Below are 61,947 nucleotides of genomic sequence, written 5' to 3'. Positions count from 1 at the left end.
TAAGTTTACTTTATAAAATTTTTGATCCAGTTCAACTTTAACAAACACCCGTTTGTGTCCGCATTTAATTTTAAATAGAGACATCATTCTTTCATTAGTTATAGCCTAAATGTCTTCAACGGAGTTCATTTGTAAAAAAAAAAAAATAATAATAATAAATAAATAAATAAATAAATAAAAAAAACAACAAAAAAACAAAAAAACAATTAAAATCCATATGGATCATCGTCGGATACCCACGGTTGATCTCGTCTTCTACTTATCACTGGCTGGTGATGATCCATAAATACTTCGACATTATATTTTATATATTATATGCATTAACAGTTGAAGTATATGTTTTGGACCCCCCCCCCCATTTTAAAAGGGGTATCAATATTATATTCAAGAATATTCAAGACAAACTTTTGCAAAGTATCTTACAATTTTTATCATATTTTACGAGGATTCGATAGAATGGCTTCATTTATAAATGTTCTTTATGTTCATAATGTTCGTTGACGTCACAATTTAGTACTATCAAAATCTGTTGAAAACACACATGACCAAACTCATCTTCGCTAGCCAAGGGTTTAAGATCCGTCCCGCTCCTCTATAGTAGCGGAGCGGATCGTAAAAAGATGGACCAAACTGAACATTTTCCAAATCAGCACAAATGAAAGATCGATAACTCTTATAAGAAAATGCTTAGATGACCACAAATGAACCAAAATGGACACTCCAATGACCATACAGTGCCCTAAATCAAGTGGAATTTGTACTAAATCTATCAAGTTGAGAAATTCCTAAGCCAAAAATTTATCTCGCTACTGCATGCATACGTACTAATGGACCTTTGCGAGAACAATCAGTCCTCGCTATTAATATTCAAAGTCCATTATCGATGCAGCATATGATATTTGGTAATCAATTAGATATTCTTCATTTACCAAAGCTATATAATTTCTTGATTTTCATAAAAATGGTGATAAAAAAAAAATACAATAAGAATTCTGAAATCTGTGAAGTTGAAAATACACGTGTATATCTTTGCTTAATGTTACAAAGACTGTTCCTTCTTTTCCGAGTCCATGTACATATATATACCCTGTACAGATAAGATAAGATAAGTTTTATTCCAATTTTGGGCCCAGAGGGCATAAAAGCAAGACAGATAATAAAGAAGGAAATTTAAAAAAAAAAAAAAAGCAATAGAATATGTGCATGCGAAATATCCTTTACTGCGATATTAAATTCCCTGAACCCATGCAGGAGTTGTTCATTATCAACTTACAAACCTGTTACATATATATCAATAGGATGAATATCTTATTAATTTGAGTCCATTTATATTTCATTTTTTTGGTATATTTATTTTACATTCGTGTCCATTTTAGTCTCATATGGGTTCATTTGGGTAAATCAACCTACCATTTTACACATTCTTTAGTGCGCTTTACAGAACGTAGTTTAATATGGAAGATGTAAAAAGAAGAAGTAACGACGACTTTGTATTCGGTTGACTCGTAAGCTGAGTTGTTTATTCTTCTAAAGGGGTAGGCCCGTAGGATGGTCTAACTTCGACCGATTATGTTTATTATGTTTACTATGTGAATTTGAAATGAATATAAATCCAAGACAGAGTTAACGTTAAACTGGGTTTTTTGAATATCCTAACTGATCTTGTCATGATTTTTCAAACTCAATCATCAACAGCTGATCAAGGTTAAGAGAAAAAATAAGGAAATGCAGCGGTTTTAGTAACATTGTCAAAAGAGGGTAACTTCGACCGTGTATGGGGTAAATTCGACCACTTCAGTTTTGTTAAGATTGATAAACTGGAACAGACAGCTTTTTCTCGTCCTTGTTAAGGAAGTACTCGACTACATCCTGATACATTAATCATAATGGCTGATTTCCTGTTAAAACATGAATGAAAATATAAATATCACCAATATTAGTCCATTCATTTCAAATATCATTGCCTTTCTGAGTAGCTCAGTAGGTTAGCATGTCGATTGCTGAACTGTAGATCATGGGTTCAAGTGCAGCAGGGATTTTAATCCCCCCCCCTCCCCCCCCGAATACTTTCAATTAAACCTGCATTTTTTTACTAAATGAAGTAAATTTGAAAGTTTTCAATTTTAATAAATATTGTTGTACATATCCTCCACTTTTCATTCATATAAAATTTCTCCAGTGTATGTAGTATTCCTCTTTAAAGACTTTGATGCATTTATTTGCATTTGAATACCTCCGTATATAATCCGAGATTCCTCTGACTCTTACCCCCGCTTTTATATTTGACATGTGCGGGGGAGAGTCAGAGCGGACTCCATATTGAAAAGTGGGAATTCAGCGACACCAGCTGGTGTCGCTGCTTTACCTACCTCTTACAACTTTATTTCGCGGATCTATCTTCCAAGACGTGAGAATTCAGTTAACGGAAGATAATACATCATGATTAATACAATGCTATCGCCGTTTAAACGGCCCTAACACCGACAAATGGAGCATCACTTGAATTAGGTCGCCGCCTCGCCATTTGATTTCTTTGCGCATGACGTCAGCACATGTAAACACAAAATTCCATCGTTTAAACGGCGATAGCATCGTATTAATCATGATGTATTTGTAGAATAATCTTCCGATAACTGAATCCTCGCGTCTTGGAAGATGGGTCCGCGAAATAAAGTTGTAAGAGGTAGGTAAAGCAGCGACACCAGCTGGTGTCGCTGAATTCCCACTTTTCAATATGGAGTCCGCTCTGACTCTCCCCCGCAGAAGTCACAAAATAAAAGCGGGGTTAAGAGTCAGAGGAATCTCGGATTACTCCGTATATTGTTCACAAGTGTTTGATGTTTTAGATATATAAGATTAAAAAGACTACAATCCATCTGAAGAGATGGATCTAAAGTTTTTAGAAAGACAACCTGAATTAATGATATACAGAAAAGCAATGATTCATTTTATTTTATATGATTAAAGTGCTTAGTACCTGTGGTACCTATCAGATGAATGAATATTAAATTTACTAAATAAACAAATGTTAAGTAAGGCAGACAGAATTATATTTAAATATGACAATTAAGATGAAAAAGAAATCATGGGATATTTTGTGAGTTCAAATTTGCTTCAAATGTTCAAAGGTATTGTAGCGGGGAGTACATGTATATAGGGAACTTTTACCGCCTCGTTAGCTTTCCTAGTGAGTTAATCAATGGTGAGCATGTTCAGCCCTTGGATGGGTGACTGCTACAGTATTGCTCTCCTTTCTATTATTACTAAATATTGATAATACATATATAGATTCTAATTTGATATCTTGAAGTTCTCAGTCTCTCAAAGTAATCTTCCAGTCCCAATGTTTTTCTTGTTATATAAATATTAGGCAAAGTTAACTCATTCTCTTGAACCTCTCACAGGGCTCAAAATTAACATATGCCCGTCAGTCTGTGACTGGTTAAAAGTATGTCGGACTGACTGACATTTGTTTTAGTCAGTCCGATGGGACTGGTTAATTTTCTAAAGCTTCATTTTGGAAAATATACTTTTGAAATTTTATACACACATTTGGCATGCTTCGATCTGTAGATATCAGACGAATCTGATTCGTAAATATAAATCCCACATTTAAGTGTTACAATATTGTCTGAGGCATATTGAGTTTAATTTCATTTTAATAACATTAACGAAATATGTTTAATTATTTCTGGAAAACTCTGTTGGACTGGTAAAATTTTCTGCGGACTGGTTGAAATTATACCCCATCAGTCTGACTGGACTGGTGACATAAAAAGTTAGCTTCAAGCCCTGCTCTCATTATCGTGAAGTAAAATTGAAGTCCTGTTTATATGTAACCCTTTGATAAATTTCATTATTCCTTAATCAAATTGTAATTGTTTTATATATCCCACCTCCTCAACAACACATTTATACTTTCAATTTCATTATTTATATATTTTTAAATTAACACAAGAACTAGGGCAAATATAGACTGTAATTGACCCTTATTCCTTATAATGAACAATTCTGCAGGTATATGCAACACTATAATGTAAAATTTCATGTCTATCATCCTAGTTAATGTCATAGATACAATGTATTGCATATATCCAGAAAATTGATGATCTGATGTATTTATTTTTCCACAGAAATTGAGAGTACGTGTCATGTAGTGGTATTCCCAGGCATGCTTTCTGCAGAAATCAGAAATCGTCGTGCTGGACCATCAAAGGCCTCCATGACTCGTGTGCATTCTATTGTTAGTGATGCCACTTACAAACTCCGGCGGCTTCCTGTGAGGGCCAAGTGTTTTCTCATTTCTGCTGCTGTGTTGTCGTTCTACCTGTATGGATGCCTGTTTTTATCTTTGTCCAAGAATCATTTGACAGAGGAGTCCTATTTGCAAACTGAAAAGTGCCCAGCATGCTTTGGTCACAGTATATGCATGGATTTGAAAGATGGTCTAATCAAAATGAAGGGGTGGTCCAGATTAAGATTTTTAGATTTTGTGAATTTAAAGAATGTCCACATAGGTCATCATGAAGGACTAGAGAAGACTGTTGTCTTGAAAAAGCTAGCCCATAATAGAGAATGGGAAAATATCGACGACAAAATATGTACAGATGCAAACAGACCTCTTGGATGTGACGTAGCAAGAGTGCTTGACAAAATGAAAGTAACTAATGCAATCCAGAGAGAAGGATTGCAACCAAGCCACCTTAAAGACCTGAGCTACATGTTTGCTTGTCCAACATATAATTTGATTGACAGAATATATAGATACTATAAAGAAAAAGTTTACCCTGAACGGCGTGAGATGATGTTTAGGGACAAGCTACAGATATATGCAACTGCTTGGGTTAATCCAGAACCACTCATACTTCAGGTAATATTTCACAGTTTATTGGTTGGGAATGATAGAAGTTTACCCTCTACACACATAATTATAAAAGTAAACATAAAAAAGTTCAGGTAATATTTCACAGTTTATTGGTTGGGAATGATAGAAGTTTACCCTCTACACACATAATTATAAAAGTAAACATAAAAAAAGTTATTGAAAGTTCAAGACTGTGAATACTGTACGATGTACAGCAAGTATATTTATATCTTACTCCAATTGTCTCCGTCTTTGGCTGGCCCATAAACAACAAAGTGGTTTGAAGCAGATGAATAATGAACTCAACAATACCACTTTATAATTTACAGACATTCCCAAAGAGTGAAGGATGGCCATTCCCTGAATACTTCGGAGCTTGTGGGAGGTTCATTGTTGTCAGCAATGAAGGAGAACCTCTGAACAATTTCTACAATGCGCCATTTCACAAAAGGGTATCTAATATATATATACAGATCAACAGACTAAGAATTTACCCCATTTAATGAAAATTGTTTTACCATATCCCATATTTAGTTATTTTTCAAATTTGTTTAAAATTGTGTAAATGTTTGATCAGAAAACTGGATGAAATGAACATGAACCCAGGGATATCGACATTAACGGTTTTCCGATTGCCAGAGGCAAGTGAAAACCCAGTTCGGATAAGTGAAACTCAATACACACTTGCCCGTTGGGGCAAGTGATTATTTCAATAGGAAATGTGATTATTTTGATTGTGTTAAGAGTGATAAATATTAAGATTTGTAGTTTTTGTTTTCTATGCAGATCCATTGATTTTTTAAAGGACCCTTTCTAATAGATCGTAATGTATCTTATCCTATCAGTAACTATCCGATGTACAACTTAGCTAAGTCATGTTTGTGAGAAAATGGCAGCTTCACAATCGTCCCTCAAAGTAACATTGAGAAAGAAGATGATTTTAAAAAGAAAGGCATTATTGAGAATAAACATAAATTTCAATTAAAAAGAACATGCGAGTTTTAGGCAGCGCGACAATCCTAATTTACGGGATTAACTTATACTGATAGCAGTATGGTATGTACCTTGTGTCAGAAATCCAGCGCTATCGCCAGTACTTTGTATTTTCTTACCCATAATACAATTTATGGGAGTGATAGTACCTATGCATATTTGTATTGACTTATTGACTAAAAACTAATTTGTTACACATTTGAAACGTTTTATTTTTTTAATTTTAATCATTGACATGTATCAACACATCGCCACAAGTGTACGTCTTTTATCTGCTTTTTTGCGGTGAACAGATTCATTTCTGTAATTTTCTTATCTATAACTTTGACATAACTTGGTTTTTATTTTGCCATCAATTGCACTCAACTACAATAATGCCCCCGGGTTAAGCAACCCTTAAACTTGTATGAAATCATTAATACTTGGCTGTGTAATTCACAGAACTTTGTAAGTTACAATGTAACCTACCGTACATGTATACACTCGCCTATAGGTCGGTTCGCCTATAAATCGGTTGTATATTTTATAGGCTATTTTGGAGGGATTTGCCAATGACCCACTTATAAGTCGGTATAACTTTTTTCAAGAATTGGTTGACAATTTCTAACGTTTTCACCTCTGTTTCAAATGTTTTGTGAAATTTATGCACTGATATTTATTCATTTTCTCAACAAATCAATTTCAATAATATACACTTAGATGAATAAAATCATTAAAATATGTAGATACTTGTATTTTATGCATATAATCTTAAAAACATGAATATGTCCAGACAACGTTAATCATGATAATCGTCGGAGTACAAAGTTGTTTTAAAAATACTCTAAATTACGCTGCCCAGAAAAATGCTAATCTTCTTAGGACTCACCTATAAGTCAGATAGAGTTTTGGACCAATTTTTAACTTCTAAAAATCCGAATTATTGGCAATTATATACGGTTATTCTTACATTTGGTAGCGTAAAGAAGGAAATCTGAGCTATTCACCGATTGTAGTTGACCCCGTAAAAGGAGATAATTAAAATTACTGGTTGAAAGGTTCATTAGAGTAAAAATATTTCAGACAACAGTTTTTCATTTGGACAAGTGAAAGTTTGAGTTTACTCGAAGGGCAAGTAATATAAAAAGTTTTGTCTATCCCAGGAACCATAGTGAATTTTAGAAGTGAACAATATTTTGATTTCATCTTAACACAGATCATTATGTAGAGATTGTTATGTAGAGATTGTTATGCTAAATTAAGATGATTGTGACAACTCTGTGACTGTTTTCCCCCAAAGGCTGATTTGGCATACCAGATAATGAAGATTGCAGAAAGACTGACAAATCATGGCAACCCTTACGGTCTGTACTGGACAGATCTAAGTTACGAAAATCTAGTGGTAGATGAAGCAGGAAGAGTATCTGTGATTGATGTGGAAAATGTGGTGGTGGTTGATAGGCTGGCCATTCAGAAAGGTGAGTGTAAAATGTGGTGGTGGTGGATAGGCTGGCCATTCAGAAAGGTGAGTGTAAAATGTGGTGGTGGTGGATAGGCTGGCCATTCAGAAAGGTGAGTGTAAAATGTGGTGGTGGTTGATAGACTGGCCATTCAGAAAGGTGAGTGTAAAATGTGGTGGTGGTTGATAGGCTGACCATTCAGAAAGGTGAGTGTAAAATGTGATGGTGGTTGATAGACTGGCCATTCAGAAAGGTGAGTGTAAAATATGGTGGTGGTTGATAGGCTGACCATTCAGAAAGGTGAGTGTAAAATGTGGTGGTGGTTGATAGGCTGGCCATTCAGAAAGGTGAGTGTAAAATGTGGTGGTGGTGGTGGTTGATAGACTGACCATTCAGAAAGGTGAGTGTAAAATGTGGTGGTGGTTGATAGGCTGGCCATTCAGAAAGGTGAGTGTAAAATGTGGTGGTGGTTGATAGACTGACCATTCAGAAAGGTGAGTGTAAAATGTGGTGGTGGTGGTTGATAGGCTGACCATTCAGAAAGGTGAGTGTAAAATGTGATGGTGGTTGATAGACTGGCCATTCAGAAAGGTGAGTGTAAAATGTGGTGGTGGTTGATAGACTGGCCATTCAGAAAGGTGAGTGTAAAATGTGGTGGTGGTGGATAGACTGGCCATTCAGAAAGGTGAGTGTAAAATGTGGTGGTGGTTGATAGGCTGGCCATTCAGAAAGGTGAGTGTAAAATGTGGTGGTGGTTGATAGGCTGGCCATTCAGAAAGGTGAGTGTAAAATGTGGTGGTGCTTGATAGGCTGACCATTCAGAAAGGTGAGTGTAAAATGTGATGGTGGTTGATAGACTGACCATTCAGAAAGGTGAGTGTAAAATGTGATGGTGGTTGATAGACTGACCATTCAGAAAGGTGAGTAGAAATGTAGCTTTGTCATCAAGAGAAAAAGAACCCTATTAATATTGGGGTCAAAAGGTCAAAGACACTATGGGACTGGATAGAAACAGCATGTAGACACTCATAGATATGATATATTGTGAAGCTCTTTTTTCAGTTATTTCTTTATTTGTAAGTGTTAAATGTTTCAGTTATATCTTTATTTGTAAGTGTTACTTGTTTCAGATATATCTTTATCTGTAAGTGTTAAATGTTTCAGTTATTTCTTTATTTGTAAGTGTTAAATGTTTCAGTTATTTCTTTATTTGTAAGTGTTACTTGTTTTAGTTATATCTTTATCTATAAGTGTTAAATGTTTCAGATATATCTTTATCTATGAGTGTTAAATGTTTCAGTTATATCTTTATTTGTAAGTGTTACTTGTTTCAGATATATCTTTATCTGTAAGTGTTAAATGTTTCAGTTATATCTTTATTTGTAAGTGTTAAATGTTTCAGTTATTTCTTTATTTGTAAGTGTTAAATGTTTCAGTTTTATCTTTATTTGTAAGTGTTAAATGTTTCAGTTATTTCTTTATTTGTAAGTGTTACTTGTTTCAGATATTTCTCTATTGACTATAAAATGATGATCAATAACATTAATTATGAAAAGCAATTATATTTTGCATCAAAACAGGTGTATGACCCATAGAATAAGAAGTAACTTCTAAGTTCAGCCAGTTAACTATGCCCCCCTTCAAAGAAGAGTGGCATATTGCTTTGCACCTGTCGGTCGGTATGTTGGTCAGTCGGTAGACCACCTACATGTTGTCCGCTCAATATCTTAAGAACTCTTCTCTTGATCGTAATGATATTTTATATGTGGGTTGGTTATGAGTAGAAGAGAACCCCATTATTTTTCAGGTCACATGGTCAAAGGTCAATCTACTCTGGACATAAGAATATACTGCCCGCACAATATCTTGAGAACCCTTTGCTTGAGACATCGAACTTGTTACCCTAGTACATCCTAAGAGTAGATGACCCCTATTGATTTTGAGGTCACATGGTCAAAGGTCAAACTGGATATAGGAATATACTGACCACTCAATGTCTAGAGAACCCTTTGCTTGACCGACATCAAATTTGGTACATCTTCAGGAGAAGATGACCCCTATTGATTTTGAGGTCACATGGTCAAGGGTCACACTGGACAAAGGAATATACTGTCCGCTCAATATCTTGAGAACCTTTTACTTGAGAGACATCAAACTTGGTACACTAGTACATCTTTAGGAAAAGGTGACCCCTCTTGATTTTGAGGTCACATGGTCAAAAGTTAAGGGTCAAACTGGACATAGTAATATATTGTCTCCTATATTTTAAGAATTATTTGCTTGATTGACACCAAACTTGGTACACTGGTACAGCATAAGGAGTAGATGACCCCCATTGATTTTAGGTTACATAATCAATCCACTCTTGACACAGGAAGATATTGTCTGCTCAATATTTTGAATTGGTGATACTACTATCAATTAAATGATGCACGTGTATAACCCTTTTCAATTTTGCACCGGGGGGGGGGGGGGGGGGGGGGGGGGGGGGGGGGGGCATATATGTTTTATAAACATCTCTTGTTTTTTTATGATGTTTGATGAACTTTCACCAATTATTTCTACTATCAAATTCTGATAGTGAGTGTGACACAATGCTTTGTCAAGAAGAAATCTGGAAACTTTGGGGCTGTCAATATTAAGAAAATCATGGAGATAAATGAGGTCCATTGTTGAAGAAAGTGTTAAAATACATAATACATGTATCTATCACTACATAAAGAAAGGTGTCTAAATATATGTAATATGTACAATTATCAAAAATTTCAGTAAAACCTGGGGGATATGATGATTTGTTGGAGTCCAAGTTTGATGACTGTGGAGGTAAAAACTGCCTAGTCTTTTCAACCGAAGATCTCTGCTCCCATAAAGAGTCTGACCACAACTACTTTGCAGCTTGCCGCAATCTTCTCTCCAAATACGCTAATGAAGGGGACCTTGGCATGCCAGATGGTCTCCTCCATGATATGCCCAATTATGCCAGGGATGACTTTGATCTAGAGTACCTATTAAATGAATGTGTTCACCCTACAGTGGCTGAAGGAAGAATGAAAGCCAAGGAAAAGATAATAAATGCATTGGACATGTTACGAAATGTTCAAGATTCTAAAGATATTGCAAAAGGTGATCGGATCTGAAAACGGTATTATGCTATTGTGTAACACATATCAAGATATTATCATAAAATTGATGTTTTGATCTCATGGTTAATGAATAAGATATGAAATAGCATCCCTTTGAGAGAACATTTGTGCGTCTTGTATCACCAGATTTTAGTGAGGTACTTTGATTGTTTTCATTAGATCACTTGCTCTTATGAACAAAGCTTTTACTATACTGATCTAATTGTATTTATCAATGTAAATTACTGATAGAGGTTGCTTAGTTAACAATCTAATTAAAATAAGGTCCTTTGATTTGCTCACCTTTGTGTATTGTAGGTGAGTGGATCAAAGGATCTAATTTTAATTAGATTGATTAGTTAAAGATAGTGTTTATGTATTGTGATCATGTTTAAAAATTTCTTGGTTAAATGAGTGTCTATTTATATATATATTGTACACAAGTTAATTTTTGCCCCATGTAATGACACTGATGTATTATTTTATCTTGCTATAAATTCATGCTTGCAAATACTGTTTATTGGTACTACTGTGATGAGAAAAGTTCCATTTGACTATTTTAGTTTTTAGTGCATACATTGTAGATTTAAAAAGCATGAAATTGTTGTCATGGTGTCTGAGAAATGTAACACGGGGTGAAAATTTCCTTGTATGCAGTACTTAGTCACACAACAGGAAGTATGTGCCATAAGTATATTCATGTGTATTATGTGTATCATCCATTTTAATGTATCCCAAATGCATCTTTGCAAGCCAAGGGAATTTGGTCCACTCCAAGTGGAACAAAAACTCCTCAATTTGGATAGATGTCCCTCCTGCAGCTGAAGCTGAATCAGTTACCACCCGAAATACATCTTATGTCCTTTCCACAGACCTCGATCAGGGCACCTAGACTGAAAATAGTGTATTTACCCACAATCCTCCTGCTGGCTGGAGAACCTGTAGTATTAAGTGGATATATTTAGTGCTAAGTAGGATCACATTATTTAGTAGGAGCATGGCTAGTATCAATTTCTTGTCTATTTATTTTAAAGAACATGTACATATAATGACAGTAATATACATAATTTTGATGAAAATGTTCAGGAAATGTAATGTTGTATGCTACATCATGCACTTCCTGGACAAGATTTTGAACAGCTGTTCATGCCTTATACATTGATAACATTTTCTGTTATACGTAAAACACTCTTTGATGATAGAAAGACCATACTCACCCTAACATCCCCGACTCAGCTTTATCGAGCATGTTCTTCTATCTGATTAGTAGATAGTCTCTTCATTACAAATACCTCCACCTATTGTGTTTTTTATCTAAATTCAGACATCTCATTATTCCATTCGATGACATGAATTGTAGAGTTATTGCTCTTATGCTGTGTTTTGGTAAACATTCCATTTTTAGATGTACAGGTACATGTGTATATAAACATGTTCCTTTTGATAAATGAGTGATAGTTTAAGGAGGAATGCTTCACAAGAGAAATTTGAAGGTAGATGAAAATTGGAGGATATTTACAACAATATTTTGAAATCGTAAAGTTTCAAATTTACTTAATTTAGTCAAAAAATGCAATTTTATTAGAAAGTAATCTGGAAAAAAATTAAAACACCTGCTGGACTCAAACACGCAATTTACAGTTCAGCAGTAAACATGCTTGCCTATTGATCGAGCTACTTGGCTAGGCAGTTAGATCTAAAAGGAATCGACAAATATAATTGCTGATATCTATATTTTCATTCATGTTTTAATAGAAAGTCGGCCATTATGATGATGTAGTATACCTCCTTAAGTCAATCTAATTAAAAGTTTATTGTAATGATAGAGAAGATTTAAGTATACTTGTGAAAATTATATGTCTCCTGCTTTTTGCTGGGTATTGAAATGGACCTCTCTGTTCCATCTGATACCATTTGAGTTTAGCAATGAAACTTTCCCATTAAGAAAATCTATTACTAAATGACTCCTATATAAAGGGTATCAGGTCCTATCACAGGCACCTGAAGTATGGATATTGCTACCCCCCCCCCCCCCTTTGATAATTTTCTTTTGGTGGCAATAATTTCTCTGAAATGTGTGAATTCCCGGTCTATCTCATCCCTCTTTCGATTCATGCAATTGTTTTCACGCTTTTTGTAAGCTTTTGAGATTGGCCTTCTGCTGGTATAATAAAATACATGTATTATACCGGTAGAAGGTAGACCGTGAATTCACACATTTCAGAGAAGTTATTGCCACCAAAAGAAAATTATCAAAAGGGGGAGGGTAGTAATATCCATACTTCAGGTGCCTGTGGTCCTATAGCATATTAAAAATTGGTTTCCAAGCAATATGCCAATACTGAAATAAGGTTCAGCCATGAGGTCTTTGACTGAAGGATGAACCATATTGGTTTTTAAAAACCAAATCACCTAGGGGAAGAAACAGTTGCTGGATGAAAAACAATATTTACTAATCTTTGCTTGGAAATGTTTCTGATAACATAAAGTTGAGATAAGCAGAGTAGAACCCTTGGCTAGTGAAAGATTTTTTTTTTTTTGCATTTTTTATGTATACATAAGCAATAGAATTATTTGCAGAGTGTTTTCAGTGCATCCTTTTTTTTTTTTTTATAAAGCACAATTTTAATACCTATAGCCTTTGCGCATAAATTCATTGAATTTGTTGGTTTTCATGGTAATTACTTATAGATACATGAAATTATTAAATGTACATAAAAATTGTGATGTTTAATCTGGATTTTAAATTCCTAAATAAAGACCTTTACTATTGGACTTCTGTTGAAAATTGATTTCCAGTGCCAGGTATATACACTGTAATATGAAGAAATGAATACCTGAATCCAGAAATACACATATGGTGTCAGTACATGTATTCAGTAATAGTACATTGTAAATACACTGTGGATTTCAAAGTAAGTGCAAATTATTGTTTATTTTACCAAGAAGTACTGAATGTTCAAAATGTTTTATTGGATCAACTCTGTGACCTATTGCTATCTGTGCCCATGCCTCTATCCATCTTCAACTATGTTCATTTACAACTTTTCATTGAAAATTGTTTGACCATTTGTTCCCAAAATTGGTTAATTGTGGCATCTTGAAGGAAAAGTGAACAGATAGCCACTGCCTCCTTTTAGACCCTAATGATGTTGAAAGGCCAGAGTCACCTATGGGAAAACCTATTTACTTTTAAACATATAGCTGACAAATTGTGTTTATAGTTAAATGAATCACAAGCATAGAAATCTCTACCCAACTTTTGTAATTCATTGCTATAGGGGTTCAGGTCCCACGGCTGGGTTAAAGAGGTCATGGATAAAATGCATTTTATCTTCAATGTGTGCATAGTTATAATGGGTCTACCAAACTTGTAAAATTCAATGCCCCAGGGTCAGATGTTCAGGCTCCAGGGAAAAACACTTGTAGTTCATAGAGAGAAACTTCAAAGTATACATCATAGAAAATCTTCTGTACTCCTGAATAAGTAGCAGATAAGATGTTAAAGATAAGCCAATGAAATAATGCTGCTGCAGATGGCTTTAAAGGTCATGTGTTAAGAATGCTATTTTAAAAATTGCAGAACACTTGAAAATTGCTCTGAACTTGACATCACAGGAAAGAGGAGGTCTGGCAGACACCACAGGCAAAAATAGCCTGGCAAACCTCACTGGACATCACAGGATGAGGAAGTCTGGCAGATATCACTAGATACCACAGGGAAGAGGAAGCCTGGCAAATCTCGGGATGGAGGAAGTCTGACATATTTCACTGGACACCACAGCAAAGAGGAAGCCTGGCAAATCTCGCAGGATAGAGGAAGTCTGGCATATCTCACTGGATACCACAGCAAAGAGGAAGCCTGACATATCTCGCTGGATACCACGGGATAGAGAAAGTCTGGCAAATTTCACTGGACACCAGAAGGAGAAATGTTTTGGCAGAGCTGCAGGAGAGTGACTATATAATGTAGGAGACAAACTGAGTGCTGAATTCTCTTTAATAAGCATGGAAAACTACCAAAACTGTGAAACTTGTCACCTCTGGGTCAGGTGGCTGAGGGCCAGGGCTATATATGCCTAAAACTGCATTATGTCTTAAAATATCTTCTTTACTTGTAAACATCCAAACAACTGGGTGCATTGTTAGGATGATATGTTTGTTGTTGTTGTCGGTTCCTTTTTATTTCCGTGCAGAATTACGGGTATTGTCCACACTAGTGGGCCCCCTTCCAGGTATCTGGCTAGCTGCACGCATCGCAGATCTCCCCTCAGATCTCCATTTTTTCTAGTCATGAGGGTCAGCAGTAGAGAGCTTCCATTCCCTTCCATCTTTCTCCGTCAGCTCTCTCCATGACAGATTGGCCACACAACTCTACGCCTACCAGGAACTTGTATATTGAGAGTGCACTTGACTGCACTGCTGGGTCTGACAATGTGGCCATACCAGCGGAGTCTCCTTTCCCTTAAGATGAGGTCGAGGTCATCGATGCCAAGCCGCCCCAGCAATTCGATTGAACCTACAGTGGCCATATCTTCAGGCTTGATATTGCAGATCTGTCTTATCATGGCCCTGAAGATTTGGCTTGGTCAGTGCCCAGGTCTCACTGGCATGGAGCATAGCGTTCCGTACACAAGTATTATACACTCGACCACGGGTCTTGTACAACAGGTGAAGTGATGTCAGGACCGGTAGCAGCTCCTTGAACTTCTTCCATGCGGTCTTCACATGTGTAGTGGTCGCAAGGTCACAGCCATCAGCTGCGGAAAGCATGTCTCCGAGGTAGCAGAAGGAACCTCCAACTTGTCCAGACCAACTTGGACATCACTCTGCGGCCTGCCGTCAAGAGGGCGAGCTGTTCCCCTGTATCTTGAGCATATCCAGGGGCCAACTCTCTAATTTGTATTCCTTATAGTATAGGTGTTATGAGATTGATCACCGTTCGTTATCTTCACCTTTCATTTAGAAATCACCATGTCAGCCTTCTAACCTTCAATCCCACATTGTATAATAAAAACACATTAGATGCCCATACTTGTGACAAAGGTTGTTTGTGGTCAGGCAATGTGTCTTAGCCCTATGCCAAGGTCATTGGAAATGTTTGAACACATCACAGCTTTGTATTTAAGAGATATCAGCAGTTTGTTTGCATAAGGTTGCTTATATGGACAATGTGCATTATACCCATACTCAAGTTCATCTAGTCTATATCCAGCTTACTGATGTTAGAAACATTTGTCCTGGGCCACAACTTTGCAATGGAGATATATTTAGACTATCATACTTGACACAAAAGTTGCTTATGTCAAGGCAGTATATTTTGACCCTGAACCAGTGTCATGTAATGAAAGTCAAGGTCACTAGTATTGATAACATTGTGTTGGAGAGACATTATACTTAGTGTCAAGGTTGCTTATGACCAAGATCATTTGGTCAAGCTCATTGGTAAAACCTATAACCATACATCTACTAGATAGGCTTTAGAGGAGTCTAAGAACAAAGGACTGAGTGTGACAACTGTAGCTCCCCATGGACTGTACCTGCTACACCCATTTAGCTATTACGTATCCCCAGTGACACCTGTGTCCATGCCTGTACCCGTTACAAATGATACTACCCCTCTGACACACCCTACAACTGTTAGCACCCACATGACATATCTATAATGCTTGAACCCCAGTGACATTCTAAAATGTCTGCTCCCCAGTGACAGAATTACTAACTAGGCTACAATATTTCAACCCCAGTGACATATACCAACTAGGCTACAATATTTCAACCTTAATGACATGTCCTATAATGCTTCTACCTGCCATTAAATGGCTGAAACATTGCCAAAATGGCATAAAACCATAATTAATCATCAATCAATCTACCCAAATGACATATTCTTCAATGCTTGTTCCCCAATAAATATATCTTACAATATTTGTACCTCAGTGGCATATCTTGCAATACCTTTACTCCAATAATTAACATATATCTTACAATACTTGTACCACAGTGACATATCCTAAAAATGCTAGTATATCTTTGTAAAAACATTTTATTTAGAGCCCTTGTTACAAAGATCAAATAATAATAATAATAATTGGTTTTTAATATAGCGCTTTTTCCAGCATATGCTGCTCAAAGCGCTTTCCAATGCATTATTACCCCGGCAGACCTTATATCAATCTATAACTTTCTCAGCCTCCTATAAATATAAGATACCAAGTTAAAATTTGTGAATAATTTAATCATTTGTGCATATTTCAAAAGGCATAAAAAATCATAAAGATCCATAGGGGGGAAATGTTTGTTTTCTAATCCTCACTACATCAGGAGCTGCTGATGGTATCCTCAGTCAGATAAGCTTGAACCGCCCTCCACAAGGCCGTGATATTCCCGGCACCAAACCCTTGTGCACCCACTCTTTGTATAAATTCCAGAAAAAATGTCCTTTTACTGAATATTGGTTTGGTGAATTTCTGTAGTAGGTATCTGAAATAAGTACATATACTAATACTTAGTATAACGGTATCTGAAATAAGTACATGTACTAATTAAATACTTAGTATAACGGTATCTGAAATAAGTACATGTACAAAATACTTAGTATAACGGTATCTGGAATAAGTACATGTACTTAGTATAACGGTATCTGAAATAAGTACATTGTACATGTACTGAATACTTCGTATAACGGTATCTGAAATAAGTACATGTACTAATACTTAGTATAACGGTATCTGAAATAAGTACATATACTAAATACTTAGTATAACGGTATCTGAAATAAGTACATGTACTAATACTTAGTATAACGGTATCTGAAATAAGTACATGTACTAAATACTTAGTATAACAGTATCTGAAATAAGTACATGTACTAAATACTTAGTATAACAGTATCTGAAATAAGTACATGTACTAAATACTTAGTATAACAGTATCTGGAAATAGAAATACTGCAATCAAGTGTGAAAATTCTAAGCTGTAAAAATTCATTGATACAAGTATATAGATGTGGTTGATACAACTCATCAATACAAAATATTGATGTTTTGTATTGCTTCCAAGAAATTTATAAATGGTGTGTATATATATATCACTAAAATCCAACAACACTCAACATCCAAAGTGTCATTTTCAGTGCTTTATATTTTACACACATATATATATATATATATTAAAAGAAATAGAATAAACGGTACACAAAGTTAAAATTTTAACACAAGCGCTTTCATTTTATAATCCTCAGGCGTTGCATTTTTTCAAATGTAATGCTTGAGGATTATAAAATGAAAGCGCTTGCGTTAAAATTTTAACTTTGTATACTGTTTATTCTATTTCTTTTAATATCTTATACCAGAAACTGTGATTTTTTTAAAAACAATTTGGAGATATATATATATATTTATATATATATATATATATATATATATATATATATGTATATGCTTATTTGTGTTTTCCAGGTTGTTACAATATATTACAAGAGGCCCACAGGCCTTATCAGTCACCTGAATACTAGTGAAAAAGTATCACTATTCCCAAGGACTATGAAATGTAGAAAAAATTCCTGTTCTGAATATCTAAGCTAAATTCTAATGTTCAGCAACAGTATAAAACAAGATATTTTCTTAAAACTTCAATGCCCTCAAAAATGCATACACTGATGAAAGGCTTTACACAATATAATAGGTGTATTAATTAACATTAAAAAATATAATTAATCTGGACCCATCCTATAGAGTCAAAACCCTGGGTTGTGAAATTTGCCATTTTAATACATCCTTTTCTGCTATTCCTAAGTATGCATTTAGATTTACATGAATACAGTATGAGCAAACTTACACATAAATACTATATACTAAGTTTGGCCCCACCCTGGGGTCAGAACCCTACCCCAGGGATCAAAAAATTTACAATTTTGGAAAAAGATTACCTGCTCTTTTTAAATATCCATTTAGTTTCAATTTATTCCTCGTTCACACAAAGAATTTGATTCGCATTAAACGTAAGTTAATGCGAATTAAATCTGAACCGCGTTCACACGGGAGATTTTAATGCGCATTAGTTTACTTCGAATTAAAATTTACATCGTGATTTAATGCAAATTAAATTTATTTTGCATTAGCTCCGTGTGAACGCAAAGCGAAGCTAATTCGCATTAAATGTACACGCATGCGTAATGGTAAATTTGGGTCACATGCATCATACCCATGGTCAGCTATATATATTAGACTAGTGTTAGTTTTGTGCGAAAAACTAATCAAAATGATAATAATCTATTCACTAAAATAAACATGTACAAACAGCATGTCATTGGATAATGTCAGATGTAAATATGTGCTCTGCATAGGCATACTGAGTACATGTAATACATATTGAAGGAATTGCTTTTAGATAAGACAAAAATGTTTTAAAATAGTTATAGGCCTAATATGATTTTCTTTTTTACATTTTTAAAACAAATATGCCACTCATTGTTAAATTCTTTTTATATTATATGACGTCATAGTAACACGTATTAGTGATTAAAAATTACGTCACAACAATAGGCAGCGAATTCTGTATCTACCCAATATTCATTAAAATATCTATAAAAATAATTTTTAATAATATAGTCTATCCATTAATTCATTTCACACACCCTTTAATTTAGAGATGCATACAAATTTAATGCGAATTAGTTTACTTTGCGAAGTAAAATTTAATGCGCATCCGTGTGAACGAGGCATAGGTATCAATAACACTAAAGATGTTATTTAAGTGTTTTACACATAAACACTATATACCAAGTTTGGCCCCACCCTGGGGTCAGAACCCCTACCAAGGGAATCATGAAATTTACAATTTTGGTAGAGGCCTTCCTGCTTTACATCACAATGCATTTAGTTTTTCTTAAACATGCGGTTGTAGAGAAGAAGATTTTGGAAAATTGGTCAATTTTGGGCAGTTTTTTCTAAGGCCCCAGGGGTGCAGGAATCCTGAAATTTACAATTTATGTCCCCCTTTTTCCAAAGATGCTTCATATCAAATCTGAAAAGAACTGGAAGGATAATTATCAAGAAGTTAAAAATTTCTATTGTTCACACATTTAATAACTCACCATTTTGGCCTCACCCTAATACCACAACCCCAACCCCTGGGATCATCAAATTTACAATTTTAGTAAAGGACTACCTACTAGATATTCATTTAATTTCAATTTAGTATCAATACCGCTAAAGGAGATGTTATTTAAGTGTTTTACACATCAACACTATATTCCAAGTTGGGCCCCACCCTGGGGGTCAGAACCCCTACCCCGGGGATCATGAAATTTACAATTTTGGTAGAGGCCTTCCTTCTCTACATCACTATGCATTTAGTTTTACTTGTACGAGTGCGGTTCTTGAAAAGAAGAATTTTGAAAATTGGCCAATTTGGACAGTTTTACCCTACCCCTAAGGTCCCAGGGGTGCAGGAGTCCTGAAATTTACAATTTATGTACCCCTTGTCCCAAATACCAAATCTGAAAATTGAATTGGACTGGTAGTTATCAAAAGGACGACAACCAATTGCAATTTGTCTGGCCGAGAGATCAGGGTGTTGTGCATACTTTTCATATAAACAGGAAGTGTCTCAGGGTTCAGTGGCCATAGTGTTTGTATATTGGTGGTAATCCCTAACAGCTGACACACAGTCTATACCCCCCTTCTTTCTCTCTATCTTACTCCCATTCATTGGCTCAATGAATAGTTTCTTTTTATAAATATAAAGCAATCATAAATTATTAATAGAAATTATTTCTATAAGTTTTAGAAATTATTGTGCAAATTATTGTTTTGATTTCTGAATGTGTAATTTATAAGGAGAATAAAAAATACAATTGCAAGTTGTTCCTAGTGAGGGGGCCTTTTTCAAAAATTTGAATTACCAGAAAATAGCTGTTGTGGACAGGTCAATGCTATCAAAACTCTGGTCTACTGGGCTTCCTGGAGATCTAAAGAATGCCAGTAAATATTGGCTGTTATTGTTATCAAAACACCTCTCTGGGGTAGCTACAGACCACAGTCTCTACAGATGTCACTCAACCTGAGATCTATCATTAAATGTTAGATTGACAGGCGGCTTACCATTGATCGTAATACAGGTAAAATTTGGGGGTGTTAACTTAAAATTGGGTCTTTAAAACTCATATTTCTTACTCATGCCAATATTGCAGACGCAAGAATGCCTCTACTCAAATTGCAAAATTCCTTTTTCCATGGATTGGTTTAGAGAGCTACTCATCATAGGAAACCCATGGCTGGTCTCACTTCTTAGTACTAAAAGCAAGACTGACCAAGGATGTCCAATAGGATGCAGTATTATAGTACATACAATAGAATATGTACTATTAATATGGCAATGTTAGATACATAGCCTTATTACAATGTGGAAGTGTTAGATACATGACCTTCCTACTAGCTCTGGCTAGTGGGTTAAACCTTTAGCTCGATCAGTAGAGCACTGGACTGTCGTGTTAGTGGGGGGAACCCTTTAGCTCGATCAGTAGAGTACTGGACAGTCGTGTTAGTGGGGGGAACCCTTTAGCTCGATCAGTAGAGCACTGGACTGTCGTGTTAGTGGGGGGAACCCTTTAGCTCGATCAGTAGAGCACTGGGGCCCGTTTTACAAAACAACTTATGACAAAGTCGCAAGTCTTAAATTGTATTACATATAGTTATTACTTTGAATGAAGTAAAACTTTTCTGAGGCTTCATTTTCAACATTTTTAAAAAAAATTTGCATTTGGAGCGAATGATCTTACAATAAACTGGAAAATTCCAGTATGCAAAGTTGGCCGTAAGTCGTAAGTTCTTTTGTATAACGCGCCCCAGGTGAGCTAAAAATATAGTTCATTAATGAAAAATCATGGAAAATAATATCATAATATGGTAATACAAAACTGATTACAATTCCAATCATTGGAGATCTTATCAGAGTTATGCAAATACATGATAATGTTTACCGAGCACTTGGAATTCAATATCATGAATATAATCAAGTTGTTTTGAACCTGAATATAATGTGCTGATACATGTATTGCGTGCTCCTGACAGATCTACTAAACATCCCTGTATTAGTAAATTACCTATTGGCTTCACACTGGTTTTCGGCATCTTGATCAGCATCTGCCTCAGTGTCCAGTAACACACCATTATGTTTCAGATCCTCCACATGAAATCCCACCTTCCCCATCTCAGACACCTTTAAATCCTGCAAGTTAGCAGAAGGTAAAAATACCTTTATATCAATCTGTTCCTTAAACTCAATAATGCATGGCTTTGTAGAAAAAAATCTGTCAGTAAATAAACAAATGTATATTTTAATAAACTATCTAGATTTAGGCCAAAATGAAATATATGTGTGTTTCTGGTTTCCTGACCCTACCTACCTTAATTTTGGCTGCAAACCTAAAAATATTCTATTGATGATATATACATGTATATAAAAGAAAATAACCCTGAATTTGGAATTTTTTTTATCTTTTTGCATTCGAGTTTCTCTGATTTATATTTCAACTACTATTGATCTTCAAAATGTGTGAAAAATATTTGTAATGTATATAGACCTGTGTTGAAAGGGTATCAAAAACCAAGATTTCAAACAAATGTTTTACCTACCCTACCCTACCTAATTTTTGGGGGAGCAAAATAGGAAATGTACATATATTTTATTTTGGCCTCATGCCACTGACCAAGGTCAATTCACGTACACCAAGAACACCATTAATAATATTTTACATTCACCAATTTTGCTGTCCATCAAAATCTTCGCTATTTCATTGTTTTCGTTTCTTGATGATTAAGGTACAGCGATGTGCAAGTGACTTAATTTTATACTTGATAAACGTTCTATCACAAAATATGAATATGTTACATAAAAAATGAATATGTCTTGGTTGTGTGTATCCATTGAGGGTTGTGGAAAAACAATGGACAGGAATCGTGGGGTTAATTTCTGGTTTGCTGAGGAAGCAAATTATCCCCACGCTTCCGCATACATGTACCTGTAAACAACCAACTGGCAGACATTTCCTGCATACATGAAGATGATTTATAATATTTTGAAACAAGATGTGTTTGTGAAACACAAATGGCCAATTCCAAAGATGGCAATATGAAAGCTCTAATATTTACCATTTAGAAGTTATGACCAATGTCAAATTTTTTAAAAGTAGGTCAAATGTCAAGGTCAAAAGGATAGGTACCCACGGAAAGGTCTTGTCACAAGGAATATTCATGTGAAATATCAAAGCTCTAGCACTTTAATACTGTTCAAAAGTTACTAGCAAGGTTAAAGTTTCGAAAAGTAGGTCAAACTCCAAGCTAGGTCACAGAATAAAAAATGTTGGTACCCACGGAAAGGTCTTGTCACAAGAAATGCTCATGTGAAATATCAGTTATTAGCAAGGTTAAAGTTTTCAAAAAGTAGGTCAAACTTCAAGGTCAAAGGATCAAAACTTTTGGTACCCATGGAAAGGTCTTGTCACAAGGAATACTCATGTGAAATATAAAAGCTCTAGCATTTACTGTTCAAAAGTTATTAGCAAGGTTAAAGTTTCAGACAGAATGGCAGAATTACAGAATGACAGACAGGACAAAAACAATATGTCTTCGATCTTGGGATATAAAAATATGGTGCTATAATCCCAAAGTTGTCAGCGATGTACAAATTGAATTATACCTGTACCACAATGGGATTACCAGCACCATGTATTTCAAAATATGATCAATCAATGCTTGTATATTTACATTTTCTCAATTGAAACCAACAATTTCTACTTTCATCAGTTTACAGTAGAAAAATCATATAGCGGTTGAAGCGTACATGCATGCCATTTTGAAATCTTGACAAGTCAAAGAAGGTTACCGGTACTTAATTTGTGAAGTCAAATATGCAACTATTGATCTTGGAATTCAACAAAGAAACTTGTGGACAGGTTAAGATTATTGGAATGTGTTTTCACCATAATACACATTGATGATTTTAAGTAACAGATCAATAAAATCATTGCACGAAAGAGTTCCTGAATCTTAATCCACACGCTATGATTAAAGCTATATATGTCGTATTCATTGGATAACATAGGAATAAAAGTATATGGTTTGTTTTGTTTTTTATCCATCTATATAACTTATATACTTAATGCAAGTACATATTGTAATACAATTAAAATAAAAAAATTATCAAGCTTATATCCCATTTATCTATTCATTCTCAGTGTTGGATAATAATTAAATACCCCATTTCAAAGTATTTATGATCATGTGACGTCGCAAGATGAACTCAAAAAGTAAACAATTAGGGCGGCATGAAAGTGTGGACGACTTGCAGGCTATTGGCGGAACATGTTCCGCCATTAAAGACAGTCACACAATCAACAGGTTAGGAAAAGCTACTTTCATGAGAGTTCAATTTCATAATTAACATGAAATCATTATCCCCTACCTCACAAATCATTGTGAAAGGGGATATAGAAGCAGGCCTGTTTGTGTGTGTGTGTAATACTGAGCTTGTAGACACTCTACAGACCACGGTTTGTGTGTGTGTGTAATACTGAGCTTGTAGACACTCTACAGACCACGGTTTGTGTGTGTGTGTGTAACACTGAGCTTGTAGACACTCTACAGACCACGGTTTGTGTGTGTATGTAACACTGAGGTTGTAGGCACTCTACAGACCACGGTTTGTGTGTGTGTGTGTAATACTGAGCTTGTAGACACTCTACAGACCACGGTTTGTGTGTATGTAACATTGAGCTTGTAGACACTCTACAGACCATGGTTTGTGTGTGTGTAACACTGAGCTTGTAGACTGTGCACTCTACAGACCACGGTTTGTGTGTGTATGTAACACTGAGCTTGTAGGCACTCTACAGACCACGGTTTGTGTGTGTAATACTGAGCTTGTAGACACTCTACAGACCACGGTTTGTGTGTGTATGTAACACTGAGCTTGTAGACATTCTACAGACCACGGTTTGTGTGTGTGTAATACTGAGCTTGTAGACACTCTACAGACCACGGTTTGTGTGTGTATGTAACACTGAGCTTGTAGACACTCTACAGACCACGGTTTGTGTGTGTGTGTAATACTGAGCTTGTAGACACTCTACAGACCACGGTTTGTGTGTGTGTAACACTGAGCTTGTAGACACTCTACAGGCCACGGTTTGTGTGTGTGTATGTAACACTGAGAGACACTCTACAGACCACGGTTTGTGTGTGTAACACTGAGCTTGTAGACACTCTACAGGCCACGGTTTGTGTGTGTGTGTAACACTGAGCTTGTAGACACTCTACAGGCCACATTGTTGATGACTGATTTGATACTTCACAGACTGACCTCTCACTTTGTTAGCAAGAGAGAAAGAACCCTATTGAGTTTGATGTCAAAAGGTCAAGGTCACTACATTATTTCATAGAACAAGAGGCCCATGGGCCACATCACTCACCTGAGTCACCTTGGCCCATAATCTAAAGATTTTCCCTACATATTCGCATGTAAAACTTTGATCCCTATCGTGGCCCCAACCTACTCCCGGGGGCCATGAGCTTTACAAACTTGAATCTGCACTATGACAGGAAGCTTTCATGTAAATGTAAACTTCTTTGGCCAAATGGTTCTTGAGATTTTTAAAGATTTTCCCTATATATTTGCATGTAAAACTTTGACCCCCTATTGTGGCCCCATCCTACCCCCAGGGGCCATGATTTTAACAAACTTAAATCTCACTATGTCAGAAAGCTTTCATGTCAATTAGTACTTTCCTAGCCCATTGGTTCTTGAGAAGAAGACTTTTAAAGGTTTTCCCTATATATTTGTATGTAAAATTTAGATCCAGTGTAATGGCCCTGGGCATCCTACCCCCGGGGGTCATGATTTGAACAAACTTGAATCTGAACTATGTCAGAAAGCTTTCATGTAAATTTGTCCTTTCCTAGCCCAGTGGTTCTTAGGATGATTGATTGATTGTATATTGTTTAACGTCTCTCTCTAGAATTTTTCACTCATATGGAGACGTCACCATTGCCGGTGAAGGGTTTCAAATTTAGGCCTTATTTGCTCGGCGCTTATGGTAATTGAGAAGTGAGGGTTCTTTAGCATGCCACACCTACTGTGGCACAGGACATCCGTTTTTAAGGTCATCTCCAAGTACCCATGACATTCACACCTGATGACGAGCGTTTGGCAATGGAACTATCACTACCTGTTTAATGACTGAGGTCTGTTGTGGCCGGGATTGGAACCCTGCCCTTCCACATGTGGGGCGAATCCTCTAACCTCTAGACCACCGCAACGGTTGTGGTTCTTGAGAAGATTTTAAATATTTTCCCTATATAATTGAACGTAAAACTTTGATCCCCTATTGTGGCCCCATCCTACTCCTGGGGGTCATGATTTTTACAAACTTGAATCTGCACTATGTCTGGAGGCTTTCATGTAAATGTCAGCTCTTCTGGCCCATTGGTTCTTGAGAAGAAGATTTTTAAATGACCCCACCCTATTTTTGAATTTTTGTGATTATCTCCCCTTTGCAAAAGGGGCATGGTCCTTCCTTAGAATAAATTTGAATCCCCTTCACCCAAGGATGACTTGTACCAAGTTTGGTTGAAATTGGCTTAGTGGTTCTGGAGAAAAAAATTGAAAGTATGAAAAGTTTACAGACAGACGACGAACAACAGGTGATCAGAAATGGCTAAGCTCACTAGAGCTTTTAGCTCAGGTGAGCTAAAATGCTTGTAGACAATCTACGGGTCATGCTCTGCTACAATGATTATTAAGAGAGGAAGAACCTTATTGATTCTGAGGTCTAAAGATCAAGGTCACTTCTGGACTTGATAGAAAAAGCTTCTAGACACTAATTGCTAGGGGATATGTCCTGCCTTGGGAAGCTCTTGTCTTTAAATACAACTACATATTATAAATGAATTCGTCTTCCTCTGTGATGTTTCTAATAATAATTTTCCCGCATGCTTGCGCACATCCACCATAAATGTCAATCCTTCATAAATGTGCATAAGAAAATCACAGTATTGCCCTTGCATTGACTAATTAAATATAGATAAGTACTTCATTAATACCAGTTAATGAATTGTTGAAATTTTCAGATATCATTTTACCTATAGTTTATCATACTGACAACATTTTACTCTGGTTTCCAACAACGAAAAAATACTGTTTTACCGTTTAATTAATACGGCATGTATACCTGTAAGTGATTAGGTCACATGTTGTAAATACACATAGTACTTCATTTACAACACAGATGGCAAGAGAAAAATCTGTTGATTGCATTTTTTTCTATTTAGTAGAAGAAATTTGAAAATACAATGTACTACTAGTTGACTACTATCTTTCAGCTTCTACCTATGTGAATGATCTGCAGTGTCGACCACCTCATTATATCGACAGCCTATTTTGGTGTACCGGTAATTTCAAGGGTGCCATTATAAAGAATTGAAAAAAAGTGGATGACCAATTAATGAATTATTGTCCTTTTATTGTCATCCACATACCGTATATACTCGCCTGTAAGTCGATTCATCCACATACCATATATACTCGCCTATAAGTCAATTCATCCACACACTGTATATACTTGCCTGTAAGTTGCTTCATCCACATACCATATATACTCACCTATAGGTCAATTCGCCTATAAGTCGGTTGTATAGTTTTTAGGTTGGAGGGAATTGCCATTAGTAGAATCGGTTGACAATTTCAAAGCAATGCTCTAATGTTTTTACCTGTGTTTCAAATAATATTTTGAGAAATGCGCCGATATTTAATATTTTTTCCCAAACAAATCAATTTCATATCAATACTCTTATGCATTTATCCATGTTCCAATAATGTTTGGGATATGACATCGATATTTCACTTTTAATTCTCTGACAGCAAATTAAACTCTTACTATTTTGTTTATTTCGTCCACGTTTTTGTTGTTTAAAGATGTTAGGCTATACATTACGCCATCCATAAAAATACTAATCTCAGGACATGCCTATTAGTCGGACATAGAGTTTTGGACCAAAATTTAACTCCCAAACATCCGACTTATAGGCGAGTAGATACGGTATGACAAGATATGTAAATGCAAGAAATTGATTTACTTTAGTTCTTAAAACTTCATTAGATAGTGGGATGTTCTGCACTTGTACATTTGTAAAACACACATTTAAGTATATGTACAACCGTTTCATTTGTGTCATGGTAGGTTCTACGATGACTGAATACATGTAATCTGCAACTTTTTTCAGGAACACAGAAATACGACTTCACACACAAATCACATCATGACATGGTACAATTTACAGCAGCTACAGTCATTTCATTTCTCTTTTGTTTACTCATGGCAATTCTTCTGGACGATTTCAGAAACAATTCTAAAATGATTTCATTCAATCTACCTATAATGTATATTTGTCATGAATGATCTGACAGACCAAGGTATAATAATGGCTTCTGATCCCTGGTTATTGACATTGTTATCGGGGGATTATACCGGTAATTTGACCTTTTGTACCTGAAAACGGATAACAATAGGCGTGTTTCGCATCATATCAGGTTTTTCAGCGTGTACGGAAATCCGTTCTATTCATTTATCAGTATGAGGGGTGGTGATAAAATGGGTGGCAATATACTGAGGTGACACTGTACATATTTTGTGCATTTCGTTTCCACAGAGAAGATCGAACATGAAACTGTGGCTCGTGACAATGTGTTTTTAAAATTCTGTATATTACCCTACTTGCAAAATACATCATGAGTCTGAATTTCTTACATCGGTGTAGTATGCTGGTGGTGGCTCCACAAACTGGACCCCATTTTGCTTGAAAGTGGAGACAGCTGTCATGATATCAGAGGTGTACAATCCAACGTGCTGGACTCCAGGGCCACCGTGATCCTCCAAGAAGATGTCCACCTGGTTCGCTCCTGAAGGTGGATCCAATTTATAATGCGTAATTGTTTAAATGAAATAATTAAACGAAATTTGTAAAGTTCATGTAACAATAAAACTTTATTACATGCAGTCATGCATGAACAATGCATGCATGCTCTTAAAAAATACAGCATATCTATTTTAATGGCTGGGAATTTCGATAGACATGAAAGTGGAGAGTACAAACATGGTGGATATAAGAAATAAAATCGGTTCATTTTTGAAAATACATGAGAGTATGAACTGCAACAACTCAGGCCGGCCTAGTCTTTACACACTGGCAATTATATCACTATAGGGTTTGAATTTACTATTAAAGATTATCATAAACAGATGCGTGTGCAGGGGACAAAATCATGTTAACCTAACGGTACTCTACATTAAATTGTTATAATGGCTGACTTCCCTTCAAAACATGGATGAAAATATATATATCTGCAAAATTTGTCTATTTATTTCAAATATATCATTGCCTAGCTGAGTAGCTCAGTAGGTTAGCGCGTCGAATGTTGAACTCTAGATCGCGGGTTCGATTCCAGCAGGAGTTTTAATTTATTTTCCAAATTACTTTCTAATAAAACTGCATTTTTTGACTAAATAAAGTAAATTTGAAAGTTTTCAATTCCAAAATATTGTTGTACATATATCCTCCATTTTTCATCCATTTCAAATTTATCTGGTGTAGTATTCCTCCTTAACAATATATTCAATTGTTCAAATAACTACATAAATTTCAAAACATGGTTCATTTTATTACATGTATACAGATTTCTTTTACATGATATAATTACTAACAATTTTGGGTTGTACAAAGAATTCCCACAGTCTTCTTATATTATATGCATTAATTAATCTTTAACTGGACAAATACAATTTAGTCCTTAATTATCAAATAATTTTTGCATGTCCAGCTGAACTCTTTGAAACACCATGGCTTAGATCATTACTCCCAATGGACAAATGGAATCTCAACTGAACAATTGAAGAGAATTTAATTGGCAGTAATCAAACTCCTTGAAACACCATGGTTTAGACCATTATATTCCCATGAGACAATTCCCCTATCTATTGTGGGATGTGCATGTTATTATAAGTCTTTGCAAAGTAGTACAATCATGACAATACTGCATAGCATTCATGTTAGGGCCAATTAAAATTAATTGATAGATTAATTATCATCCCCACCTCAGGGACCCGCCCCTCAAAAAAGACCCACCCCGAATTTTTTATTTTCGCAAAAATAACGATTTCAAACAAACTTGTTTCCCAGTGACATGAGTGAATGATTAAAGTCACAGAATGTTGGTTTTATATATTGAAATTCTATCAAGGATTCTTTGAATGTTAACTTGATTAACACTTTGTGTGATGCCTTTTGCCATTAATTATTTTTTCTCTGGAAATAAAAATTAAAGAATAAAATCCTTCACCCCGCCCTAAATTTTTTGTGACCCTGGATGATAATCTACTAATTAAGTGACAGTTGAATTGGCCTAATAACAAAATAATTATTCATATTAATAGTTATGTAGCTATACATTTTATGAAAACGTGTGTATTTCTTGATGTGATAATTACTGCATTGTTCTCTTTCATAAGTAGGGATTACCTCCATTATAACACAATAATTTTTTAAATACTTAATTACCACTTTAAAAGTTTTAATGATCGGATTTTAAACTGCAATTTACATTCCCCTATAGATGCGATGCACAAATTGACAAATTTTGGTGATTCTAGGACTCAAATTTACATAAGTCCATACAATTGTAGTTAGGGTTATGTCATAATTATGGCCTTGTCACATTGACCTTGATTTTGGGTGTGTCCTAATTTCTACCTATTAAGCATTACCCAAGTTTGATGATTCTAGACCAAATAATTGTCCATTGACGAGTTGGACAGGATTTTGACATATTTGGCCTTATCATCTTAATCAAAGCTAGGTCATAGTGACCTAACTTGGAAGTGTGACCCACCTGACCCACTCTCTTCCAGCACAATCTCTATATTTAGTTATATATATAGCTTAATTCATTAAGCTATAAGCTTTAATTGACACAAAGCGCGGGACAGACAGACGGATATAATCACCATACCATAAATATGTCCCGCCTTAGACAGATGTAAAAAACACTATCACAGCATCAATTAATACCATTGTCGCATCTGTCTGCTGAACTGACCCGGCCGCCAATGAGTCGCCGCTAGTAAGATAGACTAAGATATGGCAAAAAATAAGGATTTGACCCGTTTTTAGGTGATACTTTTTACCCAAGGTTACATGCTCTCCATTTCTTTAGTAGAAAAGTTACAGAAAGGGTACAATACAAATCGTATGGAAAATGAAAGTAAGCAATAGTCAGTATAGCCTGAATTAGATTTAGAGGCCAGGTTACACAGGGTACACTTGGGTACAGATGGTCACAACTCTATATCATATTAAATGGATACAAGCTAAATTGTCTTATAAGTATAAAGAATAAGGGAAAGGAGACGCCATAAACATGTGGCCCACGCCTGTCGTTCACAGATAATATGTTTATACAGCAATATTATAGTAAATGGTCATATTGTCAATTATTCTAATTTCCTGGGGATATCTAAACGATTGAAGGCATATTTCATTAATACTTGTCTCTTTATTCAAAGTAACAAAACACCTCACAGTTTTTCGCAATGCTGCAAAGTGAACCTCCCAGTTACATTCACAGCTAGCGAATGAAAGAAGTAACAGCTTTCCAAATGGCCTGCATGACTAAACAAATTTCTGTCACTGTAAGTAATAAGTTCATGTACTTAAAATGAGTAAAAATGTACTCTGCATAGGTCATTGACTAGTTTGTTAAAGTTACTCCATGAGAAAAAGTCCGTCAGACATTTTTTGTCATTTGAATTAACTAGGAGATATAAACACTGAGTTAATTTTTTGGAGAAGAAGCATTAATTAATCTTATACTGAGTTCTTTTTTCCCCCAGAGAATAATCTCCCTTTATCCAATTCATAAATGACTATCAATTATAAAAATAATGTTTTCTCCAAGTTCTTTTGTTAAGGGTGAGGGGGAATCCTAAAAGAAATATTTTCAGTATGAAACAGTTCATTTACTAAAAGTTTTTTAAAGAGTTAATTATTCTTTACAATGCCTGTAGGTAAACCCTTTATTCTTTCTTGGCCATGCATCGCTATATGATATGAACCTAATTAAGAAAATACTAGGCTTATTATTGTATTATAAAGAAGGCCTATTAATGAAATATCTGAAACTGTTCCATAGCCAGTTTCTAATGTGGGAAGCAGAAGCATTTCTGCTTGACTCCTCCAGGACTTTATGCCAAAAACATCTTTAAAAAGAAATCATCCATTTAATGCCATGAATGAACTTGTCCTGATAGGGGACAAGCAGTTCAAATATTAACATTTTTTAATTGTGTAACATTATATAAGAAATTAAATTTTTGATCATATATAAGAAAAGTAATTGCTATAAATAAGAAACATGGACTGTTTTCCTATTTTGAAGTGTTTTTTTACGCATGATGCATCACAAAACTTCCTTGGGAAATGGTATGTATAAGTTGAAGTATTTTACAGTCTTCGGACAATGCACGTCCTCTCCTTTGTGATTGGTAGAAAATACGTAATGTGAACATTCTAATTTATTTCATTGGTTGAAATTCTGGTTAAAGCAACTAAGGGAGATAATTTGCTGATGATCTAATTCATGATTTACATGTAACAATTTTACAAGATTTCCAATCTTAAAAAAAAGAGAAAATGAAAAGAAGAAAATTGCAATATAATGAAAATGACATTAATCTTATTCATAGCAACTATCAAAAACAATTTTCAACAAATAACAGAAAAGGTCTTTTTTGCATTCAAACCTTCAAATTATTCTCTATAAAATTTGGGCAATTCTCAGTTATTTAGTATATTTTGTTTCTTGCTGTGTGAAAAATAAACATCATTTTTTACTGTTTTCTTGAGGTTGAGAAGAAATAATGCTTTCTATTTTTAGTATAAATATCCTGTCTAATCATACACTAGTTTCTAGCAGATGTTTTTAAAAACTTTATTGTTATACATATATGAGATTTACCATTTTAGAAAAGTTTGATTATCTGGTTTTTTGAAAAACAAGAGACCCACAGGCCTTATCGGTCACCTAAGTACTAGCTAAAAGTATCACTAGTCCCAAGGGCCATGAAATCTAGAAGAAAAAAAAATCCTGTTCTGAATATCGAAGCTAAATTCTGATATCCAACAACAGTATAAAACAAGATCATAAGATGTGTTCTTAAAACTTCAATGCCCTCAAAAGTGCATATGAACTGATGAAAGGCTTTAAATTATATAATATACATTTTACATATATATGTATTAACATTAAACAATATCATGACTAATTTAGACCCATTCTAGAGTCAAAACCCTTGCGTTGTGAAATTCACCAATTTTTTTATTTACATCCTTTTCTGCTATTCCTACATATGCATTTAGTTTTTATACTGTATCAGCAAACTTAACGAAGTCCTTTAAATTATAAAGATATAAATAATCACTATAATTTTGGCTCCACCCTGAAATCAAACGCTTACTCCCTAGGATCATGAAATTTACAATATTGGTTAAGGGTGTCCTCTCGCTTCTCCCCGCTGCGACCCAAGTTCGATCCCCATGATCGGCAGTGGTTGTATGTGAGAGGGTATGGCAGTCGCCTGCTTGGACACATGGGTTTCCTCCGGGTACTCCGGTTTCCTCCCACATAAATTACCCCCCAGCGCAAACATCCGTGCATCAAAGGACCCCATTGGAAATAAGCTATCGAGCTTTCATGGGTTATTTCAGCTTTGATTGTTTAATAATTTTTACTCGTTATAAACACTAATAAAAATGCAATAGATTTCTTTTCATACAAGGTGTCAATTAAGAACCAAAACTTGTGTTGTTAGCTTATGATATTGTTTTAATATATTGTTCACAGTTTCGAAGACAGCAAATATGCCTGACGCCGTGACTGTTCGAACAAAAGGCCCATGGGCCACATCGCTCACATAAGTCACCTTTGCCCTGCTATTGTTCATCTATTGTGATATTTTAAAAGATATTGTGGACCCAATGTACCCCCCTCCCCCATCTTCGCAAGCCAAGTGTCTGATTTGCTTACTAGATGAGAGTAAGTGAATTGGAAACTTGGCTCGCGAAGATGCATCTTCACTAGCCAAGGGTTTTCAGTCAGGGGAGTGAAGTCACCCTTTGATTCAACGACTTCATCACATGACTGTTACAGTCTAACAGACTTTGTATATGGTGAAGTGAATTACATTGATTTTTTTAATATTTAATGCAACATATAAGTTTTTGATTCACCTTGACTCTCTAGAGATTCTACAAGGACAAATCTAATGGAATCTTGACTACTGCCTGAGGTAAGTCCAGTCTCCGAGCATTTCCAGTATTCCATGGCTTTCATCCTCATACCTATTCCTGTATCGCTGATCAAAAATCCTTCATCTTCATCCTCATTGCTGAAGTAAAAATAAAAACAAAAAGATCTCACTAATGTGGGAGCTAAAGGAGAGAAAGCAAATCCAAAGATTAGCAACACAAGTTGAATGTTCTGACACATATTGGCAGTGAATTGATGCACACTGGTAATGTACTCCTACAAGTAAGAGCTTCGGTTAATGTCCCTATGAAATATATATATATATATATATATATATATAGCAATCAATTATCATAATAAGTTTTTATATATACTGTAATACATAATAACATCAATGTTTTCACAAATCTGAAAACACTCTGATAGTAAGTATTTTGAATATTCATACCTGTTGATGAAAAACCTTTTCATGCTGAAACATTTCTTGTACCATTCAACTATATGAGGTGTTGATCCCTGATTACACACAAAAGCAATATGATCAATGTGGGACACCAGGCCATAGCATTTGTTTGATTCATCCAAATTGTTCTTAATTGAGGTAAAACCCGGCAGAAAATCACCAGAGTAGTCATCATAACTTAACAATGTGTGAAAGACGTTTCCAATACAAGACCTGACTACAGCCACGTCGACTTTGCCATGCTCATCCTGTACACACTGGGGTGATGTAATCACCTCTCCTCCCCCTTTCACTACATTGTTGACGACTTGTTGTAAATCTGTCACTTTAAAAGCAACATTAAATACTGAATTCTCGTCAAAAAGTTTATTTCCATCAAGAATCCACCAACAATGAAACAATGGGTCGCTGTCTGTTATGTTTACTTCATAGCGAGATGTACTAGTATTTTCAAGGTGACATTTTAAATTTGGCTCCGTTACCACAATTGTAGCTTTTCCTGACTTAAGTACCCACTGTGTACAATAAGAACGACATCGTTGAGCGAAACATTGAAATCCATATTTCTTCTTGAATGAATCGACGACCGAAGTTCCATCTGCAACTCCTAATTCAATGTGATGAAGAGATCCGACTTCCATATCGAATCATGCAATTTGTGAATGCCTGTGGAAGTATTCACCGCACAAACTTGTTTTCTATTTCGCTAAAAGCTTTCATTACTTTGTTATTAATAAAAGTGAACATCCTTACATTTTTTTTTTTTTACAACGCACTTTGTTAAAGTAGCGTTACACAATCACCCGGCATCGCATTCTGGTACACATGTTGACTTTGACAACTCCGTTAAATTTTGGAATGCCGAACCCGAGTATTATTTATCGAACAAGAGAATATCATTACAATTTACTATTTGAATCTACAAAATTCGTCTATAAATTGGTGTACAGCGGCAAAAATGTTGAATTCTAGTTATAAAGACAAATTTTCACTCCTCCCCCTCCCCTAAGGTAAAAGATAGGTACAAAAAAGCAATTGTAGTAGCAATACTGAATGGCCAGACAACCATATGTAGGCTACATGTAATTTGTAAGCTTTCAAGAACTGATAAATTGAACCCATGTAGTGAAGGATGCCCCCCCCCCCCCCCCCCCCCCCCCCGAATTTAGACAATATTGTGAAGTTAACTTTCTCCGAATGCCTATGAAGATGTAGAACTTTCCAAGACTCTGATATACTAAACCTTTATCCCCTTGATTATCCTTTTACATACAGTGAAGTCAAACTTGGTATTAAAAATCTAAAATGTGGCAAATCACCAGGACAAGATTTAATACTTAATGAATTTATTAAAAGTAGCTCAAACATACTTTTATCTGTAGTAACAAAACTTTTTAATAAAATTCTTCTCTCTGAGGAAATACCCGCGAAAACTGGAACATAGTACAAATATCTCCCATTTATAGATCTGAGGACCCATGTAATCCAACCAACTATAGAGGATTAAGTGTTACTAGCTGTATGGGTAAACTTTTTAATGGGCTAATCTACACACAGCACAGACTAATTTCATATTTAAAAACAAATAACCTACTTAGCAACAACCAATTTGGATTCAGGAGGAATCATTGCACATCAGATAACATATTTATTTTAAAAACTCTTATTAACAAATATTTAAAACATAAGAAACAAAACATGCATGCATGTTTTGTTGATTTCGCCAAAGAACTTCTATGTTATCCAAACTATACCAAAAAAGGCATAGGTGGAAATTTTTTACAATCCCATTAAAGCACATGTATTTAAACATTAAATATTGCTGTAAAGATGAACCTAGATATAGTGAAAAATTTGTGGCCACGCGTGGGGTTAAGCAAGGAGATCACCTTTCTCCTACTCTCTTTAATGCAAGGTGAAGATAACGAACAGTGATCAATCTCATAACTCCTACAAGCAATACAAAATAGATAGTTGGGCAAACACGGACCCCTGGACACACCAGAGGTGGGATCAGGTGCCTAGGAGGAGTAAGCATCCCCTGTTGACCGGTCACACCCGCCGTGAGCCCTATATCCTGATCAGGTAAACGGAGTTATCCGCAGTCAAAATCAGTGTGCCGAGAACGGCTTAACAATCGGTATGAAACACGTCAGACAGCATTTGACCCAATGTGAGGTTGTATTGACGAACTAGATCGTTATAACGACCATAGAATTTGCGAAATGCTGACTTCAATCGAGACTGTTGAAATCCCTGTACCATCAACTTGTTTGTCAGTAGCTTACCTCGATTTAAAAACTGACTATACCCAGAACAAGTTCTTGCATATCGAATCAATTGAGATATATAAACACCATATGCAGGTGATAATGGAATATTGCTACACAAATATGGGAAGTTGACGATGGAGAAACTGGAATCATCCCGTTTGTCATACAGTTGAGTTGTCAGTTTGCCGTTAATGTCTACTTTCAATAAAATATCTAAGTATGAAGCAGAAGTGGACGACTCTGTGGTGTCCTTTATTTCGAGCTCACAGGGATATATCAAATCGACATATGAATGAAAGCTATCATTGTTAATAGACAAAACGTCATCGATATATCTAAAAGTCGAATTGAAGGTCACAGCGAGAGATTTTTTCTTCTCACGTAGAAGTTTTTGAATAAATTCTGCTTCATATGAATATAAAAACAGGTCAGCTAACAAAGGAGCACAATTCGTGCCCATGGGAATTCCAGCAGACTGTTGGAAGACCTGATCACCAAAGACCACGAAGATATTGTCAATGAGGAACTCTAGCATATTTTTTATTTCAACTTCAGAGTACTTGTGCGTGGAATCAGAGTGGTGTTTAACAAAGTAAGTTTTTGAATGACTGATCACTAGATATGAATACATGTATTTCCGTTTTCCGTTTTTGTTGAAGAAGCAACTGTCTATGATGTCAAAAAGTCTAGTCTTTAATTTATCGTGAGGAATGGTCGTGTATAGTGTTGGGAAGTCATAGGTTTTAATGCTATTGATTTGGGAAAAAGTCTGTGATTTCAAGTTTACTAAAAGTTCTTTAGAATTTTTTAGAATCCACTTCTGGCATATGTAGTCACACAGTAAGTTTGAAGTTTCTCCTTCACAGCTGTTAACATTTTCGTGAGGAGCAAAGATAGGGGCTTGGTAGAGCATTTACTGGATCCAGCAATGTATCTTTGTTTGTAAGGGTTTTTATGTAGTTTAGGAATACAGTATAGGTACGGTAACTCATATTCATTCGACCCATTGACTGGAATATTAAATGTGTCTAAAACTGAAGCATGGTTTTGAAGAATTTCATCTTTTGAAAGGGCAGTTGGAGTATAAGTATGATTACCAAAAGTGGAATTAATGCCAAGTTCGTTTAAAATACAGTTGTAATAATGAGCCTTACAAACAAAGACAATGTTGTTACTAGCTTTGTCAGCTGGAACCAAAACATATTCCTCATATAACCTATCTAATTTATTGATGATCTCTACTCACAACTTATGAGTTTTAACACAAACCCACCTAGACTTCAAAATGTTGAAGTTGGTCATTTATTCTTTGCAGATGACTTAAATCTTCTCTCATCTACAAAAGAAGTCCTTCAAGCCTCGATAGACTGTATTTCAGAATATTGGATGAAGAAAACATTAACTGTTAACCTTGATAAATCTAATGCAATGATTTTCTCAAATGAAAGAAATGACACAGCTCAACACTGTTTTTATTATAATCACTTAATAATTCATCTTATACATGAATATAAATATTTGGGAATTATTTTCAGTTGTAATGATAAACTTGATTAATGAATATGCACCTGAACAGCTAGGTGGCTGTGCACGGAAAGCTTTTTATGCAACTAAACATTCCTTACCCTTTTATGATAAATTATCTGTAAAAACTCATTTAAAACTTTATTCTGCTCTTATTGAACCTATCATTTTATATGGTTCTGAAATTTGGATTTCATACTTTAATATTTACAGTAACAATATTTAATTGTGACAAACTACCCTTTGAAAAAATACAGCACTTAATATTTAAAGACATTTTGGGGTGTACAAAAGAAAGCTTCTAATTTAGCCATTAAATATAAACTAGGAACATTCCCCATCTGCTTTAAAGGGACTGGTTCACGATTTTCCCCAAAATCTTCTTTTTCACTTTTAATGATCAAAATCTACTGCCTAATGTGTTTAAAAGATTTCACATAAAAATTAAGGTTATACATTATCACAGAAGCTCATTTTAGAGAGTTTAATATTTGTTTTGTAAACAAAGATTGCAGTATGTTATTGTTTACGAAATTTTTAAAATAAATGGATATCGATCTAAATTTATTATATTTTTCACATTTCAAGCATTTTGGGGGTAAAATGTGTTATCTAAAAGTAAAAATTTGTGACTATGCAAAATTAAGATGCTTTATATAACAAATTTAATATTTCACGTCTTTCTTTGTATACATAAAAGACTCGAGTCTTTGTTTACATAACACAGATTTAAGGTTAAAATATTGCTTTTATTCTTGCATTCAGAAGGTAAAAATTTTGGCTGTCAACATTAAATGAGTTATATTTTCAATGTTTAACATCAAAAATGAAAAATATTTTTATCAAAAATCGTGAACCAGTCCCCTCTGTGTTCAAATTTTACAAAAGACTGAAAAGCTATGATGATGAAAATGGTTTTAAAAATCCAATACTTATGGCTGCCATATTGGAAGACGATAACCTTTAGGGACATATAATAAATTAGATATTGATAAAAGCACATTCTACAGTTACTTGAAGAATTGCTATACATTGATGATATTAACATGCAACTATATATTAACATGCAACTGCAAAATACTTAATTCTCTAAATGTGGAAAATTACTATTTTAAAGTAAAATTAGGAAGAACTATGAATTACAAGACTATATTTCCAATTGTGAAAGTAGTATGCTGTAAATTAACAAAGCTAAGAAAATCTGCCCACCCTTTAGAAATTGAAACTGGTAGATATTCAAAACCATGTATTCCAAAAGAATATCGTTTTTATCAGTTTTGTAAAACTACTGTTGAAGATGAGTTACATTTTTTATATGACTGCTTCATGTATAAAGATATAAGAAAGAAATATTACCCTTTGAACATCTACAATTCAGATGATGATATATACATGTATCAAAGGAAAACCATTGTAAAGTACTATGAAACCCTGTCAATGTACATGTAGTTCATGCCAGAAGGTTATGTGAATTTTTACATGAATGTTTTGAATTGCGCACCAAAAGTAAAGTGTTATAATTATATTTAATTAATGTAATATGCAATATTAAATTGCATACATACATGTACAGTCTAATATTACAGGTACATGTCAAATATATACTAGTATTTACATATATGTAAATGAACTGTTAGTATTTAGTTTATTGTCTTTATATATCTCATATTGTGTTACGTGATTGTATGCCAACATGATGGTGAATCAATAAATAAATTGAATTGATTGAAAACCGGTGCTACGTACGTGTCTGTATTTCGTCTGAGTAAATCCTAATTAAATTAAGTATGCAGAACTTAGGGATTTATATATCAAAATAGCGTTTTCAATGCCTGATAGAGAGGGGAGTTACAGGGTTGTAAGCCAACCCCGTTTTGAAGTGGCTGACCCCCCCCCCCCCAGTAGTTTTTGTCATTTTGGCTTCTTAATCCCAACCAACCACCGCCCTTTTCGGGTGGAAAAGGTATAGGTGAACCCCCAATCCCCGTTTTGAAAAAAAATGCCCGAGTCCACCTTTGTGTATTCCAGATGCAAGATAAGATGGTTTTCAAAGATTTGTAATTATGCTAAGTACTACGAAATATATTGATTCTGCTGGTTTCTGTTGTTCCAATCCATCGACCAGCAACCAAACACAATGAACGCCACTTTGGTGACCTGCAATTTGTAACACAACAAGCATTCTGAGAATATTGCATGGCAAAACATAGTCTCCTACCAGTCGCAAAAATTACTGGACCGCAACAATATTCGAAGTTCATTATGTAGGTTATGGTAAAGGGGAAAATTGGGGAACCAGGGCACCTATTCACAAAATATCTTACGACTAAGATCAAAATGTACAAACACGGTAATTTCCTTATTTTTCATTTCTTGTAGACTTTCTTAATTAATATGTAAGGTACATTCATGGTTTATAAAAGTTGAATACATACTTGTGACCTTGGAATCGGTATTTGATTATCAGACAGAATTATGTTTTTTGTCTTAGTCGTAAGATATTTTGTGAATATGGGCGCAGGATAGGAATGGTTGGAAATCAACTACTATTCAGGTACAAAGACTAGACCAGGAGAAATGACAAATTTATATTTAGGTTTAGGTCTTTAACCAAGTCAATGAACTATGAAATGTAGGTGATCAGTGCATGAATAATATGTTGTATTACTATGTTGGAAAATAATGAGTGTAACTAGTGCTCTCGTCTACAGGAATAAGAAACTTGGATGAAAACTTTAGCTGGACGTGTGGATGTGACTCCACTAGTTCTTATCAACTTTGTAAAGGTGAACTAAAAATGTACCAATTATCAAATGAATATCTGCAAGCACCAATAAAAAAAAACAAAAAAACAAAAACAAACTCCGAAAAACAGATAATTCACACTAGTTTTCGAAGTCCAAGGACCACAACTCAGCGAAAAATCACAAAATCAAAACTTGATCTGTATCTTGTTATGGCAAAGCAATGCACCAAATATCAATTGAATATCTGTTGAGTATATGGTAACTGATTTGTGCCACTTTACAATTTGTCGTTTTTTCGTTATTTCGCATATTACTTATTGTGTATATATATGTTGACTTATTCAAATGAAATAAAGTTTAAACTACTACTTTAAAAATGAAAAGAGGGGGGTTCAATCGAATTTGCATGTAGAAAATATGGAGATTTGTATGTAAAAATAACGGGAAAAGTAAATTGTGAAAAGGGGAGATACCAGGGCCCCTGCCCACCCCTATACCTCCAATTCAACATGCTTGGTATAACATTTATATAAAAAAGAAGATTTCTTCAGTAGAATACAAGTACATAAGAAATATAATATAATTTTAGATGTTTCCTATTTTGTAAATGTAATTAATGATTATCGAAAACACAGCAAATTTCATATTGAATTCCTAGAAAATCAGATAGCAAAATGACGGGAAAATCTGTATTTTGTCGTCTTTTCGTAATTTCGAGGCGAAAAGTCGCTAATTATCGTTTTGTCGACTTTTCGCTTTGCGACAAAACGCCAAGCGAAAAGACGACAAATTAGGGGGTGTTGCTAAAACGCGGAACGGAAAACGGAACGGAACGGAAAACGGAGCGGAATTTAAGAATTACGATGATAAATGTAGCTAAGATAACACCAAAAATCGGAAGAAAATACTTTGTTATGATTTAAATCACAATTTGGGAATCTGTTTACAAGCGGTAAACCAATTTTATCTTAAAATTCTGCATCATAAATTGATTAAGCGAAGTTAAGCGTTTGTATAAGAATTTACAAAGCGTTTTACAAGAATTTTGAAATGTCGGTATTAACAGATGTGTTAGCGAGCAGCGATACCTATGGGTAGAGAATAGAAAGAACACACGTACCTTATATGTCCCCCCCCCCGGGTGGCAAAACGTCCTTATCATTAACGCACATTCACATGTAAATCTATACATAATACCGTGTATGTGTATACCTGCAACAGGGAGTATAGTATGTATATAACAACGAAAATTCGTGATCTTATTAGGTCAGCAATCTTGTGTTTGATGTATTATTTTATAAGTAACAGAGGCTTATAGTGACCGCAGCACTCCAATCCTAAATTGGGAGGACTTCTGGCAGTTCATTTCTAAACTAAATACTTGTATATCTTAACATTTAGATTATAAATGAGATGGAAGCATAAATTCTGTGTTAGCCTTTCAGCAATTTCATATATCATGAAATGAATCTGTAGATTCCTCTTACTATGGGTCGTAAACTTCACCCTAATTTACATTGGTTCTGCTTGAATCTTTCTTTCCTACTGTATCTTTTCAGTTTCTACACTAATCCGCAGGATATGGGCAATTGAACGAACTTTCACATGCATGTATATTCATTCCAAATGAGGTAAACCTTTTTTCCACACTGGACTCGTTCGCTTTGAAATTTGATGTGATACATAAAATTAATGTATATTGTACCAGGTGTAGAACTAAATTCAAATTCAGTTATCTTTTAAAATAAAACATATCTCATGTACTTCGATTAAAAGCACGTTCGATTTAAAAAGGCTATGTTTGGGGAAAATTGCTCAAAACATTATTTTATCTTTTACAATGATGTTTTCGGGGGGGGGGGGGTATTCATTGGGTAGGCTCATAAAATCTTTTCTTAGGGTATCAGACAGAATAAAGTAATACAATTTGAAAGGGGTTCATTTATAATTCAAGTCTTTTTCAGTATATTTAACAGGCACTTGCTTATATTTTTATTAAAACTTACTATTAAGCAAGCACCTGTATGTTAGTACATTCATCCACAAAATCCACCATTTGAAAATGCATTAGTATGAGGTATTGATATGAAATGGTGGGTTCTGAGGATGGCTTCCTGTTTTCTCTGTAATTTCTGCTTCCCTTGTTCATAATAAGCCTTTTGATGTTATAAAATGCTGGCCTCCTCATAACATTGCTTACAAGAGTACCGCAAACGGTACATAATACGCCCGTGAAATGCTTACATAGGGTGTTTTTCTTATGCTATAATTTGTATAACTTTGCTTCAGGTAGTATCAGCCATCATGAGGCTGTGACTTAAAAATTGAGATTTCCTCAAAATGGACCAAGTTCAACAATCTGCAATTTTTTTCAAAATTGGAAGAAAATCAAAATCTTTCACCAGATGCACATCTTCAGTACCTATACAAACACTCCACAAAATAAGAAGGCCCTCATTTGAAAACTGTGGGAGGAGTTGGGCAGACAAATTATGTACCCTTCATAGAATATTAATTTCTAAATAGACTAAGTTCAACAACCTGTAATTTTCTAAAAAATTGCAGAAAATCAAAATCCATCCCACATGCACATCTTCAATACCCATACAAACACTCCTCAAAATAAGAAGGCTCTCACTTGAAAACTGTGGGAGGAGTAGGGTGGACAAATTATGTACCCTCCATATAATAATTATTTCCAAATAAAGGGGCAAAACTCCTGGAAAAAAGGTCGAAATGGATCAAAATTGCAGTATGATCCAGAGTGACCCACAAAGAAGCTACACAGCAAGTTTCAGCATGATATGTGAAAGGGAAATGAAAATATAAAGAGAAAACCCCGAACGGACGGACGGACAGACATCGCTGTACCATAATACGTCCCGTCTAAAGACGGGCGTATAAATATATTTTGTTTTTCCATTCCGTTCCGCGTTTTAGCAACACCCAAACTAGGTCGCTAATTTGCGGAATTTGCTTGTCGTCCTTTCGCCTACATTTTGTCGTCTTTTCGTTATTTCGGGATGAATGGTCGTGTGCAATAACTCCTATGGTGGTATTCCCTTTACTGTATAGGCCTATCTACTATACAATGTTTTCCATAATATCCACAATTAATGCAAACATATTTATAAATAAGCAGTTTTTCTAAACTGTTGAGCGACAGACCTAAGTCGTTAAAACAAAGTAGTGACAGTTCCATTGCCAAACGCTCGGCATCAGATGTGAATGTCACGGGTTCTCTGAGATGACCTTTTAAAAAAACATTTGTCCTGTGTCACAGTAGGTGTGGCACGCTAAAGAACCCTCACTGCTCAATGGCCATAAGCGCCGAGCATAGGCCTAAATTTGAAGCCCTTCATCGGTCTTGATGACGTCTCCATAGGAGTGAAAAATTCTCAAGAGGGGCGTTAAACAAGATACAATCTAAAATGTTGATATTAAAAATGCTATTTTAACAAGCTTTTATCAATTTTTATTATTCTATTTTATACTAAACTGTGTGATTTTCTGATGTTGACCTATACTTCTGATTTGGTATGTCTGACATTTTTGAAAAGATGGCAACATACACATTTCGTTTGGTTATTAATCAAACTAGATTATATTGAGTGAAAATTAATAGTTTTCCCACTTTCAACCATTGATACAATATGTAAATCACAAGAGGAGGAACGACCTTTTAAGTCATCCAGTGAAATACCGCACTGAAAATTTCCAACGACAAAATTGAAATCTATAAGGTTAGTTCTTTTCAATCTCGACAAAATTGAAACATTGATTAAGTACTAATTTAAAAAAAAAAAACTTAAAGTTTTACGTTGTTTTTTTTTTTATTTATTCAAATTTATTTCATTATTATTACTAGTATTTTGTCTTTTTGCATTATTGTTCAAATATTGAAACTGTAATGCGCTTGGAAACCTAAAGTCACGCAGATTATTCGTTGTGAATTTAATGTTAATAGGATACTAGACAACATGAAACCTTACGGTCCTGTAGTCACGTATGAAGAGTCATCGATTGGTTATTTTACGTGTATATATCGAGCTCAGTATGCAGTTATAAACTTCACTCCATCAGGCAAATAGAATAGGCGATATGGAACTTAACTTTGGAGATGAATTATCACAAGCAGCAGTGGTCGTCTTTACAACAATTGTAATAATACTACTAATTTGTGGAATACCATCGAACACATTGTTTCTTTGGACTTTGCTGAAAATCAAACGCCTCCGAATAATTCACAATGCCTTCGTAGGGAATTTGGCAGTGTCCGATTTTCTTATCACAACTTATCTGTTGCCTTTCAACCTTGTCTCCCTTTTAAACAAAGAAGCCAAAATTCCAGATTTTCTTTGTCAAATAAATGGAATCTTTGCTCATATTGTGTTCAGTTCATCTGTGATTTCGGTGTCAACGATAGCAGTCCATCGTTACTTCAAAATTTGTCACTACAAGCTATGTTTGCGCATTTACACAAAAACTATCGCGTGTGCCGTCATTGCCTCAGTCTGGATCATAGGCATTCTATTTGCAGTGCCTCTCATTTGGATGGAAAATTCGCTGATATTTGATCCTACCGTACAAATGTGCATCTTCAACCGGTATGTCAGCCAGACCTATTCCATTGTCTACCTATTTGCATGTCTTTTTACTCCAGTGAGTGTTACAATGATTTGCTATTATAAGATATATGCCTACGTGATACGACACAAGCGACAACTGTTGACATGGAACAACGGAATTGGGCAGACAAGATTCAGAAACGATGTTCGTTCGACTAAGTCGACATTCGTAGTATTCGTAGTGTATCTTGTTTTATATAGTCTATTCGGGGTGCTAGCTACTTTTTTTGATAAACATTCACAAGTGGCTACAGAAATTCATTCTACTTCAATATATATGGCGTATGCAAACAGTTGTGTTAACGCTTTTATATACGGTTTTATGAATAAAGATGTATTAAAGGCATACAAAGAGGCCCTACGTTGTCGTAGGTCAAGAAAAATTAAAAATATTAATATTTTAACGCAGGACGGTACATCAACTCAGCCAAGCATATTTCAAACCAAATCAAGCAACATTAAAGAAACCGAGAGCCCAAAGTGCAAGACGTCGGTTGTGCAAAATCCCAGTCAAAAACCTAATAGTATGATCACTAGCATTTGAATGTTTCTCGCAAGATGTTTTATTTATACATGTACTCCTACATATATATCGTGAAACGATGTTCTCTGTGACACAAACGATTACTCGTGTACCCTGTCGTCTGTCTACATGGCCGTTTGTTGGTTAGTTGGTTGTATATTGTTTAAAGTCCCGCTCGGGATCCTTTCACTCATATCGAGACGTCACCATTGCCGATGAACGGCTGCAAAATGTAGGCCTATGCTCGGTGCTTGTGGTCTTTGAGCAAGGAAGGATCTTTATCGTGCCCCACCTGCTGTGACATAGGGCCTAGGCCTTTGCGGTCTCATCCAAAGGACAGCCCCAATTAATCGCCTCTTACAACAAGCAAGGGGTAATGAGGACCTATTCTAACCCGGATCCCCCCGGGGAGGGGGGTGTTATTGAAGACCTATTTTAACCTGGATCTGCATGGTTCCTGTATTCAGTGTGAGTACAAGTGTATTTCTTTTTGAAGAATTAAAATAAAAATTAAAATAACGACCTTGTAAATGATACAGATTGCCCTTTGACCTACATATTAAAGGCTTCAGTATAGGAAATGGGAATATTCAATATGTGGATGACATCTACATTAAGTATTATAATTGCAGAACTCATATCTTTTAGAATGATTTTCGAAAACTTAAGCATTGAAATTTTTTCAGCATGTTGTGTAATGAATAGGACTTTTATATTCACAGTTTGTATTTATTTTGCAGAATATTTTACAGCATTATGTATAAACCTCGTCCCATTTTGACCCAAATACTTCTTTTTATTTTCAATATTGAAAATAACATTAATGCAGTTGGATAAGTTTTGATATTGATATTTTTACATGTAGGTTTGAAACAATTTCATTTATTTAACAAAAGAATCAGGAACGATATTTGCAAGTTGTACTTACGTGGCATTGTTTTTGTTGATGTTTCGTTAATTAATGAGGTCTGTTTTTGCATGCATACTTAGTCTAGAATACATAGTTGTAGCTAGGGGAAAAAAAATCAATCTTTCTTAAGTGCCTGTAAAGTAATTTAATGTAATTCTAAACACTGCAGGTGGTACATTTCGTCCTCAAATTATGCAAGATGAGAATTGTGTATTTCATATATAATTGATATGTCATGTACCTCATTTTGGAATAAAACTGTTACGTAGATCGCTTTGTTTTGTTTTATTGGCGTTTCTCAACACAGTCCTGAGCTTAATTTCAGCGTTTTTTTCTCTCTTTCCGCCCTGAGCTTTATTATACGTATGGTTAGTCACATGGATGTTCTCAATCTGCAGTCATTATCAAACATCAGTACATGTGTACCTTTGAAAAATAATTCATCTTTGTCACACTATTGATTTAAAAATTGACAAAAATATCATTTCAGTTTAACTATCACGCGCTTTTCCCATTTCCCCACTAAACTACAAATGAACATGAAAGAATACATAAATGTCTAGGATTTTTTGAAGGGGCAAAGGACTTTTGTGCCAATTTACCTGCATTTGGTAGAGGACATTTGCTCGAAGAAAATAAAGACGTTTGCGCTAATTTACCTCTACGTTATATCCGCAAAATTAGAAGGAGGCCTGTGCTTATTGTAAACCAAGTACAATTCAGCATATTGTATTAAAATATTTATAGATTTCAAATGATACAGTTACGCCGGAAGATCCGTATTCAATTCTTCATCTTGGCGCATTGAAAGACAGTGATTACTAGTATCTTTTGACAAGTGACTGATATCGGAAGGAAACGTTTTGAGTCTTTCATGTAGGACTTAGCAAAAATAGTAATCCTGTGACACGGAAGGCATCAACTAAACAACCTTCACTGCTACGGCGGCAGGTATCGAGTATACAAGTTTGTGAGTCAAAAGAACTACGGACGATAGTATCGTTTCGCCGCCTACCTTCTTATCAAATTTTTAGGAGTTATCATTTTTAAATGATTTTTACGTCACTATAATCCTTTCTAAAATTTTCTTAAAAGTTAATTTATTTGACAAAACGGAGCGAAATAACTCTATGATTTGGGTTAAAATCGCGTATTTCACTAAAAATATCAATGAAAAACGGAAAATATTTTTAACCCCCCCCCCCTCCCGTGAAACACAACTTCCTTTTTGCAGGTATTATAAATTGTCATTTAGCAAATTTATGTCAACATTTTTGTTGTTTCACGGGGGTGGGGGAGGGGGGTATGTTTACAGAACAAAAAACGGCGAAAAGCGAAAATGTTCACTCTTCGATCAATTGCAAATGAAAATGAAGATTAACCTTTTTTTTTAGTCGATGATATGATGCAGTTTAACAGATTAGATGGTTATTTATTTACATGAATAAGCATTTCAAAATATATGACGTTTTAAAGCCTGATTTCAAGAAACAAATTTCCCTACCCCCTAATCTAAGGAGTTGTAATCAAGAGTAATTAATTAACACTGATGTTAAAGTTGATAATCAATTACTAATGAATTCTACTTTGTATTGAAAAAAAATCTCATGAGCAAAATTGCAAAGCCTTTTAGAATATATGAGTTGAAAATGTAGGCGGGAATCCAGGGTTCTTAGTGGCACTTTACCAAAAGCTACGAAAGCCCAGTTTGAACAGATGCCTGAAGCCTAGTCCAATTCTAGCTTGCTAATATTATATTGATATACAATCACAAACAGTTGTCTTACCTAATTCCTCTAGATTGAATGTGTAATTAATTACTACATAGGCGTAGCTTGGGTTCGAATATTACCGAGGCAGGGGGTCTGGGGGGGGGGGGGGGGGGGGGGGCGCAGCCCCCCAGTAGCTATCGACATTTTAACAACGTAAAAGGTGGGGTTTTTTTTTTTACCGAGGCAGCTGCCTCGTTGCCTCAATGGAAGCTACGCCACTGTACTAGAAAAGTCTACTCAACCCCGGCCTTCGATCCGCCGACTGTGATACGCGTGGCACATTTCTCCATATTTTTGCGATTTGTACACTCGTTAAAAGACAAAGTTTCTGATTGGTTATACATAGTCTGTTGAGTATTCCGATTGGTTGATTCAGATATTGAATTTCGAAATTCGAATCTCGGATTTCTAATCTTGGATGTTAAATCTCGAATGTCGAATGAGCCTTCTGGGCTTTCGTGAAAAAAGCCGGTGATTTCTCTGCCTTAATGAAAAAATCTGGAATGGAACGTAAAACATACAAAAGTGTGGTACGGAATCGATACCAGTACCCTTTGTGTTTAGGTCTAGCACTCTACCAACCGAGCAGTTTGACCACAATAGGTTCCACCATCTTACATTCAAATACTAAGTACACTTTGTTTTCTATTTAGAAGAACTGCACCAATGACAAAATGAGCACCCTGAATAATCTGGCAATCACCGACTAAACAGAACAAGATGGATGTGGCGGAGACCAACCATGGTACATGTATAAAATGTGCATGGTGTGATGAATGTATTTTCTTTCTTGAACGGGGACTTAAATGAAGATATACATCCTGGCGATGTACTAAGAAGACATGCCCTGTAAGATTAAGACAGATTAAATAGGGATTACGGATGAATGATACACGTCCATGATGACCGACTCGAATCACAAATGGAAAAATAAATCACCAACTTGTTTTCTGGCATTTTGAATCGTTTATAGTCTGGTCTGACAGTGTATATATACAGGGGGGGGGGGGGGGGGTCATCATTACTTGGTCTAGCATATTTATCTAACCTTATTCGGGTATACTGAATCTGAAAAAAATAATATGCTGGCCTTCATGATAATGGGTTAAAATAGCGGACATCCGATTTTCCTAATTTTCTCTTAGTGTGGTTTAAAAGGAAAAAAATAAATCCATGTCAAATTATCATAATAGTGCAACTTACAAATATAAATGGAAAACTAAGCTACCCCCTCCCCCAAATAAGAGAACCGTCGCTATTGGAGAAGGCTTATATAGGCTGCAAGCCTGCTGCCTAATCCATTTATGTTTCATACATAATAAAATATTGTTTAAATTAAATAAGAGAAATGCAGAGCTCACAATTGTTTGTTATGTAAACATGACCCTTGTCCAGTACTAGTATTTGTTTACATAGCTTGAATATACTAGACTAAGTAAAAGTTTCGTCTATATAACAGATTTTTTTTTTTCAATTTACAAATCAATTCTGAACACCGTGGGGATCCGGGTTAGAATAGGTCCTCAGTACCCCTTGCTTGTCGTAAGAGGCGACTAAATGGGGCGGTCCTTCGGTTGAGACCGCAAAAACCGAGGTCCCGTGTCACAGCAGGTGTGGCACGATAAAGACCTAAGCATAGGCCCAAATTTTGCAGTCCTTCACCGGCAGTGGTGACGTCTCCATATGAGTGAAATATTCTCGAGAGTTAAACAATATTTAATCAATCAATCTAGTGTTTGTCACATCTCATGTTGTTTTAAACATGATAACCTGTTTATAAACAACAACATCGCATGAGCCTTGTTTACAAAACAAAGAATTGTAAGTGCTGTATCCCGCCTCTGGTATATCCAGTGGTTCGTGTTTGCCCAACTCTCAATTTTGTATTGCTTTTAGGAGTTATGAGATTGATCATTGTTCGTAATTTTCACCTTTCATTCAAAGTTTTACTGATCATAACAAATGCCTTAGTTAAGCATCGGCCATGTAAACATTCAAAATGGGAAAATAAAATTAGAAAATTTTCAGTTCAAATCGTGTCCATGCCCCTTTAAAGTAATGCAAGCTGCAACTAATGGTATTTTTCAACTACCCAAGTATGTACCAATTTCATAATACCTATTGGAATAACTAATATAATCCCCAAAGATCCTATGAAAAATTCAGCGAAATGAACAAGGCAATATTGTTTGAGAGCATACCTACAATGTGTGGTTCTTATAAACCCATAGCCTCGGATGTAATCGTCGTTAGTAGTATAACGCGTCCCGATAGGGAGTTCAACTGAGTGCACTTTTTATGCAAATGAGGTCAAGTAAGGGCGTTTTTGATTGGTCAAGCGGTGTTGGGGTCAACGGAGTGCACTAGGACGGGGTCAACCCCAGCAGGGGTTGTAGAGCGGGTGAATAGACTGGGCTATGGCCGCTGGTCTATGATGCGGTACTTTCGCTTTGAGTTCCTGGAATGAGTTCCTGCTATTTTTCTGAAAATCGGTATAAAATCCAGTGAAATCCTGTGTATTAAATCTAAAAGAATAACAGTGTATTAAATCTAAAAGAATAACACAAGGTTTTAAGTTGACATGTTTATTAAAGAACAATGGTACAAGCATAGAACAATGCAAAACAATTCAATAAACATAAAAACAGTTCAATAACCATAAAAAACAGTTCAATAAGCATAACAGTTCAAGCACAGTCCATTACTTTCTGCTGAGTTTCTTCTTCTTTTTTGGCCGTTCTTCAGTAGGTGCGGGTGGATTCCACATCTCTAACGGTGTGTATTCTCTCTTCACAGGTGGTTTTGAGCCAGGTACGGGTCCAATCATCGCATCTATCTCCGCTTGTTCTTCTGGACACTCACTAATCCAGTGTCCTATTTTTCCGCATTTGAAGCAAGGATCCTTTTGTTTGGTTTTCTTGCTGGTCTGTTGAGAATCTGCCGACCACGATTTCTTACTGGTCTGCGGATAATCTGTTTTCTGTGGGCAATCCGGCGACCAATGTCCTGTTTCTCCACACGTGTAGCACGGGTTAGCAGTGTAATCTGGAGTGTATTCCTTCCTAGGTTTTTTAGAAGTCAGCTCTTCCAGCTTCTTCAGTAGGATTGTGGTATGATTTCCAATCTCATTACTCAGCACATTAATGCGGTTAACGATCCCGTCTAGTGTCGTGGTAATGATGGCGAAATCGGTCCTGCTCATGGGGGAATCTTCTCCGCCGAAGGGGGGTTTATCGTATAAGCCCATCTCCAGTCCCGTAGCGTCCTGTGAATCGGGAAAATAGAAGCCTAATCCCGGGTCTGTCGGATTCTGGCTAGGGAGGTAATCCGAGGTCTGGGCCATCTTCACTTGTCGAGCAACGTGGTCTGAAGGCGTGAGATTGAAGCTCGTGGTCTGGTTCGAGGTCTGGGCCATCTTCTTCTCTTCTCTTCTTCTTTGAGCAACGTAGTCTGGAGACGTGAGCAAGAAGTTCGAGGTCTTCCCCAGTTCAGTCTTCTGATCGTCACTCTTAGCTTTCTTCAGTTCAATGTAGTCTTTCTGTGGCCCCATCTCCTTCTGTACCAGCTGATCTATTTTCTTCTGAGCTTTGTCCACAAATTCTAGTTGTTTCTGAGCCATGTCTTCTGGAAGGTGATTGAAGATCGAATGAGGACTGACACTGGGGCTCCGCTTTTATAGCCAGCAAAATGTCTAGACTATTCTGTCTCGTGAGGGGCACGTGGGGAGCACGTGGTTGCATCATCTTTTTCTGGAAAAACCGGTTTCAGCTAGAACATCGCGCGACCAGCGCGTGCTAGTGCACTAATTGAACTTGAAAAGCCGGTTTCTCGCGACCAGCGCGTGCTAGTGCCCATTGGTACACATTGACTTTAGTGGAATGGAACTTATATTGGTGTTTAAAGTAGCCCTAAAAAGGGCTGTGCATGAAGTTTTTATTTTTAAAAATGGCCGGCTTCATACGCAGGTTCTTCTATATACACGTGTAAGTCATGATCTTCGGATATAATGTGTTGTACTAATTGTCGAGCTCTTCTCCCGGGGAAACGTATCTCTTCGACGGTTTCCCACATCCAGTGTGCATCCCAAAACAATACCCATACACTTCTCCGGTAACGTGGTTTCTCCAGTCGAATAAATCCCGATACTTTTTGAGTGCCGTTCAATAACGTGTAAAACTGGTAAATCATGTACTGTATGAGGGGGGAATTTTTCAGGTACATGTCACTTAAACGCAGGTAAATATCCTCCACTGTTTCATGTGACCGCAATACATAGTCAAAACACCAATTTTTAGATCGGCCCCAGCGTAATCGATGGCGACATCTCTGTACTAAATTATCCCAGATCTCCATCTCGTCTACATAATCTTCTACTATGGTTAAATTCTCTACTGGTTGTATTCCCTGGCCGCGGCGTCTCGCTCTTAAAATTCTCCGTGTATCCATGACTGAAGGTCAGACAAGAATGACTGTAGAAAAACCAGCTGACGTACAGGTGTTTGATCACGTGGTGCAGGTGTTTGATCACGTGATGCATAACCTTTACCTATAAATACAGGTGTTTTCTGAACGTTCGTTATTTACTATGGGCGGCAGTGCTACTACGAGAATAAATGGATATAGTTATGTACTACAATGTATGAACGTGGCCTTACATAATCCTCACATTCAAAATGCTCGTCAATTTGTACAACAGATGTCACCGGAGGTCAGAAATGTACATAGTTTTCAACGGATTGCTGATTCATTAGCGGAGAATACCAATACGGGACGTTTACTCATGATTTATTTGTATGCTGAGGAATTGAAACAGAATCTTCCAGACCAGATGAGTGACATTGATCGGATCTTACGCGATTGTCTACAAAAAGGATTCGTGGAACTGATTCGTATGAAAGGAATGGCTGGCCTGTTATAAAACAAGAACGTTTTGGAATTTTTTCATTTTGATCATCATGGCTGAATTGACCAACAACGTTCTTACCGCTGTATTACAGCATTTCGAGGACTACAAAGAATCGGTGAACAACGCTCGTAGCGCTGCATTACAGTGTATCAAGGACTGGAAAGAAAAACAGCCGTTGAGATATAAATTCGCCATGAAGTTGTTGATCTTTTGGGAATTTCCTATGACCTTATATGAATATTCCAGCGTTTGCAAGCATATAGCCGACAACCTGAACAGAGAGTCTGGATTGATCATGATTTATAACATGGACCAAGAATTTAGACGACGGGAACCTGAGAAGACTGGGGCGATTGTAGCGATTACCGATCACTGGCTGGAAAAGGTGTATAAAAAAACCTAACCGTTTTCTTTTCCTTTATTCCTGGAGGATGGCCAGCAGTGACAACATCGCAGAAAAAGCGCATAACCATGCATTAGAATGGGTGGAGAAAATGCAAGACGATACGGTGTTTCAAGCTGTTAAAAATTATCTGATAGCGGGGGTGTTTCCAATGACTCTGGACGAATATACAGATCTACGGAACCATGTGTACATCAATCTCTATAACGATGCGGGATTGATGTTAATTTATGTCCTGGGGGAGGAATTCAAGAAACGCATGCCTGAAAAAACCGCCGAGATTGAAAGTATCACCAAGGACTGGCTCCGAGAAGTATACATAAAGTGTGAAGAACTTAATTCATTTCATTTATTCCCGGAGGATGGCCAGCAGTGACCACATCACAGAGAAAGCGATAGTTTATGTATTGGATTATCTCACAGACATTCATTCTGGGCAGTTTGAATTTGTGTTACACTATATGCGAGAAGAATTATTTCCCATCAGCTTAAAGGACTATCCATGTCTCTGTCAGTATTTGATCGAGAACCGGATCACCCCGCAAGCCTTAGTACTGATTCATTTAATGGGCCAGGAATTGAAACGAATTCGACCCACAGACAGAGCAGAAATCGAGAAAATCAGACTACGATGTCTTCGAGAGATGTACGTCAAGTTAAACGTGTGACTTTTAATCTGGATCAAAATGAAGTGCATCTGTTACCCGAAGAAGACCGGACAAGTATCTGGATGACTGTAGCCGCTGATCGCTATCGATTTCAACGCAGGATTCGAGAAATGGAAAAAATGTTGGACCCTATTTTAAAAAGACATGTGAATTGGTGTTGTGTGTGGGAGTTATGTATTTGAAATATGTGACATGAATAAAATTGTTTACACGAAAGCTGTGTTTGGTTGAGTCTCTCAGAGAAGGGTTTATTTGTTGAGGAATCCAGAAAATCCTAAAGGTAGAGTGAAAATCGAATCAAATAAGGTGTTTTCTATCGAATAGACCTTATGAGATGTTTTTAGGGATGTACATGGTCGAGAAATAAATTTTTAAAGAGGGGGTGAAGAAACATTGAACCTCGACTCGACCTCTTTAACCGCTGTTTCTTTGAAAACTATGCGACGTAGCAAAATAAAAATAAGTTTAACGCATTCGCCGTCTCAGAATCTATCAGATTAAATCTACCTTGCACAGATATCGAATGTCTAGAAAAAGACAATGAGAAAAAACTCTCTACTCGAAAGCACAAATCCGCCATTTTGACGGCCACCATCTTGGCTTCGTCTCCGAAGCGAGGGATGTTTTCGAGGAGGTCCGCGCTTTCCCGATATATACCGGTGCACTCGCCAGTTCGCTTCACTGGTGATCCAGCACAGTTATAGAAGATTTTTGAAGGATTTTAAAGAAGAAAGAAGAATGGCTACAAGAAGAGACCCGCTCTACAATTTCCAGACCTTGCCTGGATTCCGGTACCGGCTCCTAGTGGTGGCTGAGGAACGGGTAGGGGAGAATTGGGTCGTGCGTTCTGAGAACGACCTGAGCACCTTCTCCCCTTTCGACCAGAGTGGGGTCCGTGAGATCATCTGCCGGGTGCGGGCCGAGTATGAAGGGAGGGCACCCCGCCGCCGCACCGCTCGAATCTCCACGGCCACGAGACCGCGCCGACGGGCCCCACAGCCACCCTCACCACCACCACCTTACTCCCCGGCGACGCCTACAACACCACCACCAGCGATCCCATCGGCACCAGTGGAATACAGCCCGGTGCCGATGAGCGACTCACCAGCGTCACCGGTGGAGTATTCACCGCGGTCACCGTCCCCCGCACCACCTCCCAGTCCAGCCCAGAGTCCGTCGCTGTTGGTGGCAGCCACGTCATCACCACCGAGACCGGCAGCCCCTGCAAGACCCCCACCACCTACCATCCGGTTTGCAGGGAGGACTCCGCCACCACCGAGACCAACCCACGCACCGGTGGCAACTCATCCCCCGACGAACCACCCTATGACTGTCCCTGGCTGGGCAGATAGGGCGGTTCCCATCTGGTTTAAGTGTCCTGTCTGCTGGCAAGACAGGGTACACTCTGGAATTACGTGTAGGGGATGTGGGCAGCGCCCAGCTTGCTGCTCGTGCGTGGAAGAGTTACAGGAGCGGCGACACACCCGGGGACGGTGCCCGTTATGCCGGTTTACCGGAAGCAGGGAATGAAAGTCGGTCCTTAGGACCAAACGGCCCTTTTCAGGGCCACCAACTTTTTTGAAAAGACACTTTTTATGGCAAAAATCAAGAAACACACAAGTTTGTTTTAAAAAAAAAAGTTTTTATTAACACAAGTAATAGCTAGAATAAAGCTATAGTAAAGTTACATTTTCTTGACAATGTAAACATGTTTATGATACTGATAAGCAAAGTCACAAATCCATTGTCTATAATGAGTCCAATTGCCTCCGGCTAATCCATGAGGTTTCACCGTTAAACAGTTACATTGTTGTACAATAGCATCCACCCAAGGTAGAGATAATACATCTCCTCGTAGATCCGTCACCGACATGCTGGTTGACAGGTCTCACAGGTACACGTTGACCAGGGTTCTTGACTGTAAGGACAATGTTGAAACAGGCGGGGATCAAACTTTCTCTGAGTCCAGCGCTCTCTAAACTCCTGACAGATCTCACAGGTACAGTCCTTATGCACTATTTCTTCTTCAGGGGTGATGGTACAATGCTGCGGACACTTACACTCTAGCCAGGGTTCTCTAGTGTGACCACAACATTTATAGACAAAGGGATAATACGTCAGCTCTGCCAATCTCTCTATCCACTTCTGTTTGCCCAGGATGTTTTCTTTTTTATAATGAAAACAGCCACAAGTGCTCCAAGGTCCTCGGCAATACCCACACACTAGTACATCTTTCTCATCATCCGCGTACCGTTCAAACGACATGATTGAGAAAAATGGTAACAAGTGACCTATTTATATAGTGTTTTTTGATGAGTCATCAACATGACGTCAGCCATCTGAGGTAGGGGATGTTTTCGAGGACGTCCGCGCTCTCGCCTTTTTAAACCGAGCGCAACGTCAAAATCGGGCATTCCGATTTTTTAAAGGAACCAGAACCATGAGCCGCAGAGTAGGACCAGACCCTACAGTGAATGATTATTGTATCAAATGGGAGGAGGATTGGGAGGCAGAGATTGCCCCGCCGGCCTCACGGGAGGCTCTTCCCCCACCGCCCATGAGCCAGGATCTGCCCCCGCCAGAGGAAAACTGGGACGCAGAGTTAGAAGTGGTGCAACGGCCTCCGGGGAGATTGTTTTTTAAACACGGGTGGTTGCCCGTTTTTGTGTTTGACCACGAGCAACCCCCGGAGGAGCAGAAAAAGAAGAGAAGAAAGAAGAAGAAGAACAGACAGTGAGGGGGACCGAGAAGAAAAGAAGAGAAGGAGAAGAGAAGAAGAGAAGGAGAAGAAGGAGAAGAGAGAAGAAGAAGAAGAGAAAAGACCAAGAACAGAGAGAGAAAGAAAACAGCCCTTTTCAGGGCTACCCATTCTTTTTGAAAAGACATGGTTGATTACAATGACAAGAAAATTTTTTTTTTTTTTTTTCCAACGTTTTATTAAACTCCAACTATGAACAATAACAATAACATAGTTTACAATACATTCAGTCTTTGACATTGACAAGTTTGTCCTTGATGGGTTCTCGGTTTACGGAAGGTCTCTTTAAACCAATCCGCCACAAAACGATCGCGTTGTAAGGCCGTGCCTTTCCAGGGAAGTAACCATTCTCGTACGGTGCTTCTATGGCGATGGCGTTGATGTAAAAAATACACACAGTATTGTCCACAGACATCCGTATTCAAATCTTGATAACAATGGGTGTTATGAATCCAAGTCTCTCCGTGGCGTTGAATAAAGTCTTGGATGTCTTTATGGCTGGGAGGTAATCCGTAAGAATCAAAATATTCGACGGTAGGGCTACTCAAATACAAACAGACCCAATGCGCTCCAGGGCGATCGTGAGGGTCTGTATTCACCACGATGGCTTTGTGATGAGGTAACAGCTCAGGTATGACATCTCGAGGATACACACCGGCAAACGCCGGTCCTAAATCTCGTTGTAAAACATCTCTCAATTGTTGAGTATCCATCTCTCTCTTAGTAATCGATGCTGACTTCTCGTTGTTTGTTGATTTCTAGCAGATTGTCGAACACGGCATACACCACACAGTTTAAGGTCCTGGCTACGTTGGCGGCAAATTGCACTTCCACTCTCAAGTTCCCCGTCTGTATGAGATGAAATTTATCCGTCTGGGCTTCTTGATCTTTCGTGAAATCCACACACCAGAGGGTGTAACCGTTTTTATACTCTTCCAGGGTAATGTCCGGAGCCCAGTCCTGACCTAATTTTCCCAAGCCTTTGTACAGACTCAAATACGATCTCAGGTACTGATCGTCGGTGAAATTAGGTTCCAAAGGTCGGGTTTCCATCATTTCTCCATTGATACTGATTTCTAATTTCTTGACTCTCTCATTTTGGAAATGAAAGGGGTTTCTGGTATTATCCCCATTAAAAGCCGCATTGTCCACAAAGCCCAACACGATCAGTTTAGGCATCTGTCCTTGAAACAGATGATCGGTGATTTTAGATTGGGTGCCACTAGGAATGGTGAAGGTTTTCACTTCCACTCGTCTCAATGGATATTTCGCCGTTTGAGTACTCAGTTGCTGATTGATGAGATTAATGATACTCGGCACAGGTTTGACTTTCCTCACCCACAAGATCATACTTTGAATGGCCACTTTCCCACTACTCCCGGCAGCGGTCATCATGTAGAACTGGGGTCGAGCGCGATTGAATCTGAGACGGACATCCAAGCCATTAGGGAGACATTTCTCTTGCTCAAACAAATCCAGATGTAATCGATCCATCAACACGATCTCCTTACTGTCTGTAATCTTCTCGTGACGTTTTCTCAACCCTACATTCTTGGAATCATCCGGATACTCGGGAGTCGGGATGACGGCCGCGATGTTGACTTTGTTATTCACTACTGCAAATTCCACAGGAGTTTGAGCCAGAGCTTCTAATTTGACCTCATCCATATGTCCTGCCGTATCTTTTTCCCACAAGCTACAGGCTCTCATCTGGGTTTCCAGAGTCTTGGGTGCATAAGACAACAATTTCTCCAGATACGCTTTGTAGGGATAAGTATCCGTCCCCGGGGTAATGACTTTTCCATTGAGACTGACATCGATTTCACTGAACAAGGAATGGAGAATGTTATTCACGGGGGTCGAGGTCGAATGGCCTCCTGCGAGATTCGTTCCATTGGCTTTCGTGAATTTACAGACCATCTGGAGATAAGTTTGGGATAAATCCAGATATTCATCTCCTTGTCCTTTGATTTCAAATTCAATCGGAGCCGTATCCGAGTTGAGGGTACTGGAAATGGGGTAATATTCCATCCATTTCGAATCTTCTAAAGTGACGTTGGTCGGGGGCACTTTAAACAGTTCTAAACTGCTGGTACCACAAGCGCAAGATTCTCTGTGCATCATATTGGAACGATGTGTTACTCAGCGTGAACTGGGATCAAATGTGTTCTGGTCTCCTTCTCACTCCCTTTTTATAGGGTTCTCAGTCGAAAATATCCAGAGAGCGTTTTGGCTTACCCCTTTTCACTAGCTTCCTACCTCCCTTCCTAGATCGCTTCCTAGGTTGCTTCCTAGGTCTCTTATGAGGCCCTCCCCGAGCTAAGATACGTTGTTTTCTTTTAACAAATCCTTTTCCTTCCTGTATTCCCACCTGTTTTCCCACCTGTTTTCTTTTGAGGGTCGTGGTTCCAGGCTTCCTGAGTATTCCTGTGCGTGCTTTTCTTCCTCGTTTGGATGGGGCTTTTCGAGATCTTCGCCTACGGGCATACCCTGCTGTCTCTTTCAGGGCTTGGGCACCGTGTGTCTTGAGAGCGTCTTTGAGGGATCGTTTATTATCTAACACATCCATCCCTGTTTTAGCAGCAGCCTTTAAGGCACTTTTAGCCCCCGATTTGAGTAAATCGGTGAAAAATCCTTTTCCCTTCTGCTTTTCAGATTCTGGATCATATTCTTCTGTTGGATGGCTTCTACGTCGTCTCCTCCGATAAGAGCGATAAGGGCGGTCGTAATCATAATATCTCTCTTGATAGACAGGACGTTGTTGTTGTTGTTGCTGTTGTGCGGGGGCTCCACCTAATAATCCACTGATCAGGGGACCCGCCACTTTGCTGGCTATTCCCAGCAGGGCTCCAAGCCCGTGACCCTGCTGCCGTATTAAACCTTTATGGTAGTGCATCTTGATGTAAATGAACTTCGTTAGGGGTTACACCCGCTTTTTATACTTTTTACGCCGTCTCTTTCTCTTCTTTCCTTGCCCCGCTTGACCCACAATGGCATTGGCAATCCACGGAATGAGAAACCAGATTCCGTGTCCTTTCTGGCGTCTGACTCCTCGATGGTACTTCATCTTTCAATACACTTTGCGGAAATGAAGTTTGACTAAGGAGCGCCCATTTAAAAACCCCATAGGACGCCCTAAAGAATTCATGATGTGTACCTCAATGGTATCGAAATATTTCTTACTCAGTTTCAAATATTCGGCTCGAATCGGTTCCCAACGGGCTTGTTGTCGATCGTCGTATTGAGCCGTACAGGGGACGACTCTCAATAATTTCAATTTGTTGGTGCCCACCACTTGAGGATCCACAATGTCACAATACACATACATGGCTTTCAGATTGTCGTAGACATCCATGGTCGTGTTCCCCAAGTAATTCACGTTGATCCATTTCGTCATGGTTTCTTGGCCCAGGATCATTTTGTCACTATCCAGACCTAGCTTGTACGCTAAGGGCGTAGGGAAACGAATGCACATGGGGGTGGATCTCAGTGCTTTCCCATTAAACTGATACTCGACACGATCGTACTCGGGGTGATACACTAAGATCTGGTTGTTCCCCTCGTCGTTAGGATTCCCTAACTCGGTCCATACTTTCCACAGGGTTCTCCTTAAGGCTGCGTTGATTTCATTGATTAACGCCAAAGGTTGTGTATAAGCTCCGGGTCGAAAGTGAATGCGAATGATATCGAAGGGAAATAAACTATCCCCTCCCGCAAAGAGATGGGACCATGGCGTCAGATCCCAGGGGACCACCACCTCACACCTGGCCATCGTGACTTTGCCCATATTCTCTGTCTTAAATCTTTCCCATTTATAAGTGTTGGGATCTTGGACATGTTGCGTATACGGATCTGGAATGAGAACGTCCACATAAGCCTCGCTATCCGATACGTTTTGTAAGTTGGCGGAGTACATCATTTCGGTCAATCCGACTTCCCATGCTCCATCCGTTAAGTCCATGGTGTGTGGCAATAACGTTTTAAATTGAGCAGTCGTATTCGTCGGAAACGATTCCATCGACCCATCACTCAACAGAGTCATGTAAAACCCTTCTCCTCCAGCCATGATGTCTTAAATGAACCCCTGTCTCTGTTTCCTTCTCTATTTATACACAAAACCGTTTTGTTTTTTCACAATTTTTTATTTGAAACAACATACAACATAATGTTAATACACAATTTTACATGTCATTCTTCTTGATCGCGGCCACCACCACCCCACATCAACGCATCCGAGTCTTCCAACTCTAGTGTTCGTCTCGGGACTAAGCGTCGTCGCATCACCAGATAGTGTCGGGTTCCCCAGCAATCGGCTACATCATAACCTTCATTGATCATGTCTTTGAAATGTCGGAGACAGTCCTCGGAATGGTCAAACCAAGGACTCTCATTTAAGGTCCAATCGGATTCGTCTTGTCGTCCCATCAATCCCCAGAAGGCTTTGACTTTCCAGCGAAACTCTTGATACTTGGTCTTCATGATAAAGGCTGACCATCCGTGAGGTATCAGTATACGTTTGTACAAGTACACAGGATGTGTGGACGTTTTGTGTTGTTTACAATGCATCAAACACATCTGCTTATCCGCAAACCATGC

The 61,947-nt window shown here is 37.0% G+C and overlaps 5 protein-coding genes across 9 annotated transcripts; 3 read left to right on the top strand and 2 right to left on the bottom strand.

Moving 5' to 3' along the window:
• Positions 1-1,420: 1,420 nt before the first annotated feature.
• LOC125657901 (divergent protein kinase domain 2A-like) lies at positions 1,421-13,193 on the top strand. Of its 5 annotated transcripts, none has more exons than XM_048888815.2 (5): positions 1,421-1,505; positions 4,134-4,870; positions 5,194-5,316; positions 7,137-7,314; positions 10,066-13,193. In XM_048888815.2, exons 2-5 carry the CDS (start codon positions 4,172-4,174, stop codon positions 10,431-10,433), a joined length of 1,368 nt encoding a protein of 455 aa, XP_048744772.2. In that variant the 5' UTR covers positions 1,421-1,505; positions 4,134-4,171; the 3' UTR covers positions 10,434-13,193. The 5 variants fall into 5 exon arrangements, with proteins under 5 accessions (XP_048744772.2, XP_048744771.2, XP_048744770.2 ...); XM_048888814.2 differs by having other exon boundaries at positions 1,466-1,535; XM_048888813.2 differs by having other exon boundaries at positions 1,485-1,514.
• Positions 13,194-16,635: 3,442 nt separating this feature from the next.
• LOC125657902 (4-hydroxyphenylpyruvate dioxygenase-like protein) lies at positions 16,636-35,099 on the bottom strand. Its single transcript, XM_048888817.2, has 5 exons — positions 34,225-35,099; positions 33,758-33,915; positions 28,225-28,376; positions 21,526-21,650; positions 16,636-16,901 (listed from the first exon to the last, which is right to left on the bottom strand). The coding sequence occupies exons 1-5, from the start codon at positions 34,878-34,880 to the stop codon at positions 16,739-16,741; spliced, it is 1,254 nt and encodes a 417-aa protein (XP_048744774.1). The 5' UTR covers positions 34,881-35,099; the 3' UTR covers positions 16,636-16,738.
• A 9,785-nt stretch (positions 35,100-44,884) lies between these two features.
• Positions 44,885-45,955, top strand: LOC130050481 (melatonin receptor type 1A-like). The gene has a single exon (XM_056150671.1). It carries the CDS (start codon positions 44,885-44,887, stop codon positions 45,953-45,955), a length of 1,071 nt encoding a protein of 356 aa, XP_056006646.1.
• Positions 45,956-55,331: 9,376 nt separating this feature from the next.
• Positions 55,332-56,123, top strand: LOC130050480 (uncharacterized). The gene has a single exon (XM_056150670.1). The coding sequence runs from the start codon at positions 55,332-55,334 to the stop codon at positions 56,121-56,123; it is 792 nt and encodes a 263-aa protein (XP_056006645.1).
• A 1,948-nt stretch (positions 56,124-58,071) lies between these two features.
• Positions 58,072-59,475, bottom strand: LOC130050479 (uncharacterized protein F54H12.2-like). The gene is made up of 2 exons (XM_056150669.1): positions 58,441-59,475; positions 58,072-58,311 (listed from the first exon to the last, which is right to left on the bottom strand). The coding sequence occupies exons 1-2, from the start codon at positions 59,473-59,475 to the stop codon at positions 58,072-58,074; spliced, it is 1,275 nt and encodes a 424-aa protein (XP_056006644.1).
• Between the last annotated feature and the right edge of the window lie 2,472 nt (positions 59,476-61,947).

Source organism: Ostrea edulis, chromosome 9 (assembly GCF_947568905.1).
Source record: "Ostrea edulis chromosome 9, xbOstEdul1.1, whole genome shotgun sequence".
In the NCBI taxonomy this organism is placed as follows: Eukaryota; Metazoa; Mollusca; class Bivalvia; order Ostreida; family Ostreidae; genus Ostrea; species Ostrea edulis.
Note: the sequence above shows the minus strand (reverse complement) of the source record. Positions and strands in the feature narration are given on the sequence as shown.

Coding starts and splice junctions, on each gene's coding strand:
- LOC130050481 (XM_056150671.1), top strand. CDS start 44,885: ATGGAACTTAACTTTGGAGATGAATTATCACAAGCAGCAGTGGTCGTC.
- LOC125657901 (XM_048888810.2), top strand. CDS start 3,148: ATGTATATAGGGAACTTTTACCGCCTCGTTAGCTTTCCTAGTGAGTTA. Junction 3,203..4,133: donor TCCTAGTGAGTTAATCAATG/GTGAGCATGTTC, acceptor ATTTTTCCACAG/AAATTGAGAGTACGTGTCAT. Junction 4,871..5,193: donor CAGAACCACTCATACTTCAG/GTAATATTTCAC, acceptor TATAATTTACAG/ACATTCCCAAAGAGTGAAGG.
- LOC125657902 (XM_048888817.2), bottom strand. CDS start 34,880: ATGGAAGTCGGATCTCTTCATCACATTGAATTAGGAGTTGCAGATGGA. Junction 21,651..28,224: donor CACCAGCATACTACACCGAT/GTAAGAAATTCA, acceptor GCTAACTTGCAG/GATTTAAAGGTGTCTGAGAT. Junction 16,902..21,525: donor AACCAGTGTGAAGCCAATAG/GTAATTTACTAA, acceptor TACTTATTTCAG/ATACCTACTACAGAAATTCA.
- LOC130050480 (XM_056150670.1), top strand. CDS start 55,332: ATGGCTACAAGAAGAGACCCGCTCTACAATTTCCAGACCTTGCCTGGA.
- LOC130050479 (XM_056150669.1), bottom strand. CDS start 59,475: ATGATGCACAGAGAATCTTGCGCTTGTGGTACCAGCAGTTTAGAACTG. Junction 58,312..58,440: donor TTCATTTCCAAAATGAGAGA/GTCAAGAAATTA, acceptor AAATTAGGTCAG/GACTGGGCTCCGGACATTAC.